The sequence below is a fragment of the Coloeus monedula genome, assembly GCF_965178545.1.
Source record: "Coloeus monedula genome assembly, chromosome: 9".
Classification (NCBI taxonomy): domain Eukaryota; kingdom Metazoa; phylum Chordata; class Aves; order Passeriformes; family Corvidae; genus Coloeus; species Coloeus monedula.
This window is the reverse complement of record NC_138789.1, coordinates 25,935,578-25,995,741: the sequence shown is the minus strand read 5'-3', so window position 1 is coordinate 25,995,741 and position 60,164 is coordinate 25,935,578. Positions and strand designations below refer to the sequence as shown.

Here is a 60,164-nt window from a genome sequence, read left to right as displayed (position 1 = left end):
TGGTTTAAGGACTGTCCCCTTCTGACTGTGCCTGGCCTCGGGCTGTTTACACCTCAAAACTTGGCTTAGGAAATCATATTTTATGAAACACAGCAGCGTAGAACAGGATCATATCAAACATTTTCTCCCCTTTCACACTGGTTTTGGCATTAAATGCTGTATTCAGTGCTTTAGTATTTTTTGTTATCTGTGGCCTGGGTCCAAGACTAAAAGCTCACAGGCTGACAGCTTGTGTGCCTCTGGCCCAACAGGGACGTCAGCTAATGCTCCTCTGTGTGAGACAAGGCTTTCCTACAGGTCAGTCCCAGAATGCAAAAAGCACTCCCAGGAGTTTAAATACAACACTCAGCCTCCAGTTCCACCTGCAAGATGTGTTACTTTGCCTTCTCACGCATAAAAACACAGCAGCAAAGCAAATGTATATGAAATGACCAAAACAATGCATTCAACACTGTTTCCCCTCTGGGAGGAAGAGGAGAAGATAAAGAGGTGAGTCATGTTGTTTACGGCTCTACAGGAAAATGGGTAATGGTTGGCAACGTCACTGATGAATGAGATTGGGAAACCTGAACAGACTAGAAATGAACTTGCTTCTTTTCTCGTTATGTTCTGCAAATACATTTTGGTGGCAGATTACGTGCAAAGCGTGTACCAACAAGTGTTTTAATTGAATGATTTGTTATCATAGAGTATTTTTTAAAGATGCTATCTAGGTTTGCTTCAGGTGTTTAAAAAAAACCCCACAAGTACTTTCTTTTAAGGACGTGCCCAGTCAATTCCTGTCTCTTAAGATTTATGATTAGCAACAGAACTAATACCTGCATTGCACTGTGGTAAATTCTGCAGTGTTTGCTCAAATTCAGCCATGCTTCTGTAGGACTGGGCTGTGCTCCATTATTTTCTGTGGTTTTTTAAAATCTCAGGACCTACTTACTTTCATTGCTGGCTAAGCACAGGCAAAATGTCTTTTTAGAATTATGCATTGCAATAAAGTCTACTTGCTTTCTCTCTCCTTGACGGTTTTACAGAAAATACAAAATGGAGCAGTCATAGCCCTCTTCATGCTCTTTTTATGGGCAATTAAAAAATTCTAAATTAAAAAAAAAAAAGGCAAAGAAAAGTTTATTTTGTGTTTTTTATATATATACATATATATATATATATTTCTATACTTAGCAAAGTATAGGAGCAGCAGTGATGTGGTGGGAAGAGAAGATATGCAGAAACCCCAATACTCTGGACAGTTTTCCTCTTTCCATTCCTTTTATCCTGCAGCTCACAGGTGTGAAGGTAAGAACATCATCCTTGGTGTTGGAGCTGTGTGGGATGTGTGTCTGCAGTGCCAGAGCCCCGGGGCTGTGCTTGGTGTCAGTTGTCACAGGGGCAGTCCCAGGGTGAGCTGGTGCTTTGTGAATGTGGTGCTTTCCCTGATGTTTTGGCGAAGGTGCTGGTGTGAGATGCCTGCAGCTGTCTATGCTCCGCAGATGTAGAATAGGAACTGTATCTCTGTGGAGTTCAGTAAATCATTCTGGGGAGTGAAGCAATGCTGTTAACTCCAGAGGATCCTAGAATTACGTGGCTCAGGTTCAATGTCATCTTATATGGGCACAGTACCCAGCACTGCTGTTACCACCACTAAGGTTATGCAGCTGCAGAGGTTTTTAGAAGCAAAAATCAGTGCCAGTTACAGTTTTGATATTTCAGTCATAGATACAATACCAGGTTGGAAGGGACCTCAAGGATCATGTGGTCCAACCTTTCTTTCCAAAAGCGGAGGCTGGACAAGGTGGCTGTGCACCCTGTCCAGCTGAATCTTAGAAGTGTCCAGTGTTGGGAGATCTAACATTACCTGGGGAGATTATTCCAATGACTGATACAATTGTGAAAAATTTGATTTGCCTTTCATTCTTATGGCTTGTGGATACCTGAGTCAGGTTTCCATTCTGTGATGCTGGCTGGGCTCATCATTTATTGATGCAAATAAATGTTGGTTTTTCTAAGGAACAGCAGGAATTTCATGCATAGTGCCTTTGCTACAGCTCTGTTGTCTGATCTGTCACACACACACATACATAAAGAAATGCATATATAAATATACATAAAACATCTGTGTATGTATACTCACTCACACACAGTGGTAGCAGGTTCTGGAGCCAAAGCTTTTTGAAAAGTTATCAGAACTGCTTGAACAAATTATTAAATTCAGGACTTCAAAAAGGCAAGATACTTTAAAAAGAAAAGAAAGCTTTGATGATGGCTGAGGAAAATGCAGAGGTTAAAGGCCTTTACTAATGGTTTGCAGCAGGATCACACTGCAGGACTGTGCAGTTTGCAGCCTTCTAGAAGGAATCCCAAGGCAAAAAGGCAATCTAGCAAGAGCCCTTCAGTGGGGTAACCTCACAAAAATGCAGTTTTATGCTCTAGATTTGAAGGGCATCAGTTTTCACTCTGGAGTAGCAGAGCTCTGCCTCAGTGGGACAGTGCCTGGGATGGCTCTGTCCTGCTCAGAAAAGTTTTGGAGCGATTCATCTTTTCCCCCCTTGAATTCTTGCCTTGTCTGCCTGCCTCAGTCTGCTTCCCCAGCGTGAATCCTGGATTACACAGGCAGCTCCTGCTAATGTAGCAGAAGCATGGGCAAAAGATGCTGAAAAGGTGAAGTTTGTCTGTCATGGTGCAGTGAGAGCCCTGGCAAAAGTGCAGTGAGGAAGCAAAGTGAGGCTGGGGAAGCGCTCAGTGTGGGCAGCCAGGGCCCGTGTGGTGTGTGTGGTGAATCTGTTTACTGCTGTGTGCAGAGCTCTTGAAATGCCTTCTTGGAAAGAAAGACAAATGTTTTGTAGGGGTTGGTGCTGAAAAGAGCAGTTTTCTGAAGTTTCTGGTGCTTGTTTTCCAGCTGGGAGGACAGAGGAGGGCTGGGGGCTCTCTGTGCACGCTCGGTGTGGCTGGGCCCCTCTTGCTGAGTAAGCAAATACCTCGGTGCTGTGAGAACACAGAAAGGGCTTTGCACAAAGGATTTCTTCATTATAAACTCCTCTGTGCAGCTTTTACTTAGCAAAGTGTCAGTGCAGAGTGGATGTGTAATGAATCAGTTCCTAGCATGAGAATACAGTTATTCCTTTTGCTTAAATCAAAAAGATACTTTAGCAGAGTATGTTTAGACTGCTCTCTTTATCACAAAGCATTAACTTTGCATTTCATACCAAGAATTCCAAAGCCCCAAACTCTTATCCCAGAACAGGTTTAAATGCAAGATAATCTGCAAAGGATGGTTAGCATAAATTATATTCTGCAAAGTCAAATGCTCTATAAAAAGAAAAGTTAATCCTTGAAGCTAATTTTTATTTTGGGTATTAAATCAAAAAGGGTTCTTCTGAACAGCTTTTATTCATGTGTTTCATAGGCTGTCAACTAGAATATATGTTTTTAATAAAAATGTGGCGTCTGTAACAAACTGTGTTTGTAATCAGCCGGCATCCACTTTTTTCCTGAGTCCTTTTAATCCAGGATTTAACTGCTGAGAGATCCTGTACGTTTGGTTTCAGCCATCTTGTTATTTATTTCACTGGCAGTCTGACTCAAAAGAATTTTCATCCTTACCACGATTGCACAAGGACAGGAAATGTTGAAGTCCTAAAACTGTGGCAACTGAAGTAAGTTCAGGTATTTCGTAATCCCTCAGCCCAGAAATGTACCCTTCTGCCACTGGAAAGGGAGACTGTCAGCCTTCCAAACACAGAATTGCTTTCAGCCCTGGGAAGCTGCAAGACTGTAGGAGCTTTTAAACCCTTATGTGGCTCATATTCCTCAGAAAGAAATGCTCTGGGCTGGGTTTGTTTGTTAATGTATGATTCTCCCCCAGATTTACATAATGAACTGGCAACAAGTAATAAGGATTACCATCCTTAGATGTGAAATGATTAAACTGGTAACTCCTGTAGCATGCAACAATTTTTAAGCATAAAGGTCTGTATAAAACTGAGTATTCCTTACTCATCATTATATCTCTGGCCTCAGGTTTGTGGGAGTTTCCTTCTGATGTATGAGAGAAAATCCATTTCCTACTCTAATCTGCAAGTGGAACCCAACCACACCCTTGCTGTGCCTCCTGGATGCAGGTGCTGCCCTCCCTCCCTGCTGGTTCTGCAGCAGCTCTGGCTGTGGAGGGGACAGCAGTGCTGTGGTGGTGCTGACCTGCTGCGTGTGGGCTTTCACACTCGGTGTCCCTCGCACCGCTGAAATGGAGCATGGTGATCCCCCAGCCCTCCCTGGGTCTCTGCCAGGGCTGCTGTGCCACTTGCAGTTCTGAATTACAAATGACATCACTGCACTCAGTGCTTTCATCACAGTGCATGGGCCCTATGAAAATGCTTTAAAGCAACAGCTCTTGAGGGCTGTCAAGCACCTCCAAAGTCAGGTACTTGCACACAGTGGCTGTAGGAGGCATTTTTGTTTGGTTTTTCCTTCAAACTGCGTTGCAGACATTTTTCTATGGGGCTGCCCACCCTGGCGTTGGGTGAACAGGTCCAGGTGAGTCAGAGCCAACTCCTTCCCCTCACTCAGCTTCAGGAGACTCCAGTTGGAACCAGCTGTGCTGTGCTGGACTGTCTTAACGTGTTTGAAGTGCAAGTAATTTGTTAGACACCTCTAGGACAGGAGATAAATGTATCTTCATCTTATACATGGTAGAAATAAGACACAGATCTGGTTCCACAGTTGTAGCTAAAATTCAGGTTATACATTATTTTGCATTAAATTCAGATCAATTAGTCTTTGAATTAGAAATCACTCAGAACAGTATTGTACCTAAAAACTTGAAAAATAATTGATTTATTTGTTATATTTACACATTTGTCTTTAAGCTAAACTTTGAACTTTTTTGGACTGTTCTTGTGTCATCAGCTCCAGTTTTACCCCTTCACATCTTTTTGCTATTTAACAAGTACTTTAATAAAAGTAATTTCTTCCCTTAGCCCAGTCAGTATCAGTGTTCAGCTGCTCAGGTGTCAGCTGCCTAGGAAAGCATTCAGCTCAGTAATCTATCACTTTCTACTTCTTTTAAATCTTTCTTAATCAAGTCTTGTAATAAATAAAGACTAATACCACCATGACAACACTGTTTTTTTCAAATTGTTCATTTGCCAGTTTTAACAAGATAAAGAAATGAATACTTAATGTGGACATTGTTTTACCAAAAAAAAAAAAAAAAAAAAAAAAGAACCCAACCCCTGAAACAAACAGACAAAAAGGAGGACACAAAGGAACACACACGGAATGATGAAAAGGAACAATGATATTGCACAACTTCAGGTCTCTCTTCCCAGATTTTGATCCATGTAATTAGGTATGTATGAATTCAGCAAAAACATTGTGTCCAGATAAATGTGTGGCCATTTGAGTGAATTGAGAACTGCAGAGTGTTTTCAGTTCCTTTTGACTGCTCCTTGGAGTTCTTCTCTAAGGGAGCAGGGTGCTGTCAGCTGCAGGAATAACAAACAAATGTTGACTCTCCATTGTGCTGACCAGTTATCCATAACCCACAGAATTACAATTCTCCTCTACTGTAAATGCACTAAGTCCTCCAAGGACCTGGGTCTTGAAACACAACTTGTATCAAGAACTCAAACTACAGCTGAAACACAATCAACGAACATCCCCCTGTCTGCTGTGGTTAGCTTGAGACTGTGTTTCACTTCACGAGACCAGGGCCTTCTCACTGTGTCAGGGTGGCACTGAATGCATAGAAGTCACAGTAGGTACATTAAGGGAGTGGGGGGAGAAGAAAAAGGGGAAAAAAAATCATGCTAAGTGGAAAAAGGTCTTTTCAGCTACACTCTTTGCTGGAGCTTCCCATAACAAGCACATACTGTTTGCTACAGCAATCAGGAAATTGTGTGATTCTGGCTATAGCAGGACTGTTTGCCCCTCCACTGCTACCCTGACACTCTGTGTTTATATAAACTTTGCATTTATGTGCAGAACAAAGTCTATTTTTCTCCTCTCTGTGTTCATTCCTGTTCAGTGGACTGATGTGTCAGCCAGCAGGGCTCAACAGATACATTTAATCCAGGAGACTGAGATACAGTATGTTTATTCTTAACTTCTGATAGCCTAAGAACTACAAGAACGAGAGATGCAGTATCCATTTGCTATGATCCAAGACAACCATTTTTAGGAAGAAAAAAGTAGAATAAGCAATCAATGCTAACACTACATTAGTTCCAAATATATTTTTTTTCAGTTATGGCAGCTTAACTATTTATTGTTCATCCGGCCCACTTTTAATCTGATCAAGTTAAAGGTCACATATTAAAGTTTAAGGACTGTTATTTCATCAAAACCGAAGGAAGTTATAAAAAAACCCCATGAAACCACAGTTTCACTGCAGGACTTGTGTGATATCTTCATAATCTGCATCATTTGTAGAAAAGGGATAATGCATCTCAGTTTGCTTACAAGCTAGGAGATCACTTTGAAGTCTGCATATTCCTAACTGCAAACAAAATATAGCACTTTTAACAGGTTATAAATAAACTGGTTTTCAAGCATAGAGCCAGCCCAACAATAACAATACACTATTGAAAAGACCTAAGGCAATGAATTCCATCTCCAATGGAAAAAAAAAAAAAAAGAAAAAGAACTGTGCAAACAAGCTTAAAACTATTTCTTTGTGCCAGTGTTATAAAATGTAGATTTCAATAAAGCCTTGACCCAAATGCCAGGACTTGTGAAAAGAATCAGAACAGAACTGGTTACTTTATTTAGGAAAAAAAATACTCTTATCTTGCTGCTAATAAAATTGGATACACGCAGTTTTAACATTTACAGTTGCTGTAACACTTTACACAATTCCTATATATGGGTGTAAGAACAAACATTAAAAGACAATGGTGGGTCAAGGCTTTACATTAAAAATAACAACCTACTTTTCTATAGTCTCTAAAATACTATGTTTTCCAATATTTGCAGCCATTCAGGAATATTTTTTTATTTATTTATTAGGAAATGTATACTTTGTGCATGATCTTAATTCCTAATTCCTGGCTCTTTGGGCTGAATGACAAAAGGATCAAACCCATTGAAGTGGATGGTCTCCTTGAAGGTTCAGTAGAGAAACCCTGGCTCAGTTAGTCTCATATGATGAAAGCAGTGCTGCATCCACTGGCTCCATGCAGGATGGACAGGTAAAGGATCTCATCAACCAGTCATCTATACAGTCCAGGTGGTAAATGTGCATGCACGGCAGAAATCGGATAGGGTCCCCATAAACAAAGTCCATCATACAAATGACACATCTGGGGGGGAAAAATAAAATATTTAAGCTGATGTTACCAAACTGGAAATGAAAACCAGTAATATCTATTTCTGGATGCTTTTAGTATTTGTAGATACTGTGAGGGGTATCCTTGCATAAGATAAAGGAAAGAGCCTCAGAATCATAGAGTGGTTTGGGTTGGAAGCGACCTTAGAGCCCGTGGAGTTCCAACCCCCTACCGTGGGCAGGGATGGCACTCACCACATCAGCCTTCTGCAGGGCTTTATTTTCTTTTAGAAAACTACATGAAATTACAGTCCCTGAAAATAAGGCAAACCCGGGATGATAAGGTCAGGTATCCCAGGGCAGCATCACAAACCAAGGCAACAGCCACATCCCTTCCATTCAGTCCCTGGGACTTACTCTCGGATCTTCTTCTCGGAGCCGTCTCTGCCGGGGTCATAGACTCCTTTGGGAAGGTGCTGGATGAGGCCGATCCGCTGCGCTATCCGGATCTGCTCCTCTTCCGTCAGCTGCGTGGCCAGGCGAGTCTGGCTCGGCGTGGGGTGATACACAGGAACAGGCACCTGCTCCTAAAATCAAAATATTTCCATTAAAAACCACCTCCGAGGCTTTCCTAGCCTTCCACAGCACAGTACAATTCACAGTCCTACAAATATTTGTACGAACTCCCACTCCTACTTTGCAATTTTGGGGCTATAATTATACTGAGAATAAGAACTGAGGGCAGTATTTGAGCAAGGAGCTGTTCATGGTGGTTCTCTGCAAAAGCTTTTGATCTCCAGGAATTGTTCATACAGGAGACACATGGACAAGAAACTCCACATGCCAGCAGGCAAATAAACCTTACAGGCACCTAGGAAAGTGCTAAGGTACAGAACTGAGCAATGTAAGGACTGAGGAAGAGCCCCCAGTATCTGCACCTGAAAGTAGATTCTATGATTTTTTCTTTTATTTTTTACATTTAGGAAGAATTCTTTGGCAAGATGAGGATGCTGCCTACTCTCAAAAGTTTTAGAGAGGAAGGTTTTACTTATTCTGTAGTAACTAAAATTTATGTGAACTGTTTTGGGCCACACAAGCTTAAATCCAGAACTGTAGATTTAATTCTCATGTGTTAAAAGAGTGTCACCTGGATAATACAGACAACAGCTTAAGTAAGTAACCCAAGTTTTATGTTTCTTCTCATATACTAATATGACTTTACAAGTTCTCCCAAGCTGGATTCAACTATTGATATGTTTGAGGTATATATTTTGAAAAAAAATATAGGCAACATACAGCTATTGCGTAGTCCTTCCTCGACCACATTATCAGAAGCTTCTTTTGAATATTAATGAACTTTAGATCAGATATTTTCACTAACATGGTATTTCATTGACTTGCTTTTAAAGCATTTTTTGGTACATAAATACCAATTTTGAACAGGATACACTATTAGGCCAGTAGCCATAAATCTGCTGTTAACAGGGAGGCAATTTCTTGCAAGAGGCCCATTTTAATGGTTCTTCTTAAACAGCAGAAAAACAATCAACATATAGATGAGTCTGAAAATAAACCTGCTGCATCAGATACACAATGCACCGAATCATCTGTTTGGCAAATGCCAAATTTGCTGTTTCAGAGGACACTGGTACAAGCTGAGCCAGCCGAGGGCAGGTGTGTGCAGCTGAGGCAGCACAGGTCACCTCCCACATGTAACATTGCATTTGTCAAACCCAATAAAGCCCTTCTCCTTTCATTGCCAGGAATCACAGCAAGTGGACAGCCAGCCAGGACTCCTGGAAGGCCAGGAGAAAGCTGTCCCAGGAGTGAGCAGCCTCTTGCTGGTGCCACCCAGCAGCAGAAGCCCTTGCTTGTGAGAAATGCTAATTACAGATAAAAGTCTGCCTGGCAATTCTTCATTGAACACAGTGCCTGCCACTGGCAATTCAGCTGTGGGGTAAAATTCACAGTCATCTCTTAATTTAGCTACATGAGGATTTCCCCCTCTGATTTCCTGGCAGAACTCAGAGGAATTATGAGAAGGTTCAAAAGACAGAACGCCAGGGGTTCTCCAAGTGATTAATTTCCTGACTACTCTGAACTATATTTCACAGAATCACAGAATTCTTTTGGATCAGCTGCCTTTTAGTGTTTTAAATTATCTAAAGTATTCTCTAATCATCATCTGGAGAGAGAAAAGCACCGGCTGAACCTAGGACTGGCCTGTCAGATATAACAGTATTCCGAAAGTGCAGCCTGTGGTGCCAGCAAAATAAAGCATTTTCCCCTGACAAATGCTGCAGACCCTCTGCACTGAACACGTCAGCTCAAAGCAGAGCCTGGTCCTGGTTTTATGTTTCAAGAACTTAACACCACAAACTATCAGTAAATTTTTTTTTTCTCAGGGCTTTGCTGTACTTCTTTGAACAGGTTATTAAAGCAATAGCAGAAGACATTACTGCTACCTCCTTTACTTGTTACACAGACGTAGAGAACACTCTCTCAGGAGAGAGATCCTCCTTCACATCTAGGAAAAAAAGAGGAACAGTACAACAAACCACAGGCACAGCACAGGTTGGTGCCTACATGGGCAGGAGGAGGGGAGGAAACTGTACTTAATACAGCTCCCCTGGCCTAAGCCACAGCTCCAAGTGATAATGCAGAAATTTGATGAAGGGCAAAAACAGGACAAAAGATCCAAGAAATCCTCAAAATGTCTGAAAGTAGCAATGAAAACTGACAGTGAATATCTGTAACAGAAGAATGCCAAACTGATCATCTCAGCAAAAATGATACAGCAAAAGGAAACCATTAAGTAAGAATCTGCTGTGAGTTAGAACAGTCACATCTGGACAACTCTGAAGTGAGCAACAGTCACACAGTGCCCAACCAACAACTGCCTTGGTTAAGTTTTGGACAGGAAATTAACACAACTTTTAAACCTGTGATAGGCCAGACAAGAATGAAACTTCATTCTGTTGTTCTAATCTTTTACAGGCACTTGTGCGTGACCACTGAGGGACCCTGTAGCTGGGGAAGCCACTTGTGCGTTATTGCAGTGCCCCTCTCCCCTGGGTGTCACCTTCCCTGCAGAGGGGCTGGAGGGACCCCCGGCTCCCTTCTCGTGCCAAACACACCAATGCTTTCCCGACTGCCAGCGCTGGATGGAAGCTCCTCCCTTTGGCATCCCGTCTCAGGTTCCCTCCCGGCACAGCCACCCCCCCGACGTGTCTGACACAGCCCATTAAGGCAGGAATTTATAGTCACCAGCTGGGGGCTTCTACAATTTCACATTCTAGACAAGAACCTCTTGTCAGAGGAGTAACTGGGTGAAAATGGTGGTGTCTTTCACCACGACGTCCTCACGCTCGTGAATGCAGAGAGCTGGGGTTGGTGTGGCCGTTGTGAAAAATGCATAACAAATTACTGTAAATGAACCACAGAGACCACTCGATACCCAGGCACTGAACATGCTGCCTTGGTGGCACTTTGATCTCCCCCCCACTGCTATTAAAAGCCTGCCCAAACGGAGCCCTGTACATGAATATACCAGGGAAATGAAGAACACAGCCACACACGTTGCAGTGTCACACTATAGGGTACATTGACACTGACGCTTTCAAACCAGCCCTCTCCCCTCCAACAGGTGAAAAAAAAAGGTGTTCATACCTGTATGATTTCAGAACTATTTTAAACTCTTTATTAATGAGAATCTGAGGGCCCAGACTTCTCCGACTGCGAAGTGACATCCCCAGGTCCTTCAAAAGACCCTGAGTGGAGCAGGGCTCCTGCCCCCCTGGCAGCCCCTTGGGCACACACCCAGCTGGCCCCGCTCGTAGCCACGTGGCAGCTGCAGCCCTGGGTTTCTCCACTACCCAGTATCTGCAGCAGTTTCGGGAGTTAAGCTCACCCAACAATAATTCCAAGCCGCCTTTTAGGACGGAGTGCAGCCCTCCCTGTGTGGGTTTATCACCCCTTTGCAAATCCTTCACAGTTTATAAAAGCTGCTTTCACTGACCAAGGTCCTGCTCGCTCCAGGGTGGGTGTTCAGGGGTAATGACTCAAGACTGCACTCAGCTCACGTTTCTAGCCAGGGGCCCCCTGACTTGTGTGTATATAAAAAAGATTGTATTACCCAAGTAATTATTATTTTATTCCAAAGACGAGCATGAATTTATTGCTCTGGTGTCTCACATTTCTCTTATCGACCATGGAAAATGTTTTTGCAGACAAAATTACAAAATACTGAACTTCTAGCCAAAGTCTGTGTTATTTATCATTTGACAAAGATGTAAGGCACTTCAAACTAAGATGAAATTTCACGCTCACTCTATTACTATGTGCAAAAGCCCCTAAAAAGGGCCAAAACAAATAATCAAATCCACATATTACTGTCAGGCAATGAAATAAAAATCACTTTCTGGCACTTAATTTGCTTTAGTCAATTATTTTTTTTCCCCATAAGAATTCAATAATGATGAAACACCTCAGATGGCCATAATCCTGGAGATACACAACTTTCTCTGTTCACAAAGTTAGTGGTATCAGCAGAAGTTTCCCTGACTTTCTGTGCGCAGAAATCATTCACTCCCAATGTTTATTCAGCCCTTAAAAACAGCAGCATTAATTCAGACTCAAGGACTACAGCAGGGTTTGTGTCTCCATCTAACCCCAGCTCCTCCCCCTTTGGGGGGAAAAAAATCATAGAGGGCATCCGGAGGTCTGCATTTCTCACTCCTAATGAAAATAAACATTTTCACACATGGCCTAAAAGGCCCAGAAACTTTCTACACACAGATTTCAAAGCACACTTTGGATTCTTGACTAGAAAAAGGAGGTTTCACCAAGCATGGTTTTTAGTTTGAAGTTTCCTCATCAGGGGAACTTACTTTAGTTACTTATGCTGCTGCAAATCTGCTTTTCTCTTGTTTTACAACCTTTTTGTCTTCATGCAAGTACCATGAATTTGTAATACTCTGAAAACAGGTCAGTGGTAGATCAGAAACTCTTAATCCCTGGATAAAGATTATTTTAAGATCCCTCTATACCACAGATCACCAGTATGTTATCAGGGCTTTTGCTTGTTTGTTGCTTTTATAATTGCACCAACATGCCCCAATTATCCTTTCAGGATGGTCAAAGGTGAGATGAATAATTCCTAACATCGAATAGTGCCAGAGGTTAAAGCCTCACTGCTGTCCCTGACATCCTGTCTACAGCCACCTACTGTCCTCTACTGATTGCTTTGCCCCCTTTCCATCTCTGAATTTTCCTCCTCACCTAATCCAGTGCTCTCTGTGTTTCACCCTGGGATATTAATTTGCATTTTATCACCAGATCAACAGTGTATCTGTTAATTCAGTCTGACAGAGGAGACAAACACCTCCCTAACTATGTTTATCCTACATCTTTTTTACACTTTTTAAATGCCAGTAGCTGTAGCGCTTACGCTCCTTGCGGTTGCTGCCTAATTAATTAATGCAAATATAACAGTTCCATTTGCATTTCCCCAGCTGTTCCCACAGCTCTGTTCTGAAACCCCTTTGACTTGCAAAGGTCCTGCCTGGAACAGGGTGTCTGAAGGCAGCTGCCCTGGTTCACACACACCAGCCCCCACCACTGCAGCCCCAGCAGCCCCATTGCAGCACTCATCACCCCTACACACAGCTCAGCCTTGCTGCTCCCCGCCTTTCTCACCTCTAAGAAGAGCGGAGAGCCCAAATAACTCACCTAAATATGAAAAAGCTCAGTTTATAAATGTAAAGTCAGAAGGTGAGAAAAAAAATTATGCTCTTTGAGGTCTTTTTCAAAAATTCCTGCTGAATTTGATGACATTTTCTCTTCTCACCACTTTATTACTCATAAGGAACTTGCTAGGATGATGGTCCAGGGACCTCTTCTGTGAATGTCATTCTGATCAGGGTGAAGAAATTCAAACTTCATCCATATGTGAATACACATTCTGAAATAATATCCTCCCCCAAGACACATTAATGTAAAACCACGCACCATTATAATGTGCATTATACAACAACTACAGCTTACTTTAATAATCCTTAGAATATTACAAGCAGCCTGCCAACTATAAAAGCCTTTTTCTGCCATACAGAACAGTCAATTTATAAAGGTGAATAGCAGTTGCTATAAAACATCATGTAATGAAATTGTTACCCAATTTTTTTGTATTTCTGCTGCTAAGTAGTCACTCAGTGTGAATAACTGCAACAGCTGAGCACTTAAGCTTTCTGAAAGAAAAATCCCCTCCTCTCCCCTCTCCCTTTTGGAGGGGACATCTGGGACAGACAGATCAGATACCTGTACCCATACATTTCCCATCATGGTGCTCCTAAGGAAAGATTACTAAGAAATCTGGCATTGTAGGAATTGGGCACTGTACATATGATTGGTAATTAACATAACAACAGAGTGAAGAACCAGTCTGCACCAGAGGAGAGGAACCTGCAGGATCTGTGCTGTGCTTCTCCAGCTGTTGACTCCAGTTAAGAAGCAACACTTGTTTTGAGTAATGGATCACACTTCAGAGAGAGGTGTTTTTTGGTGAAAGCCACGGTGGTTCTGCAGAGATGGCACAGCCTCATTCACACTGCAACCAAAACTGTAAAACTGTCCTGTGCATACTTCACAATTGTTCCACTAAAATTACTGGCAAATAAATGTATCCAAGGAGTTGGAAAAGAGTAGCAGCCATGAAAGAGAGTGAGTGACTCCTGGCTGCTGACTCTAAAATATCACCTGTCCCCTGAGCTCAGCTTTGCTACCAAAAATAGGGCTGGGGCAGAGAGAGAGGAGATACAAAGCAGATGTATCCTGCCTGCTGCTTTCCTAGACAGTGACAAGGGCTGTGAGAAAAGGCCTTTCAAGTTTTGTCCCTGCACTGTCACACAAACCCAAAAAGACTACCAACTTACTGCCGAGACAAACAGTTGGCAGTGCCCTTTCAGCTTGACCAGAGCAAACCCAGCCTTACCTGGCAGATGGAAATCACCTGCGGCTCTGTAGAGTCACCTGCTCTGAAATTTGATTAACCATCAAGGCAAACCTAAATACAAAAGACTAGCAAGAAGGAGTTGTAGGGAAAAAGCTGTAATTAAAAAGCAGTAATTAATCCCTGGAAGCACAATCTCCTGACACAGCCAGTTTTTACATTTCCAGGCTGCACAGCAGGTTTCTCTGACTCAAGGGCGTCAGCCTTGGGTACTGATGGTTCCACTTACTGAGTTCTTGTTCACCAGCCTTGTATCAGTTTTAGATGTCCTTGTTCCTTCCTCCAGAGATCCCACCAAACATCAGAGTGTGAATTTTTTCAGGAAAGTCAGTAACAGATATACCAACATGTCCCAGACCACTAAATTGCTCACCAGAGAATCGATTCCGTCCCTCCAGACAGCCTCACTGACAGCTCAACTTACAGCATCAGGCCACAAGCTGTGAGAGATAACAAAGCCCTCTTATTACAGCTCCTAGCATGTTTATTTTAATAGGCTTTTTTTATATTGAGAAGGAAAAGATTCATAAACAATTTATTAAAATTCATGCTTTTCTGTCAGGCTGCTGCAGTGAGAAAAGCCAGGAAAGAACAGTTGCACCTGAACATTAAATTAAGGATACTCAGGCACAAAAAGCAACCTCCTGAGAGTGGTACACCCCAGGGACTACAAAGCAAAGCAGCCAGGGAAGGAGAAAATCTACCAGAAGGTGCCAACAATCAATTCTGCAGCTGGTGGTAGAAGAACAGCACATGAATGTGGATCATCCTACCCCATAAGCAACCCCACATTTGTGTTACTGGTACATGGTCTCTCCCACTTATGTCAAGTAGTTCTTTGCAGAAACCCCTCCTTAGGCCTGACAAGAGCAGACAGTTATTACAGTGCTACGGCTACATTAAACACAGCACTTATGGTTCAAGTGAGATGGCTGCTGGAAAACTGAGAAGTTGATTTAACAGCAAATAAAAACCTGAAATTTTGGGGAAAAGAAAACAGTTCTGAGGTGGGAAAGGCTGAAAACAAGTATCTCAGACTGACTCCTCGGCTGAAAGGTAAAGTGAACCTACGGTGTGCCACCCACTTACTGCTGTGGAACTGCTGGGTAGCAGGAAGCAAAACCACAAAAGAACACCCCAAACAAAGGAGTGGAGTTAACATGGTTTTTGGAGGCTGCATTCAAGCACAAGAGACAGGGGAAGCTATGATGGAAAAGCTGACAGAACACGAGCAGTCCACACAGACATCGGGGAATCGTTCACACTTCCTTTAGACACATTTGCTTTCTGGAAAGGGTAAATATCAGTCAGTGCAACTTGTTTACAGTATAAATCGAAGGGGCAACAGCTAAAAAATGGTAGTATTGATCATCCTGGGGAACACATAGAGTCTGCAGGCAGCCATGACTCTCGCTGAGCCAGGCCCTGTGTGTAGCAGCAAACACGCTTTGCTCACACCCTGCCCCGCTCCCTGATGTCAGACATGTGGGATCTGTTCCAGACACTGTCCCCATGCACACCCCAAACCACCCCGAGGCTCTGACTCACCTCTGGGTACAAAAAGCTCACACGTGCTTCTGCCACCCGAGACATGAGCCTGGCCCAAACCTCCAGGCCCAAAGCTCCCGAAGCATTGCATCACTCTGACAAGTGCGTGCAAGTCCTCTGTATGAAGGGCTGGGTATGGATCACTGGACAGGCATTCCCGGGGAAGGATACAGGGATATAGGGGACTTCAGCTGGGCAGTGTAAGGCACTAAGGGTGAACAGCAGTGCACATTGTGCCCTGAACAGCTACTGAACCCACAGACTCAGTGCAACTGAGTAAGCACATGCAGTCCCTGCTTATGGTGCCATTTCAGGGAATTTGGGGATTAGGGCACAGCTGACTCCAGCTGGTCTAAAACAGCACTGCCTCAGGACTGTGGGTCCTGCCACTTCCCTTGCAATGGCTCCAAGGACACTGCTCTGACTGACTCTTCCCCTCATGGAAAGCAAACAAGCCATTGCCATTGCCAGTATGATCTCTACAGCTGCTGGGAAAGTTGGGAACAGACATGCAAAAGGAAAATGGGAGGAGTGCCCCTGTTGGGACTCAAGCCAATTGTGAAAACCTGACTCCAAATACTTAAAAAATAGCAAGAGTGCTAAAATGTATATTCTGGCAAGAATTAGGTCAGCTCGATGGCAATTCTAAGAACGAAACAGTCCTTCTGAGTACTTCAGAAACAATGTAGCAAAATTACAGAATCAGATCTAATTAGCAAGAGGACAGACTGGGGACAGGGGTCCAAGCCAGGGAGTAAACATGAAAATGCACATAAACTGAAGGCACGAGCAGTCAATCCATCAGGGGAGGAATGCTGAGGTATAAATACAGGCTGTACTTCAGTGTGTAAATAGACATGTATATGTGTGTATTTAAGTTTGCTAGTTTGAACTAATGAGAACATCATAACACATAGTAGAGAAATATTATGCAGAACTAGGAAAGTATTTTAGCAAAAGAGTGAGTAGGATATCAAAGGATCAGAAAAATCAAGTGACGAATGATCTCATCTCTAGGCCGAGCGTTACTGTTCAACACATGACAAGCACCCTCCTTGGGCAAAGAGGACTCTCCAGAATGCAGTTTAACAGCCTTGCCTAAAGCTCTTCTCCATAGACATCCAAAAGCATCCTATCAAGGAACATAGGTCCTCCTACATCAGGTTCCTAAAACAGGACTTAAATAGACACAACAGTCCCAGCTAGACTGAGAACATCACCCTTATATAAGGTCTCTGTGAGGTGTCAATTCAGTTTCAGAGAAGAGGTAACACAGGTAATGAAAACACAGGCACAGAAGCAGCAGCAGCTCCCTCAGATCATCTGCCCTTCATGCACTATCCTGGGCCATGACACAAACTGCTTTTTTGTAGCCACCCCGTTGTAAGCAAGCAGCAAAAAGAGGTGTGAAAGAGGACACAGTTGTTCTTTTTATAGAGATACAGTCTGTTACCTCACCAAAATACACAGAAAAGGCAACATAGGAGAGGGCTTCTGCAAACCTTGACAGGGACCTTCCCCTTACCGGGGCCCAGCTCATAAGGCCAAGCTGTGCCAGAGCCTGGGAAGATGGGCCAGCAGTGGGCTCCCCCAGCAAGGGAAGCCAAGCAGAAGCCTGATGAACATTTTTCCATCAGGACAGGCAGCAAACAGGGCCTCTGCAGAACAGGACTCTCACACACTGCAAACCTCTGCCACACCTGATGGAAGAATTTTCCACCACGCCTCACAGCAAACAGGGACTCAGGAGAGCGGGACTCTCATGCAGTACAAAGCTCTGCCACAGCATAAAGAAAGGAGAGAAAACAGATTGCTCTACCAAGGATAAATAACTTGGAGGAGAAAAGAGGCAGCAGTTCACATGCTACTGCAGAAGAGCTTCAAAAAGCAGATGGGGCTGGTGATGAGCTGGGTGTGTGTAACCACAGAGCAGGAAAACCTGCAGCAGAGAGACTGCTGGTGTGGGGCACCTGCTGGGAGACTGTGTCAGTGAGGCAGCCCATGACAGCAGGGTTTCTTCCAAAAGCCAGGAATCTGTGCTAGACTTCACTGCATCATAACTTTGTACTCAATTTGAAATATTTTAATTGCCTTTTTAACAAAGCCATCCTCAATTACGAATGTCTGCTCAAGTTGAAAGCTGCCACACCTTGGCAGTTTGATGGTACACTCATCTCCACAGGCCTTTTTATTTTCTTACTGGCATCTGAATTTCTAATGCAGAGTGGATACCCCTGAGATCCAGGTGTGTGACGAAGCCTCAACCCAGGCAGTGCAGCAAGACACTGTGCACAGGCAGCTAGAAGGCTTCCTGGGGGCAGTTAAAGGGTACATCAATGCTGCATTTTGTAACAGCATAACCACAGCTTTTTTTAAAGCATGTTTCTGCATCAGCCTGCTGGAAAGCCACAGACAGATGAAGCCTCACACACACCTGCCGTGCACCTCAAACACAGTCCAAGTCTCTGTGCGCTGCTGTCCCGGTGTCACTGGTGAGAGGGCTTGGTGAGGGTGTCCTTACCAACCACCCAGCCAACAGCTCCTCTTCTCCACCAAATCCTGGGAAACTGACTGGGGTTTTCTGTGATTTCATTCACATCTTGAGGCTGGAACTGGAGTTCAAATCGGGGCTGCCAGCAGCACCCTGAAATGCTGGGCTGTGCACAAGAAGTTCCAGTGCAGCCCGGGGCGCTCTGTAGTGCGGACACTGACACTTCTCCAGGCGCCCACTTGCTGCCATTGCCCACTTCAGGGAGAATGAGCACACACAAAAAATGTGACCTATTTGTTTAGCGTCATTTGATAATAACATTAATTATTTCATCTCTGAGTTAATAAGAAGCAGCTGTAAATAGCCAGAGGCACCAAGTCAGGCTATCAGCTCATCTCAGCCAGTCATTTATTAATCTTAAAGGAACGTCCCAGGCATTACATGAATATTTCTAAATCTCTTGGTTTGTTGGGGTTTTTTTTTCAAGCAGTTCTCCATTTATAAGCAAGTAATGACTGCATGAATATCAAGGCACACAAAAGCTTGACAGAGCTCCACTTCTTGATGCAGTATTAGCAGTGAACACAAGGGCAATGTTTCTATTTTTTCCAGTTAAGTCTTGTCCTCGCAAGCAGTGACTCTGCGTTTTCAGCTCGCAGGGCACAAATCCAAGTGTGATCTCATGCAACTGTCAAACCTCTTCTAACAGAAAAAAGGCCTGTGCCAAGAACAGGTAGAGAAATCATAAATAGCTCTCTCAGGAGGTGGTTATACAAGTGAAATATTTCCAGAACACTTTTTTTGTACTATTTTAAAGTTTTAAATGCACAGAGACAGTTCAATGGGCACCTGGTCATCTCTTTAATGTGTTACCAGACAACATGGGTTCATTTCACTGCTATGTATGAAATGCGCAGCCAGTTGCTGGTGCAAGCAGGACAAATTGCAAATATTCAGCTTCACAGATAAATAAGGTACAACATCCACCACTAACTGTACATGCAAATACCTGGCTAATCAGCCTTCTCAATCTATGGTGTAGTGGGGTTTTTTATACTCATCTTTGGATCTTGCCTGTGCTGGTTTCACACCAAAAATACCCATGTTCGTTTCAGCACAGGTGCTTTCGGAGTAGGTGGTTTGAAGGGGGAAGTGAAGCAGTTCCAAGGTTTTGCAAGGGTGAGGGGGGAGATGGGCAGCACAGAGCCCAACCCAGCCTCTCCCATTTCATCTTGTTCAGCTCCAATGGGATGAAGAAAAACCTCTATTTTTGCAGGCCATTCCCCTGCTTACACTCACTGTCATCGAAGACAGAGCTTTGTTTACATTGAAACTGCCTTTCTGAAGGAAAACTTGAAGTTCCCACAATGGATTCATCCTGCTGTCTGCACGGATCAGTAAAATCTACCAATGTCTCCACTACTGCCCCAGTAGCACACTCAGTAAGGATTTCAAACACTACCAGGGACATGGCACTTGAGCACCTACTTAAGTACTTGCCTGAATTATGGCTCAGGCTGCCACAAAATCTCAGAAGAACAGAAAACTGTTTGAGAGGAGGGACATGAAAACAGAGAGGTCATTTTTCTGAATATGGACTGACTGGTTGGAAGACAAAGCCCCATTTCACCCTGACACACTCGCATGAAGGCAGCTGCAAAGCCTGGAGATGTCCAGCCTCAGCTCATCCACACACAAGAACCCATCTTTCAGGTTGCGTGCAGAACGCCAGAAACCCTGACCGCTAAATACAGTGATACTCAGGAGGCAGTTTTACAGGTGGAGTTGAGAAAGTCTCATGGAAATACAAAGTTTATCTGTACAAATTACTAATTTACCAAGAACATTTACACACACATACAAGGATACAGCTCAGGTCCTGCACTGAAGTGTAACTCCACCACTCTAGGTGAGGTGCACGCTACTTTTGATGCTTCCCCTGAGTCAGAAATGAGAGCCCAATGTCACTAACATTAAGCTACCAACACACTCAGGCTTTATGAAAACATAAAGAAACACTTGTACTCACTGTATTCTCCTGCGTTAATGTTTAGGGTGGAATAACCATGTCCTGCTGCAACCTACACGCTCACTAAAATAAGTTTTGTCAGTTTATACATACACAGACAAACTGCAGTCATGACAAAACACCAGAAGGAAGTAATAGTGAGCTTTTTTGGAGGTAAAAAAAAATACACACAGCCCCAGCAGGACAGCTATCAAGAAAACCTGTGAATTCTTTACGTTTAATTTATGACATTTAGTCTAGACATCTAGTCTTGTTACCTTGGCAGTCATTAGGGTGTAACTACAGAGGTAACTGTAATACCTAGATAAGCTCCAAAAAAAAAAGAACCAGCCTCTTGCTCAGACTATAAATGACTAAAGAAATATTTTAGTTATCTTTCTAGACTCTTTAGCTCGCCCTTTGATCCCCGAATGGAGACCTCTCCGAGAGGCAGTGGGTGCAGCAGAGTAACTTGGGAAGCAGAGGGCATTTAGTGCCACTCCTGCAAGTGTACAGGACTAAACTCACTTTGTCTCCTTACGAACGGCTGCAGTTAAGTGAAGTCGGCGAATGTGCTTCCCTGGGAACACCAAAAGGTTTGCTGAACCAAATGGGCAAGGTAACAAGATGAACCTGAATTCCTGTCTTTATTTGGGATACCACCTTTCTTATGGATGAATCTCCAGTGCAGTAAAGACATGAGTAGAAATTACTGCAGCGAACAATTTTTTGTTCATTTGTTGTTTTGAATCACACAGTAGAAATAAACTGATCCTGCTGGGAGATGGGCAGTTCTGTGTTCTTCCTTGGGGGCATGAAAAGGCTGGGCATGGCCTTCTCTGCAAACTTTGGCAAAAAGGAGCCCAATGTTCATCAAATGAAGTCTGCTGTACACCACAAGCAAGCACCCTGAAGAGCAATTTCAGACTAGAAATCAGGTTAAAAAAATTTTCTTTGCTCTGCTGAAGCTTTATACCGAAATTAGCCTTGAAATAACTTACAGGCCTGGTTCTAATTTTTTTATGTCATTCCATGTAGTGCTGCACTCCTGGTGAGGTCTTCATTCACGTTATGGAAGGGTTTACCCCAGTGAGAGACGACAACAGCCAGCAGCACGTGAAAAATGCTTGCCCCAAGGAGCTGCACATTCTGCAGATTTGGAGTAAGTATTGTCTCTAACTTCTGAATCCACAAGCCAAATTCACTGCAAGATTCTGAGAGGTCAGTCAACGCTCCCTCCATCACTTAACACACGCCCTATTTTAATATTTTCTTTTTTTACTGTTGTTTTTTGTTTGGTTTCACTGACTATAGATGAGACATTTTGTTTTTCAGGAAAACCAAGTTGCTTGAATATCATATCCTCTAATAAACAAAATAAAAATAGAAGCGTTAGCCCAGAAAAACAAAGGCTGAAAGGGATATAGGATCTCTAAATAAATCAGGAGTGTAAACATCAGAGAAACAACTAAAGACCTACTTGGTAGAAGAATAACAAGTGCAACTTTGCCATAAATAATCTAGGATTGTGAAATCAGCTTCTTGAGCCTTGGTTCTTGGTTGATCAAAAGAGGCTCCTGTAGGGGTAACAGGGCAAAGCTTGACCAGTGTCTTTCAAAATCATCCATGGTCTGCAGAAAATATACTTCACTGAGTATATACAAAATTATCCATATATCCCCTTATCCAGACACCAGAAAACAGTCCAATTCACACACTTGTTAATATGCAATTTTCAAACTGTACTGTAAACAGTTGTTATCCAAATTGATACAATCTCTGATGCAGTGTAAGAACTAGCAATAATGCTTGTCATGTTTAACTCAAAGCTAATTTAAATAAAATACAGAAGATAATGCTCATTAAATCCAAGCCTCATTTTGTTGAAGCCAAGTCTGCAAACACTGTCATGCCCACTTGGAAGTTTAAGACAGTAACAAAACAGAAGCTTTAAATGTGAGAAAAGAAATTTTTGGACAAAATAATTTTCCATTAGGAATTCTGGTTTGATCTCGGGGAGGGTTTTGATAGCCCACTGGTGGAAGATACCTACAGTGGAGCACAAATGTTCTTGGCCAAACCCTTTCTCCTGCAGCACAGTCTACAGGCAGAAGCAGGAATGAAGGCAGGGCTGAATGAAAGACCTTTATAAAGTTTATTCTGCTGGCCATATGCTAGCTGGAAAGTTCCACTTGTGTTGCTTGAGTAGCACCAGGCAGCTGCACCACTGGTGAGGATTTGGCCCATGGCAAGCAAAATGTGAGGTCATCAGTGACAAGTGTACATGAGATTAGTGCAGTCTATGCCAATCTGCAGGAACTTTAGTGCTGGTAACCACTTTTCATTAGGATTTAAAATAATATTTATCTTACTTTAGTTTGCTGTATTACTTAAGTCTTTCTAAGGCAGAAAGGGCACTAGCTATTACTCTAATTTAAATAGTTATATTCTGTCCAGCTGAAATGCATAACTGTATTCAAACTGAAACCTGGCCAGCATATTCTGTGAAATAATCCAAGGAAATCTTAGTGGTCTCATTCAGAAAACAATTTCTACAGCTTTGCAGTGCCCCACAGCCCCAGCAATGTGGAATATGACCAACAAGGAAGGGTGTCCCCTCTGCCCCAGCAGCCCATCTCCTGAAGCTTTGGGGTTTTTTTTGGTAGGTCTCCAAGCTGAAAACTAAGCCTGACCCAACATAGTCAATAGGGTACATTGTACAGCAAAAAAGCTGTAAAGATGGCATTTACTGCTCGTGTTCAGCATTCCTGGTTCTGAATTCAGCTGAACAGAAAGGTTCTAAGCAAGGGGATTGAGCTATGCAAGAGCACAGTGTTATCCCAGCAAGGAGAAGAATTGGTAATGCTGCATAAGTGGATGCAGGAAGAAGCAGGAAGATTTGCTTCTCAAATTTATTTTCTGAAACAGGATTTTGTTCCTTAGTTTGCCTTAAGTAAGACTGGCTACAACAGGAAGCCAGTGGCCTCCTCTGACAGACACCAAACTAGAGTAAGGAGTCACAACATATACAACAGGACAGTCAAACTCAGGCAGCCAGCCTAGCTCCTGCTCTTGCATACTTATATAATTTCTTAATTCGAAACATTTTAGACAACAGGGAGGTTGTTTCATTAAAAGCCACAGACACCGGCAGTCTTCACATACATATGCACAAAGGTAATCACTCCTAACAGCAGTGGCAAAGCTTGCCAAGCAATGTTCAGGCTTTGGAAACCATCCACAGAGTCATAACTGGAAGGTTTGTGTGAGGAAGGAGGCAGAGCAGCACCCACAACACAGATCAATGATGTTACTGTGGTCAGTTGTATCCCAAGGGACATCAGAGTCTGTTGCACAATATGAACAGGCTGTCAAAGTCTTCAGACACTCCTGCACTTACCAAGTCTACTCATGAACTGTTAGGTAACACTAATGAAGCTTTTTTAACAAGAAAAATAGCAAAGAAAAGGACTCAAGCACCTTTAAAGACGGTTGTGGTAGGCAAAGTTAGATTATTTCTTCTTTTTTTCTGGTTTTGGGTTTGTTTCTTCTTTAAATCAGAAAGATCACATTTAAGAAATAAATGTCCACATTAGAGATTTGTCCTGAAGCAGTAAAATCCCTTCAACTGAAATCACCACCCTGCTGAAGTTAGAAATAGCACCTTTAGAATGCATTTCATGCACAGACCATTCCCAAATGCACTCACTGCCCAAACCAGTATAAGATACTCATCCTGTGCATGCTCTGGTATCCAGTTAAATCCAAGTATAGCCCTAATTTCAACGTGGAAAAGCCAAAACTTCTCTAATACTTGGAAGTAATAGCACATATCTAATACCTGACACATGTAGACCTTTCCACAGATGTCGCTGAGTAAAATGCAATCTGTAGGTGCTGATAAATCCAATCTCCACCAGGAATTCAGTTCATTTCACTAATCTGACAGGAGGAAGAATAAGACAACCCATTTCAGACAACTGAATGGTATGAGCTGCCCCACCAAGCACCTGAGCCACCATGGAGTGACTGCAGAGAACATGGCTCCAGGTAGAAAACAGGAGGGAAAAGTGAAGCAATCCCTTTTTGGCAGCAGTGGATGGTTAGATCAGACCTCCTTGTCCCAGAAACATCTACACACATGATGCTGAGTATGAGGCACATCACATTTTTGCCTGGTTTCAGCCAGTGGTCTGCTGAACTCAGAGACAGCCCCCAAGCCTCTCCTTGGGCCTTGGCTGTGTTCATTCCTGAGCTGGGCCTGTTGAAGTCATTATTTTTAAGTGCTGGAACAGGATCCTGCCATCAAGTTAAATGAACACAGATGCTGCTTTCTCCACATGCCAGAGGTGTACACAGCCACCCCAGGAGCACTGATGGGTTCCACCAACACGGGCCTGGTGAAGGCCCCAGGACAGGAGTATTTGGTGTCCTTAGGCAGTGACACTTTCTTTAGGGACTTGGAAAATACCCTTTTCTCCCCAGAAAGGCTGCAGAAGTCCAAACCACTCAAGTTGCTGATGCACTCAGATAAACTCTCCTGTATCTAAAAAAAAGCCTTATACTGACAAAAGGATGGGCAGATTTCCCTCAGCCTACAGTACACTTCACTGTTTGACTCAGCACCCTGAGGTGGAAACACTTGCCGGATCCCTCAACACCAACAGCCTGTTTGGTAGCATCTGTTATGTACTTGTTACTACCATTTTCCCAGTTTTTGCTCTCCAATAAAAACATCACCGTGCCAACAGCGCTGCTCGGAGGAGTCTCCATCTGCGTGATCTGACCAAAGAACACACTGACCGCAGGATATCACATTCTGAGTCCTGTGCAGAAACTCTTGCTGGCACAAAGGCAGGATCCAATTCACTCCTTAACAGAGCTAGTTGGTCACTTTTCAGCTGCAGCACATTGAGGAGACAGAGACATGAAGTTCTGTGTTACAGCTGGAAGTTGGGAAGTCTGGCCTTCACCAGGCTGGAATCTGGCTAGTGACATATGCATAAGATAGACCCCCCAAAAAAGGAGGGATAAAACTTTTCTACCTTTCCTACCTCAGCCTAAAACTATAGCTCTTTTCTCCTTCAGTTCATCAGCTCAGAGTAAATGACAGCTACATAAAGACACTTCAGGAGACACTATATATAGGGTGACATGAACTCTTCCCCAGGAAGCTCTAGATCTAGGTCATCTTGCTTCTTCTGGGAGGCAGGAAAAACCAGGTTACTCATTGAACAAGAATACAGTTTCTAGAGGAAATAAAAGATTACTTGGAGCATGAAATTTTGTGTGGATAATATTTTTTTGTTTCCTAAAGGACTTTTAAAAACAAAATTTGCCATTAAACGCTGTCTCTGAATACCTGGCTCCGTCTACTTTAAGCTGAGAAGCCCACTATATTTACAGAAGGAATGGGCATTCTTTGGTAAACTTACTTTCAGTAGTTTAGCCACACAGTAAAATAAATACAACTTCAGGTCTCAGAAATTTCAAGGAGTTTGTCTCTATTCAGATATAAAGTAAAATCCCTCCCTGCACCTCATTTGTGATTCTTACAGATGACTGGAATGATTACACACAACCCAGCACAGCTCCAGGCAAGCTATCATATGAATCCACTCTCATGGATTAAGTACCACACTCCCATTTCCAGTCGAGGGCAGGGTGGGAGAATAACCAAGCGTCTCAACTCAGGTTTGGGCCAAAGGCCACCCATCTAACTCAGCCCAGCCACTGGGGGTACCTGGCCAGCTCAGCCACTGCAGCATCCTGCAGGTGCCATTAGCTGAAGAGGTGTGCCTGGGAGATTGGGGCAGGAGGAGTCTTCTCAGCTCGGCACAGACCTTAGTGCAACACTACCTATGCAGTGCTTCTCACCAGCTTCCAATCAGCAGATCCCTAAAAACTGCCAAGTAGAGGTGTGGGCCTGTATTTCAGTTCAGTGACTACGGAGGGGATTTCATTGGCTCTTGTGAGCACAGTCAAAACAGCCCACAGAGCCCCAGAGAGCCAGGAACTGAGAGGTGAAAAAGCACTAACCAAGAAAAGAATTAACAGTTAATTTAAAGTAAGTATTTTTGCTTGAATTTTAAAACTTATTCTGTTCCCTTCCAAGAAGGGTAATACACTTTCAAGGACACCATTCTCCACGGGACAATCCACAACTGCCTCAAGGTCTCCAAATATATAGATGCAACATTAAAGAACTCTGTGAAGCAGACACTAAAGCAATGTGTTTGTCATATTTCATAAGCTAAACTGAAGATACATGGATGCAACTGCAATACAAATCATAATATTTAAACAGAAAACAACCAAGGGAAATCCCAAAACATCAGAAACTGGCAACGGCAATTAAACAAGTACTACTACAGAGCATAAAATAAAGACTACAGATGTTAAAATATTAATTTCAGTGTCTTAACTAAATCTGAATTTAGAGCATTAGTTTGCTGAGCCTTTTATGTATTTTCCACTGAATACAGCAGTTCACTGCTTTTTGTTAAGCAACAGTACAGACCAAACCAGTTTAGCAGTTTGGTACGTCTGCAGCCAAGCAATACTTGCTACTCATTTGTTCAAAACCTGAGAGCAATCTCTTCTCCTTCTGAACTTTAAATAAAATTCATGTATTCAGGCAAAATAAATACTGGTCTTAATCTATATTACAAAATTATACAATGTCTGAATTAAAGATTTCAACAACTGTGTTAATAAAACACTGTGATTAACGTTTAGTGCACAGAACAAGCTCTGTATCTGGCTTTAATTACAGTGATGAATAAAAGTCAGACACAGGCATCGTCCCAGAGTATTCATGCATTATACTGTCCCATAGATACTGAAATAATGGAATCTGATGCACTTTGATCTCTTAGATAAGCCTCCCACAGCTCTGAAACAGAAAGGGCAAGAGCACCCAACCTCATCCAATTCTGCAATGTTCGCACACTGAGTCGTAAGAGATTTGTATCCCCCACTAACAGGATACAGCTTATGGGAATAAATACAGAGAAATATTGCTCCATTTCCTTCTGGCTGGAGCTTGTACACAAATTATCTGGAGAGCCACAGAGAGTGAAAGTGGTGAGGACTACAGGGACACCTTACAGTCTCCACAGAGCTATATATCCTTGGACAGTAGTTATAATATATTTGTGGGATATATTCTAGTCTGATTTTTCTTCTGAAGAAGTTTTGCCATGACAAAGATTAGAAACTGGCAGCATGTGGTAGATGTAATGGTTCTAATCATGGCTGCAGGATAGTCGATTCCTTGCTTTTGTCCAAACCAGCATAGACTGACTCATTTTTTGCTTACAACGGGATAGTCAAGCAGCTTCATTAAATTTTATTAGTCATAAACCAGGCATTTCCTTGATGCTTCTAGGACCTCTCTTAGCAGTCCAAACTCAACTGGCAAGTGGGCTAGCTACAATCCCAAGCTCTGGGAAACTCAGCACTGTGAGCCAGCTGAGACTTGTCTTTGACTGAGGATGAAGTTGTCCCTGCACGTGCATTTGGCCTTGGAGTACAGGGCACTACATGCAAGGACTGCTCCTGAACCATGCCTCTAGAAATACAAATTGCTTCATCTGAGCAAAAATCAGATGAGAGGAGATGGAGGCCACTCCAGTGTCCAAAAATACAACCAAGGGAAACAGGTTTCAGTATTGCAAGGATAATAGTCTGCACATTCATCACTGCATGCTGGGGCTAAGGGAGGAACTGAATTTCCTGAGTCACGGTTTCTCTCACCCTTCCAACAGTTTCACTCCTCCCCTGGGCACCTCAGGTCTACATCATCCCTCAACTAAACCAGTGGCTAAAAACAGAGGGAGGATGAGAAGGCTCAAAAATCAGCCTGGCCTTTGATAGAGGGTACGCGTGTGTGCAAATGTGTACAGAGCATGCGAGAGCGTTGTGGTGGATCAGCAGAAATGCCCAGTGCAATAACCCAGCTGGTTGTGATTCGGCTGACGCAACTGCGGTTGAAAGGATGGTTCTTTTATCTCCTCCTCCAGTTGCCGCACGCATCTGCTCTTTGTCCGTGTCACCGTGTGTGGATCCTGGCCCAGCAGCTTTTATGCCACCAGCATTCTGACTTTCTTCTTCACTGATGAGAAACAGAGTGGTTGGCAGATTCCTATGGAGGGGCTGGTAAATAAAATAATCACTCTCTGTAACTGTTTGGTCTCTTGGAAATTGTTTCATTAGTTCATAGGAAAGTCATAGTTGATTTGCTTTAGTCCATTCCACAGATCATTATCTCCTCAAAACATAAAAGTAGTTTATTTTTTGCGGGTCAGAAACTGACTCCAGATGTACAGCCAGCAACAGCTGATCACAGCACTGAACCTGAGGTACATATGAGAAACAGAAGAGCTTCCTAAATCCATGGTGGTCCTAGATTTTTAGGGAGGGCGGTATTGCACGTTTGGGTTGGCTTGTCCAAAAGAATGCGCAATCTTCCAGCATAGCAGAGATTCATCACCCTGATTAGGCACGATTTCTTATTACCATCTCCACAGCCTCTTCATTCCTACTAATCAAGCATCTGGAATGCAGGCTGCCAAATAAACGCTGAACTATCAGATTCCAAAACAGATTTTAGGAGACTTATCTACTGCCTTAAACAGATCTTCTGATAAAGCTCCCTCTCTACAGCATCAGGTTTGTCATAAATTTCTGCAGAGGTTCCTTTTGTAATAGAGGAACACTATTTTATTAAAATCAAATTACCATTGAACACTTTACAAACATGAATTAAATTACTGAGCATGCCTACACTAAAGATAAACTTTATTACTCCTTTACTCCTCATTTTACAGTGAAGAAACTAAAGCACAGACCAGTTAAGTGGTTTGCTAAAGTTACAAACAGAACAGAAGACATTAAATAAGGATGATGATAGCTTATCCTAGGGCTGCTAGAGTTGGGTTTTTTGGTAGATTTTGTTTTGTTTAGTCTTGGGGCTGGGAGTTTTTTTTGTTGAAGTGCAGTTTTACCCAACAACAAGTTACACAACTCTAGCTCTGCTGGCACAGGCTGCTGCTATGGCTGTCCCCCAAGAGACAGGCAGAACAAGGCAGCATCTTCTACAAAAACACATCCTACCTTCAGGGAGCAAGACACATCTTTGCTTCTGAGACCTTTGAAATGTCAGAGCCAATTTTTCTTGTGGTCTAAACAGAGATCGAAGCTTGCTTTGCCTTTCAGAGTCAAGAGATTGGTGACTCTTCAGCTTTTTCCCTTGAAAAGGTTTTATTCTTACTCAACCACAACATCCCTAAAAACCTGCTCATTTTGTAATTCTTTAGTCTCTGAGGAACTGTTTCATTAGCTCATAGAAAAGTCATGGCTGATTTGCTTGAGTCTATTCCACAGACTATTACTTCTCCAAAATACAAATACATTTCTCTTTGTGCATATGGGGAAGCAGAAACAAGGACAAGCACAATGATTAGAAGACACAAGTCTGCCACAAGCAAGAGGTGTTATTTTTAGTTTCTTCGCCTTACATTCTGCAGCTAGTTTGACTACAACCATTAACAGGGTCTGCAGAAGTGCTCATTAAGCTGAGCCTCCTTCCTTTGTTGAAGTGATGAACAGGGACATGGGAAGACAGGGACGGACTCAGTAGAGCATCTTGATCCAACTTAAGACACTTTCTTGCGGAAATCCATGTGAAACAGAAAGGAATACTCTGTTAAATGCGATTATAAACATATTCTCTTCTTTTCAGAATCCCCCTTGGAAAATCTTCTGGACAGAGTGGTTAGGAACAGATCCTTACCAACAGCCAACTCAACAACAGTGAATCTAGAAACCAGCTCTAATTTTATAAGAAAGGTGGTAACACAGAACTCAAACATCAGCACACTCTTCCCATTTCCTCTAGCCATGCCTAACACATTTTTAACCGACTGTAGTTTAAAATCTATTTTAAGCGGACAAAGCCTTACAATATTCAACCAATATTAATTAAAATATTCACTTAAACTGTTTATGAATGGGTACTTTCAAGACTGAAGTTACCCAACTCTGTGATACCATCTGGTATCCTTTACTTTAAGGTCTGTCTTCCTTCCTGTCTTCTCCCTCTGCCCCACCAGCTTTTTTCACCAGCAAAATGAAAACAGCCCCTGTCAGCCAGCATGGCAGGCTGATACCAGTACACACTAAGACAGGAAATACAGGTGCAGGTTTTTTCTAACTGTTGTCTAGAAAGGAAGTTTAGACTTAACACCCTCAAGAAATTTCTCATCTATAACTGATAACCAGAAATACAATTCTCTAGACAACTTGCTAAATTCTTCAGCTGTGGAAGAATAAGAAGCGTCATGGCATATTGTTCACTAACCAAATAATCTTGAATGCTATTATAATGACAGTTATAATACATATATTTCATTACTGTATGGAAAATGAACTGTATAGTCCTACACTGATATTTAAAAAAAGGTTTATTGCATTGCACATATAAATAATTTACCAGAACTGCAGCATAAAACATGGAGCATTTACAGCTTTTCTGAATGCAGGTGTCAAATTGTATCGTAACTATTTATCAGGAGTGACTTTATCACTTAATACTTGGTCTTTCACAGATAAAATGTTATTCCAGAAAACTACTAAAACACTTCTTCATTTCTGAGAATAAGTTACATAAGGTCACTCAAGCAATCTCATCATTGAAAAGAAGAGCCAAACATCTTCGGCTACTCTATCATTTCGTACCCATGCAGCAAACTCTCAACTTCAGCTCCTCCATCACTTTCTCTCCTCACTGCAGCTGATCTTCACCTCAGGCACTGCTGCCAGAAGGCACCAACCAGCAACAAAAACAAAGGGTTTGAATCCCTTTGAAGTTTCCACCAGACTAAGGAATTGTGGATTGGAGTGGTATTTCAGTTCACATCCACAAGTGCAACTGTAATTCATACACATCACCAAGATGTGGAGGACAAGTAGAAAAAAGGATAAGACATGCATAGGCAACTTTTAAATATACTGCTTTCTCTTATATGAAAGTAACCCTACTAGTTGGTTTGCCTTCTTTCATGGGTAGCTTTCTGTATGTAATGTTTTCCCATTGCATCTTTCCCCCTTTCATGCTGTTCCAACATAGACCAAGAGTTCCAGCTTTGCACAACCACTCCGTGGTAGATTATAACCTGTTACACTACTGCACTCTTCTTTCTTGTACTATACAGGCAATCACAGATGATAAATCATTTCAATTGGGACCCAAGGGAATTTATATTCAGCTGATTCTATAAATGGGTGCAACTCCTAGATCAGAATTATTCTGGCTAGGAATTTTGAATTATATTAATTACCATGCCTTTGAAAAGACAGTATCAGAACACCAATGTAACACATTACTTAAGTCACGAGGAGAGTGTAACAAAGGCTTGGTTTCTCTGCTGAGCAAAAGACATCCAACACTCCCACCCATGGGGCAAGGTTCACACAGAAATGCAGTGGACTATTTCAAGAAGATTCTCTGACTGTTCAAACTGGGCACTTCTTCAGCATCTCCAGGGCTGCACCTACTGTGCTGTACTCCTCACCAGCCTGTGGCACTGCCAGGACAGGCTGACGTGCCACCTCCCTGAACTGGGGACAGCTGGAATGAAGCATGACAAGACAGAGGGATGAGGACACGTACACTGTGTACAGGTGACACTCAGTTAACAGAGGAGGCCCAAGGAGGCTTTTGCAGCAATCTCAGTTTTAAGAGGAGCTATGAGACATCCTAAATTACACTTTCAAAACCTGCTGTCCCCAACAGCTTTTGGAGGATTATGGGAGCACAGCATTGGGTTAAGCTCATGTTTGTGATCTCTCATCTCATTTTGTGCCTACAGCCAAATCAAGTGAGTATCCAGGCCAAAAGGTTTTAAATTAATCCCTCCCAATAAAAAAAAAAAAAAAAAAAAAAACAGAAAAAGAAAAAAAAAATCCACTAGATCCACTGAAACATTTTATCTGGGCCTGTAAGACAACACAAGGTGGTACAAAGTACCAGACAGGGCTCTGGAGTTTTTCAGGCAAGAGGGTAAAATATTTTATTTTATTAGCCTATCTGCCACATCAACATATCAAACGTGCTTTTAGTAGTTTAGTATCAACACCAAGATCTTGTGCTTATTTCTCATGCTTTTAGCTAAGTAATTTAGCAAGTGGTATACATCTTTTTTAGAAGACTGCAGTGTGTTTTGTCCACAGTAATACTTTTTAGAAACTTAGGGAGAAAAGGTGTAAAGCATTCCGTACTTTAGTGTGTAAAAATTCCAAAATTGAATAAAATGGCAAATTATTTCCTACAGCTATTAAGGAACTATTTAAGAACAGAAATATAAAACAAGGATTAAGGAAAGGGACACATTCTGTTCAGCAGAATAAAGTCTTTCAGAAGAACTACTAGAAGTAAGAGAAACTGAAAAAAACCCCAGTGAACTTGTACAGAAAAACAGCAGAAGGCATACTGCCAACAGATGGTGAAGAAGTCATACACCAAAAAGGAAAACAAACTTGAAAGCATACTCAATTTTGAGGACTTGAGAAAAAAAACAAAACCAAAGCTAACTCCTTCCTAGTCACAGACTCCCTGGTTAAAAATGGAGCTGCATGTTCTTAACACTTAGAAAAGCAGTTGTAATTTCTGGGTTCTAAAATGGAGGCATTCAAAATTAGTGTCTATGAAAATGTTGGTCCACTCTTGAAATCACTTCCTTCCTCCCCACCATGAAAACACACTCTTTTTTTGGTGTGTTTTCATTATTTCTCACGTTAGCTGTTAAGCTCAACACACTGGAAAATATCTGATGCTTTAATGGGCCACTTTCTCATTAACTAAGATACCTGTTTAAAAAAGTACTTATTCTCTGAGGCCTTTCTGCAGCAGCTGGCAACACATACTGCCACAGGAACGAAGAGACAGGTATTTGCAGAGCCTCTCAATTCCCCATTACTCCATGTGTCCATACTGACAATCCAATTCTCAACCTCACTTTTGGAAGCAGGAATTTTACACAGCCAGTTTAATAGCACTCACTGATCTAAGCAATTTGACATGCTATACTGCAATTGTTACTGAGGGTACATTTTGCAGTTGGATATCAATAGGTAAATAAAAATTACAGCATAACAAGATTCCCATGTGAATGCCCATGGCACAATCCTGTCAGAACATGAAAAAGTACTTTAAATGTCAAAATAATACAGAAGTCATCTTCCTCAACTGTGTATCTTCACCCAACAAGCCTTCCCATAGTTTGCATACCTTGCAAGAGCTATTCAGGAAGTTGACACATCGTTGCTGCAAACCCAAGAGTAACAAACATACCAGATTTTAGTCTCTTCTAAAATATGTCCATTTTGCAGCTGAAATTTCAGCAGTTGGCTGTAAAACTGTTCACCTTCCAGTTTCTTGAGGCTAGTTGCCACAAACAAGTTTTCAAACTCGTTTTATCGTCTTCCTTGCTTTCATTCCTAATGTCTACAAATTATACACTAACTCTGGTTAAGACATTGAAAGAAGTAATTACCAGGATCAAGGACACAACTCCTAAATCCCCATTTGTAATATTGACTCTTAGCTGCCACTTGAAAGTTAAAATGAGAGACTTATTGCTAGCATAAAAGTAATACTGGAGCATCAGCAATTGTTCATACTTAAAGAGTTTTGTGCATCTTGTAAACATTAACCAACTTAAAATTATAAATACCCTCAACCTCAAAGTGCACAAAGTGATGCATAATATTGTAGGTAAGGCTTTTTTTTTTTTAAAGTTACAAACCATTGTGGTTCAAAATCTGTGGAAAGAGTAGCTTTGACTTTGGCTATGAGATGCTAAAGGCTACCCTAAGGTGAAGCTTTAGGAACTGCCAGGATCAGTGGAAGAGCTTTCAGGACAGACAGTGATGTTCGACATAGCCAAGTGCCTGTGGGCACATCACCTGATGCTGCACAGCTCTCTCCAGCTGAGGGAAGGTTTGCTATGAATACACTTACTCGATAATAGACACCTGTGGGTTAATTTATTTTACTGTCTGTCATGCTCTCAGTCAACCATCCACACTTATAGACAAGTTCTTTATTGAGAAAAAATTTTAAAAACCTCTGACAACAGAGAAAGAGTCATTACCTACACCAACTTTCACACAAGAAGGCCTGCATAAGGCATGTACTTGATTGGTGACTGACAAGAGCTAACAGGTTGTTTTCAAAGGGAAGAACAAGAAAAAAAACCTCCACAAGTCTTCCTAGAATCACAAATACAAATGCAATAAATTGCACAAACACTCAAACTTTTACGCTGATTTGACAAAAATACAATGCAGTCCTAAACCTCGTGGACCATTCAGGCTTAATTTAGAACAACACAACCTTTAAAAACTTTATCTGCCACGAGGAACTTTCTATTTACTGGACTTCAGCAGACATAGTTCAGAAATCAGAAAAAAAAAATTCCTCACATCACAGAATTTATTGTAACATTCAGCTTTTGCACCCAAACAAAACAATCAGGCACACACTGCCAAGAAACATCAGTGCAGCTTCAGGGCACCAGCAAAGGCTGCTACGTGTAGGGCTTCTCTTCAACACTTACAGGGCTCCTGTCAGAGTGGAATTCTTGAACTTGCTAAAGCATTTGTAGATTACATGCCTGTCTGATTAAATACTTCCTGCAATTTTGTTAATTATGCATCAGGGTCTGCAATTAAGGAATGACTCCCATCCTAGAAAACCTACAGCTCTCAAGTCACCCCCCCTAGAATGTGTGTCTCGATTGCCGTTTCTATAGATTCCTCTGAAATGTATGCTATTATCCCAGATAGGGAAATACTTTCAAAACTTCAACAGAATGTGCAGTTCTACCACTGGATGGTCTTCATTTTCATTTTCCAGTGCTGTAGACCGCTTCTTTAGGTCAATACACATTTCTATACATGGGGGCGGAGATCACAGGGAGCAGACAAGTGTAACCTCAAGTTCAGGTTTCCTTTCCGTGTCCATCCCTTCCAGAGGCGGCCAAGCGCAGGCTTTCACACCAACGCCATCCCCCCTCCACATCGGCGTTATCCTCCGCTGCCAGCAAAGCCATCAAAGCAAATACCCGGCCTTTTCCTTCTTTCCCCCTGATTCGTCATCAAGATGTAAATTAACAGATTCTCACAGAGACAGAAAAAAAAAAAAAAACAACCCACCGAACAATGGGAAACACTTCCCCGCCGGTGCCCCACAGGACGGAGGGAAACAGGATCCCCTGCGCTGGGGGAGTTACTTAGTGGGGATCAGATGCTGCTAAAAATACGGGAGCGGTGCGAGCGGGCCCGGACAAAGCCCGGGCAGGGCCCGCGGTCCCCATCCCGGAGCGTCCCCGCGCCAGACGGTGATGTCACCGCCGGCGGCAACAAAGGACGCGGCACCGGCCGGGCGGCCCCGGCCCTCCGCCCCCCGCCCCGCCGGCGGCACCGCGCCTCCCGCCCGCCCGGAGCGCCGGCACCGGCCGAGACAAAGCGGCTTCCCCCGCGCTACGTGCGGGCGGAAAGGGAGAGGCTCGGGCCGCCCAGCGCCGGAGCAGCGGCGGCGGGGAGGCGGCGGCCCCCGGGGCGATGCGGGCCGGCCCCCGGGCGAGCGACCCCGCGAGCCCCGCTGCCCCCGGTCCCGCTCCCTCCCCTACCTGATATGGCGGCGGCGGCTCCTGATCCGGCTCAGCCCCGTCTCCGTAGCTGGCTCTGTCCGACTGGGACTCGTGGAGCAGCGAGATGTCATCCGAGGTGGGGGACTTGAGGCAGTTCCCCATCTTCCCGGGGGGAGCGCGGCTCCCCCTCCGCCTCCTCCCGCTCCGGCGGCGGATCCGCGCCCTCAGCCTCCCCGCCGCAGCGCGCAGCCCGCAGCCGCCCCGCCGGGGAGGCTCATGCCAGCCCCGGCCCTAAGCGGCTTAGCAGCAGCAGCAGCCCGGCCGCCTCCCGCTCCGCAGCCGCCCCGACCCCCGAGCCGGGGGGGCGGCAGGACGGGCCTCCCACCCCCCGTGGGGCAGCGGGCTCCGGTGGGTCCGCCCGCCCCGCGGCTGCCCGGCGCGGTTCTGCTTCCCGGTCACCAGCTCCCTGCGCACTGGGCTTTGTCGCACGGGCCGCCCTGGCTCCTCCTCTCACCCCTCCCCGCCGGGCCCGGGGAGCAGCCACGGGGCCTCGCTCGGCTCCGCGCCCCCCGGCCCCGCCGCGGGGACAGCCCTGCCCGCCCCCGGCGGGACGAGGCGGGACAGGACGGGCTGGGGGACCCTGCCGCCTGCTGGCTCCCCCGGCCCCAAAATGGTGGGAGCCGCTTCGCTCCGCCCCCGAGCGCGGTGTTTGTTTGTGTTCCGGGCATGGCGGAGCCAGCGGCCGCTCGGGCCCGGCGGGGTGGGACAGGACGGGATGGGGCGGCAGCGGGGACCCCCCGCGCCACCCGGCCCACCCCGGCTGGAGGGGTTGTGCGAGGCCCAGGTGCCTTCCCATGGGATCCCCCGCGGGCGGGTCCCCAGGCAGGGAAGGGGGTTTCCTGTGCTGGTCGCTGGCGTGATCCGAGGGGCACGGGCAGTGAACCCCAGTGTGCAGCAAAACCAGCAACAGGCAGTTGGCTGTTGCGTTTCTAAAGATTTTTTATGTGATAAGCAGATACAGTAATAAGCCATATATTCAGCTCCTTCTTTTTCCTTCATAAAAATATATTCATACTTGGATATAAGTATACGTAAGTACTGATAAATGCAAATTTGAGGAGAGTGAATGTCCCTGTGTCACTGTGTTAGTGTGCCAGCGCTGACCCACAAAGAGAATACAGGATGGTCCTATTAATGTTCTTCCCATCTTTGTCATCTGTGATGGCTCCTCAAAACCCCTCCTTGGCCTTCAGATTCACACCATGGAAAATATTTTAAAATCCAATTTTTAAAGCAAATTATTTTTTAAAGTGAAGCAAATGTGGTGCAGATGAGAACAGCTGGAAAGTCCAGTCTGTAAAGAAGTACAGCGTGGCTGCTGCTTATCACCATGTTCTCTGCTGATACAGCTCGGGCCTGCTTTGCACCAAGAGCTCCCATGTCGGGTCAGAGTATCTACAGACCTGTTGTTCACAGTGACGTATTTGGCTCCACAGCCTTTGCTGGTGGACCTCAGTCTGGGATCAGACTTTTTGCTGATTATCCATATGAGTTCATTCTTGGAGATTTCATTTTATTATTGTTTAGGGAGGTTTGTTTTGCTGCTTATCAATGGGTAAGTTAAACGACCCCAGTGTAAGGCCTGTGATTGCTGCCATTTATGGTGTTCTGACTCAGTTTCAGGCTTTTCGAGGAAACTGAAAATGGGGCAGGAATTGTGATTGTTGTTCAAGATAGAGAGGCTTGCAATGGTGCATTGCAAATAATGACTGTTGTACATGGTTTGCTCATTTGGGTGTTTATCCTATGAGTCTCTTGGCTTGGTTTAATAGAATTAGGCAAGCAGTTGTTGGAGGGGATCCAGTGAACCACTGCCTCACCCAGTCATGATTTCAAGGTTAAGACAATGTCAGAGCTGTCTGCTGTGAGAACCTGGTGATGAAACTCCAGCGTTGTCAGTGGTATTTTCAGTTGTGCAGTGGCACCATTGGGAATGAGATTATGGGCAACCAGAAAGACTTATTTATTCAGCTGTTATTTCATGTTTTGTTTTCTCTGTGAGGCTTTTGGCCTGTGTCATTGGTGTAGTTCAGTGGAAAACACAGGTCACACTGTGCCTTGGTGTGAGGCTGTGATCACAGTTGTGATCCTCTGCAGTGAGGAGGTCCTATGGAAACCTGTGGTGCCTCCCTGCTGGCTGACATGCCAAGAGAGCCTTTCTCTGGAAACCAGAGTGCAAACTGGTCTCATCCTGATATGCAGTCAGGACATAGGGTAGAATTTCCTCTGAGTCTTACAGTAGAGATGTTGCATTTATTTACTTTGAGGCAGATCTCCGGAAGGAATAGCTGCCAAGCCCAGTTAAAACTTTCCCATTAGTAGGTACAGGATGCTCCAAATCTGGGCATGTTTTAAAAAATGCAGACTTGGCAAGTGCTTTTCATGGTGGACTCACAGAGACCAGAGAGGAAGCAGCAATTCATGTTTGGCCTCGCAACACGACAGACTGCACCTGTGAGAGCTCTGAAGAGGGAAGAGCTACTACCAGGCATGCCTGGGTTCTTTGAAGTAGGAGTGGTTGAAGGCACTGCTTTTCAAGGCCGTTCACTCCTGTTGTGTCAGACAGGTCATTAACAATGGCTTTGCACCACCAGCTCAAAAGTTGTACAGCAGTCCAGGAGATGGGAAAATGGAAGAATTCTTGTGTTCACAAATGTCTTTTAATATCCCTGCGTATGCTGAGGTGTAGCTGAGCCTACTCCTTTTGCTACCACACTTTCTGCGTGTTGGGGACAAGGAAGCAGATGGATGGGTCCTCAGAGGATGTGATTTATGAGTATGGTTTTGATGTTGTAGCGGAAACATAGGGTAGTTTAACTGATTACTTCAGTTCTCTCTGTTTTTTACTTCCTCTATTTAGTTTGGGGAACAAGTAATGATGAGAATGGATCTTCTAGAGCCTTAAAATGCTCCTATAGAGGAAGAAATATTAATGTAGTGGTTTAGGTCTGCATAGATACTACAGATAGAAAAGATAATGCAAATACAAAAATTCTTGTCAGACTAATATCAGACAAATATCAATACAGAACTGGCAACCTAAGTCAATGAAACTTTTTCTCACCTGTAGACATTTAAACAGTTGGCTGTAATCTGTTGGATTCCATCAGAATGGAAATGGGGATGTTCTGAAATTTACCAGTGTACAGGATTCATGTTCTGGTACATCTCGATACAACAATGTCATATACAGGTCTGTTCTAACCACTTTTTGGCAGCTAGCAACCTTCTGGTAGCTAGCATCTTCCAAGTGACATCTATTTTTTAAAACAAAATTGAAATTCAAAATTGAAATGCAGACAAAGTTTATTTTTTTATTTTATAGGCTTTTGATACGAGAGGAGGCGAGTTACATACTGTGGTATTCTTAAGGCTCATACGAGCTAGCCAGAGATTATGAACTATCTTACTGAAAAATCTGTTCCTTTTTGAGTTAAAAATCTAAAATCCACGGAGAACATAAAAAGTCCTTCTTGTTAAGAGTTTCTCTGCAAAATTGACATCATGAATTGCCTAATTTTTAGATGAAAGACCCTTTGGTAACACCAGTTTATGTGATCCATGCTCATGTTATTGTTGGACAACATTTTGGATATGTTTAATGTGTCATGCTCAACAAAAGTTTTTGAAAGACCTTTTCTGTCCTCATCATGGAAAAGTTTTTTCACTTCCTTTTCTTCCACCAAGCTTATTTTCCCAGCACTTATCATCTCTCATTATGTCTTATCTTTCTTCTGGATAAGATTGTTTTCCCAATTCATACACAGAAGCCCAGTTAACTTCTGAGTGCAATCTTTCCATGCCATGGTACGCAGAGGTTCAGAGATAACTCTGTTTGCTTGGGTAATGTTGGTGAATAGAACACAATGCAATTTTAAAACCTTTTTCTGGAAGGAAAAAAAAAGACTTTGTATACCTCTGGAGAATGGAAGTAAATTACATTCTTCTATTATGTATGTGAATCTGATTATGGGAATGGTGGAATTAATTTATCTGGTTATAAAGAACATGGCTTCTTCTAAAATGCACATGATTATTTTTAGTTTTGTTGATTTTAGCTGGATTGTAGACATTTCTCAGTGTATATTACAACTGCATATTGTTTTCTGAGACAGAGTGAATGCAGCACTAGAAAGCAATTATGGAACTAATATATTTCCCTGAAATGTACTTTGTGATGCAGGATTTTACTCATGTTTCTAAAAATTACTTAAACTTCTGCCTAAATTATCCTTGTATCACAAATATCACTTAAATCAATTTATCCTGAAGAGGCCATCTTGGTAAGGAGAAGTATCCCATTATTGACAAAAATAACTTGCCTTCCATAATAATGGTTTTCCCCAGGTCCAAAATGTTTTTTCAGCAAGGAGTGTAATGCTTACCTATTCTGTGCACTGGGGCACCTGCACTGTGTGCCGCAAAGAACAGAAAGAACATGTTTTTTGGCACTGAAACACCCAAGCAACAAAGCAGAGAGTCATCATACAAAAGTAACCTCTTCAAACAAGCCCTTTGTCACCCAGCTTCCTCGTGAATTTTTTGTAGGAGTCAATTTTCCTTTTTCACCTTGTACCACATGTTGCCACAGTCTCAACTGCAAGAATGATCAGAGACCTATAAACATGATCTAAGAGGAGAGATTGAAAGAATTGGGGTGATTTAGTCTGAAGAAAAGGAAGGTGTTGGGAAAAATGGTAATGATCTTTCAAAATGTAAATTGTTTCTCTGCAGAGAGGAGGAGTATGTTTTTCTTTATGTTCAGTGGGTCTAGGGCAAGAGGTGATGCACTTGGAGATTTAAAGTAGACATTAGGAAATTATTTCAAACTGCAAATGTAGTTTGGCACTGAAAATGATTATCTGGGAATCTCATTTGCTGAAGCCTTTGGAAGGCGGATTAGGTCACGTGTCTCAGGCATGGTTTTAGTTGCAGTAGATTATTGGAGATAACTTCAAAAGGTTCCTGGCTGGTTTATGGTGTTTTGTTTCTCTCAGGTGATTTACAGCAGATGTTTTACTGTTGTGTTATTTTGATTCTCACGCTTCCTTATATCCTTAGAAAATGCCAGTAAGAAAATATGTCAGTAGGTAAAAAATTGGGTAAGTAAAGTGGGTGGTGACATTCCCAATAGTAGAATATTAAGAAATCACAGTTCCTGCAGGAAAGCTGGTATGTTTGAGCAGAGTGTGACATGCTGACATGTCCTCCTGGCAGGCTTTGGGACACAAGTATTGGGCTGGCTTTCAACAAGTGGTGGATAGTCAATACACAGAAATCTATGCTTTAACTAATCTTTTAAATTTTATTTTAATTTTAACTTTTAGTAGAAGCATTTGTCTTTCTTCACTTTTTGCTGTGTTTAAGTATTTCCTGAATTTGCAAGGAGTGAGCTCTATCCACACTTTACCAGGGGCCAGTTCATTAGCCTTTTTGTTCCTCCAGTTCTCTGCAACAGTAAGGTGCTATCCAAAATGCTTGTACCTCTTTGAAAGTGAATTGATGAGTTAATTGTTTGTTCAAGTTAAATATGCATTCTGCCACACATCTTAAAACACCTCTTATTCACCTTCTCTGTAGTCTTCCTATTTTTCTGATTTTCACCATTCTTCCTGTACCTAAAAATCTCTATTTTCTTCCTGTAGGTAACTGTAGATCTTCTTTTAACAGAGTGTTAAAATGACACTTGGAAGGATTCATGAGAACCTAGGGAGTGTGACTTTCTGTCAGACAACTCTGCCCAAGTCCAAGATCACCCATGTCTTTGTCATTCCTTGACAGAAAACTGTTGAAACTCTTTCTGGATACTGAATGATGGCTACAGGTACTGTGTTCTAATCCCTTACTGCTTCAGAAAATTTAGTAAGATTGCTACAAGTCAATCTCTTTATTATGTGTCATGTTTGTGTTGTTACAGCAATTTTAGATGTCTGGAAACTGTTACAATGCTTTGTTTCAGTTTTTCCTTATGGATATGAGTTGTAAATCTCCCATATTTCACTGCCCTGCGGCCTCCTTCTTTGGTCCACTTTTCCAGTAAGCATGGTACCCCAAGCTGCACAGAGTGATCCAGTTAAAACATCAGTGTTGGGTAAAGAGAATATCATTTAGTGTGTGCAAAAATGCCATTGATCAAACTTAGTGTCCTTCCCTTTTCCTAACACATCGTTTGTAGCCCCTGTCACTCCCTATCCTTCTCCATGTAATTCCTGCCTACTCAGATTTTCTTATTTTATGCTTCTCCAGATGATTATTCTGAAGGGTACTATTTTGCACTTCCTGTTGAAACTGTGGTCTGTGAGAGCTTAGCTGGCTGAATTGCAGGAGACAAGTTACTGGAGACAGAACAGAAGGAATGTGAGAAGGAACCACTGAAGATTTTGTACTAAAAGTATGGGGTGCTTGTGAATGACTGCCCTTGGGAAATGCAGTTTGCCCTCTGGTCAGAAATGTTTCTTCTTAACATTTAGTTTTGCTTTTTGATTAGTCCATGTGTGTACGGCCTCCTCTTGGAGGAGCAGGCTGGAAATTTGTACCAGTATTTGCTTTTGCATGCTCAAACACTACTATGTTTCCTGAAAAATAATTCTAGGAAATAACTATATCATGCAGAAAACAGAAATTATCATAAGTTAAGTCTTCCTGATGTCTCTAGTAGTATGAGAAGGAATACAAGAAGGTAATGTACAATTCCTTAGTCTGTCTTGATTTTGGTTGTGTGGAGATTCCTATAAAACATGGAAATCTTGCTTGTTTACTTACATGACAAAAGAGGAGAGAGGCCTTTTTTTTTTAGCAGAACATACTGTTTCAACAAACAGTTACCACAGTGAAACAAGAGAGCAAGAGAGCTAAAGGTACTGTAAGTCTCTTCTTCTTTTTTTTAAATGTTTCAAAATTTTTGTGTCTAAAGAAAAACTATTTTTCTTCTCCTCTGTTGTGAAGTGCATGCCTACAGTTAGTTTGTGTAACAGCAAACTGTTCCCTTTCTCAGTTAAGTTTATAGAAATTGCACACTCTGTGGAGCTACTTTAACTTTTATTTGGAAGTGTTATCATCTTAGCAGTGGACTTGCATGCTGCTTCAGAAATTTAAGTATTAGGCTGCATATTGACTTAGAAAACCACAAACACTCCATTTAGTGTTTTGGTCTGTGTGCTGTTCCACAAACACTCATTTAGACATAGGTGACTGCACAGAATCTCTGCAAGACAGGGTGATTACAATGGTGCATTTTGCCTCTGACTTACAAGCTGTATACCAGCACAGTGCAAGGGTTAAGGACAAGATAAAATTACTTGCTGCTGTTTTGATTTCCTGAGGGGTTATTATTTTTACATGAGAAATGAGGAATGCAGTGAGGACCATTCCTGTGCCAAAATTTCAAAGTATGTTCCTGTCAACTGTGGTGCCGTTCATAGGTTTTACATCAGAATCTTAAATTTGGATAGAAAGATCTCTGTTGTAGAAGCCCCATCTTGTGGACAACCAATCAATGACTACTTCAGCACAACTGAAATTTGAAATACTTGGAAAATCTGAAGATATTTTGATAGTCTTTGCAATAAACTGGAGAGTCTTCGTATTTCTGGACAGTATGAAAACTTCATTCATGTGTAGAAATCAGAATATTCTTTTCAAAGACTATTTCCACATGAAGGAATTGTGAATTAGAGAGGGGTATTAACACAGGGGTGGAAACAAGGATGGTGTCCTCAGAATTCTGTTTAAACTCCAAATCAGCTGAAACACAAGCCTGAATCCTGCCTTGAATTCCCAAAATAGTGTCCTGTAGCATTTGGATAGTATAAATGAGTCTTTAAGTGGCAAAATCATATAAGGGCAGAAGGACAGCCTTTGAAAAAAATTGTTAAGAGAGAAAGAATAGCAAAGTATGCATGAAAACTGAATCTGGAAACTTTGGAAATATCCTTAAGGAAATTGTTTGTTGCAGCACAAATTAATGGAAGAGGTCAAACAACTCCAGAATCAATGAGTCAACAGACTTGGTAGGAAGAGTGTTAGGAAGGTAAAAAGGGTGTGAAAACAAGCCTGTGATAAAAGCTATTTTCCGGTTTCACTATGACACTGGTAGGATATATTAGATACATTCTATTAAATAGAATAATATATGCATATAATTAGAATAGCTTTTTGTTGCTCTGAAGAAATTGGGTTGCTCTGTGATAGTTTTCTGTTTCTTCCCTATGAAGAAAGTTGGAACCTTCATGATAGTTTTCCATGTATTAATTAAAGCTGTAATGAAGGAGCCAGAAAATGTGGCGACATCTAGGGAAAGGTTGGCAGAAGTGCCTCCAGCTGAAACACCTCCCACTGAAAATGCAGCTACTTCTTTTTCTGTGAAGGTGGTGTATCCAGGGAAAGTTTTGTTGGAGTGGCTTAGTTGGAAGGGATGCCAAGAGAAAAAAGATTCTGGCATGTGAACAAGGTGCCAAAACAGCCCCTTTGATGGGAGGAGGACAGGGATTGCTATTCCTACACATGGATGTTTAACTGAGCAAGGGGACTAACAGAGGCAAAAGTTCAGGATCTGGACATTGTAAAGAAATCTTTTAGTTCTTACCAATAGTAATCTGGATGAAATCTTCACTTTTAAGACGTACCAGCTACAATACATTTTAGTACTTAAAATTACCTTTAAAAGTGAGTGTACATCTGTCACTTTACAGTTTAGGTTTAAAATAACTGTTTTTTTCATATTGAATTGAAATACTTAGATTTTCATCATTCAGTGGTCTGATAATTTAATAAATAACTCATTTGTAACATATATATATCTGAAGAAGTCACCTTTCTTAAAAAGCGAACAGATACAATTATAAATGCACAATATCGGTATATTACTAAAAAATTCACAGAAATGTCCATGCCTGGCTGACTCTTTTTGCTTCTCATATTCTTTTGGAATAGAATTCTACATTTTTGATGAAGGATATCTTTGATGAATTGTCTTAACCACTGCAAAACCTTTGAGAAGAATGTATATTCCAAATTTTTACCTCAGTCTGCTCCTTAAGGAAGAGAATATTAAAACTTTAGCAATATATGGGACTACAATTTTTACCTGAGACCAAGTTCTGCTGGAACCAGCATGAGCAATCAAAATGTTTCTTAGTGAGAAGTGAAGCCGTGAAAGGATCTTTGCAGCTCCTTTCTGTGGACGTTGTTTCTTCCTCAGGAGACAGGGAACAGCAGATGCTAGTTCACCCCTCAAGGGAAGAGCAGATGAAGTGGGAACAGCTACTTAGAATTCCCTGCACTTAAATAATAAAGTATGAACAGTTCAGCAAGAGGAGTACAGACAGATATTAGTGTGGTGTGAAATCTAGAGGAGCTGTAGCCTAGGAACAGAAAATGGAGATGTAAAGCTCGTCATAAAAGGGTGTTGGAAAGCAAGGATTTATTTCAGCAGTGTCAAGAGAGGGAATAAGGGCTGCTCACTCCCTGCTCCACCAAGTCAGTTCATTGTAGTACAGAGGAAGGACAAGCCTTGGTATAAAGGACAGAATATTGCCTTATTCTGAGCAGAAGGCTCTAGAAAAAGTAAGTATTGGTAAGAGCAAAGTCTCTGAAGGAGTAGAAGATAAGGGCAAGCATTCTGTGATACTTCTTGTATTGGACTGTATTATAAATTACAGTTGTTTGTTTATGCCCATATGAGAAGGAAGGGAACTGTTTACATCAAGAACAGTAATTTGTTATACCTGCCCTGCTAATATGTACAATAAAATTTCCAGTTGCAGAGGGTTCATAGCTGAAAGTTGCAGAGTAGTATGTATCTCTCATACTAATGGATTTTTTCAAGAAAATACAGCAGGACTGGAAACTCAAAGTTTGAGTGTAAACCCACAGTAATCCATTGTCAGAAGGATTGTGTAGGTGTATAAAATTGATTTCAAAGGGAATGAAGAGGTGTGACTTGTGAACTGCTACTTTTTAAAGATAAAAAATTAGTTCACATGTAGGTCATGTTAAAAAAAGATAGTAACTTTTCATCCTTATCTCTTTATTATGCACATTTTTATAGATGTTTTCTTTGGTTGCCTCTAGCCTTTCTTCTATTTTAAAGATTCTCAAAGTTTTATTGAGATAAAAATGTTAAAATATGTAATAATACTGATATATCAAGTGATTAGTATTAAAAAAGGTGAATTTTCAGTGGCCATTTGAAAACAAGGCCTGATGTGTTATGTCAATACAAAACTAAATCTATGCAGTTGAACCTTGAGCACTTGTGTTTGTTCTTTTAAAGCTGTCTCTGTCTTGTGTCCCTTCCTATTCCAGCCCAGTCCCTTTGTGCAGAGCTGTGGTGGTGCCACATTGCTGTGACCCCAGTGCATTCAGTCACCATCATAGGATCCACTTCCCCAGGGATGGATCCCGGTCCCTGTGCCATATCAGCCAGGTAAGGAGAGGGACAGGTCCCTGCTGTCACCAAAGACAACCCAAATGTCTGCTGAGCCTCATCCAAAAAGGTTCACTAATTTACAGTTCCTTATGGCAAGACACTTCTGGTATTAATGTCGTGAACGTTTTAAAATGTTGTCAGACAATAATTGCTATCACAACTTTTAATTCTGTGTTTCTGTTTCAAATTTTCCTCAGTTCAATCAGAACCAAAAGTTAATGCCCATTGGCTAATTTCCAGTGCATGCCTCCACAGAACAACTGCTGCGTTTAACTGGTGGAGAGATCGAGGCTTGAACTGACAAAAGACATCTGTATTTTGGAAAACAAATTAATGTTTATGTTTTAATTTATAAGTTCCTGGCTCTTTTATGGTTCCTGTTTTTCAAGTAATGTCTCTTTGGATCCCTAGATGATGGAGAGTCAAAATGGAAAAGGCCCATGAGAGAATTATCACAACAGAACATCTGGTCTGTGTTGGAAAAAGCTGAGAAAGATATTCAACATCTCTGAGACCAAGAGGCAGCTATGAGGCAGTTTGAAAGTCAGTCCATGAAAAATTGTGCAGGTTGTGGCCACCTGGGCCAATCTAGTGTTGTTTTGGGAAGTGTTACTCTGCTCCAGAGCATCTGAATTTTAATCTCCCTTAAGCATGGGTATGTGAGATCTGGGAGTGGTATGAAAGGTGTTTGCTTTCCATTATGTTAATCTGAGTCCCAGTGTTGTCCTAATTATGTTGTGGGGTTTTGCCAGTCTCCTGGATTTCTTTTGAGCATGTAGGCTGCAGTCAAAAGGCTTTCCCAGGGCTTTTGGCATAGCTTTACAGGAAAGTGGATGGAAAGGACTTTGTATATTTTTGGAAGAATATTTTGCATCCTGCTTTAAACTGTTCCAGAAGGTAAAAGGACATTAGCTAGACAGTGTATTGGCTCATGTGCTGCTATGTCACTAATGGCAAGGAGTTTTATTCCTGTTTTCTGCAGTCGCAGACTGTAAGAAAAGCAAAGAAATCATGGACCAACCAGGGCAGTAAAGGTACCCCTGGATTCAAAGGGAACAAACTCCTTCCACCACATGGAACTTTGGTCCTTTAAGTCATTATAGCTCATGCAGAGCAGAAACAATTTGACATGTATTACAAGAAACATTGCAAATTGTTTGCCAAAGAAAGACTTTACACTGCAGATGGAAGAACTGATGAAAATTGTTTATAGATGGGGAACTAAATGTAGATTTTTCAAGAACAAGGTTGCTCTCTTCCTTGCCAAGACAAACAAATCTAATAGACCATCTCATTGCTTTAGGCTGCCTGAGGACCCACTGGAAAGTGTATGGACCTTTTTCCACAGAAAATTTGTGTATTGTCAATACATCAGTGTATTGTCCACAGTTACACTGTGGCAGCTGCAGAGGAAGTGGAAGGTTCTCAGGAATACGTTAGGGAGAACTGGATTTTTGGCTTCTGAAACAGTGTGGAGTGCTTTTGGAAACTGGAAGTTTATAAGCTGGATATTACTGCTACAAAAGGTTATCTGTGAGTTAAACATAATAGTAATTAATCTGCTATCTTTTAACACTAACAACACAATGAAATTGAGAATGCCTGTCTTCTAGAATTGCAGTTTCCAAGATGGCTTCATTCCTGAGAAGATACCCTGGTCTGCACTTCAAGATTTTTCAGCATTACCTTTAGAAATCTCTGCACAGATGTTTTTACAAAGCACTGTGTAATCATCCCAAACAACTGGTTTTAATGGGCCAGTTATTTAGGAACTCATGTAATGAGAACATAAATACAATCCCTGATACTGACATAAAACATGTATTAGGAAAATAATATAGTTTGTATTTCCCTGATATAGAACAGACCCTGGAAATACATAACTCACCATGTTCTTAAAATTCTATTGTATCTGTAAACCTATATATTGGCAGAGAGGCCCAGCAGCATCCTGGGCTGCATTAGGAAGAGCATTGCTAGGAAGTCAAAGGAGGTGATTATTCCCCTTTCCCCAGCACTGGTGAGACTTCAGTGGAAGTGCTGTGCCCCGTTCTGGGCTCCCCACAGCAGGAAGGACATGGACAGGCTGGAGTGAGTGCAGGAAAGGGCCATGAGGATGGATAAGAAGAGCATCTGTCCTGTGGCTGCCCAGGAAGGTTTTGAAGTTGACATCGTTGAAGAAACTCCAAACCCAACTGAGCAAGGTCCCGAGCACCCTGCCCTGGTTGATCCAGCTTTGAGCTGGGCTTGGACTGAGTGATCTCCAGAGATGCTTCCAGACTGGGAATATTTGAGGCAGTTTGCTTGGGTCTTGTCAGTGTTTTAGCTGGAACTTGACTGTGGAGGAATCCTAAGAAGAGCAAAGGCTGTGACCCTAGAAATTCATCCAGATGGCTGAGGCCCAGAAAAGGCATAATGGGAGCTGCTAAGTATTCTGAATGTCTCATCAGAGTGATATTTCACTTGAAAATACAAAACAGAAATTACTTGGGTCTTAATGACACTGAATACCCATAATATTCTCTCACTTCAGCTGGACTGCAGATGGTAACAACCTCTCTCTATCTGAACACACTTATTTTAGTTTAATCTTGCTCTGTAAAATCTTACCATATACTTTACTCTAGAAATTATTACTTGGTGCTTTATGATTCAGAATTTATTTGTTGGTTTGTTCCACCCTTTCTTTCCATACCAGTACTAATATTAACAAATTACAATGTATTTTGACATATTTCTTCAGTAATAAGCACATACTATGTCTCAAGGAGTAGAGAATATCATAATTTGAGCAAGGTATAATCAAAATATATAATTATGTTGCATATTCTATGGCACTTAGTTTGTAACTATTCTTACAGCACCTTCTGAATAAGAGGAAAGATGAAATTCAGAAAGGGCTTTCATAGTTTAAAAAAATTTATGTTGAAACAAGATTTATGTTGAAAGGCAAAGAGAATGTATTTTTTTTTTAAATCAGCTGAATAGTGGTGGGAAGATTCACCTGTGGTTTTTCATCATGAAAATGCCAAGGAACTAACTTGCAGCATTGAAAATTCCCAGATCCTCCTTCTTTTGAAAATGCTTTGTCTTATATATTGCCTCTAAGGAAAAAGGAAAGCATGCTGGAAAATAAGAAATTGAGCAACACTGCACAAGTAATTAGGAAATAAATATATTATAAAGCATTTGATTTTGGTCTGTTTTTGCACTTCATCAAATGAAACAGAAGTAACGTGTTTCTTTATTATCAATATATGGAGTCACATTGGGTCTGACAGACCAAGGCATAAATGTATAAATAATACCTATGATAATTATTAGAGGGCATCAAGTTTTGCTAGGGATGAGCCCATTGTGAAAACACAAAATTAAGACTTCAGACAAAAATAGCACATGAAGGTCAAACGTACTTAGTCATTAGTTGCTGTCTCTGCACCACTTTCCCCTGACTTAATGCTTTTACAGCACATCTCCTCTGATTCAGTCTCCTCTATCCTGTGTGGAATGGGGTTTTTGGTGGAGACAGTATTACTTTGAATTGACACCTCGAGCAGCAGTTCCTACTTGTACTGATTTCCTTTATAAATGTGTAACCTATTATATCTATCCAAGCCTGGCTGAGCTCCAAGTCACCCATTTCTCAGTAAGAGAGGAAATGAAATCTAATGTCTAATAAGCATAGAGGCTTATGCAACCTTCATTCCCTCTAAAAAGTATTAAATAACATAATAATATTACCTTGTCTTTTGATAGCTGGAATGTTGTGTGCTTAGTTTTTATGTAGACCAAATTGGCTCTGCATATGAGCTCGAGGAGTCTGGGTTTGTCCATCCTTTTTTGCAGCCTTACTGGATGTCACCTCTAAAATTCTCCTCTTGTTGAAGGACCCCCTGAAACTTTCATGTGTAGGGTTTGGTCCCTTTCTCCACTTCTTTGTTCCCACACAGGGGCTGTGTCCCCCATGATCTCATCCTGGGGGTGCTGCTGCTCTCTCTTTCATTCTCTTCCTCCCAGGATTTTCCAGCCTGAACAGATTTCCATCCCATTTTCTGATAATACCCACCACGACTCTGTGTCAGTCGGTGCAGCATTTAAAAATGCAGAAATCTGACTTTAGGCCATACAGGTTAGCAACATAATTTCAGGGCTTTGTCTCCTGCATGTAGCAGTTCAATAAGTGGATTTATACTGAATAATTTTAAGCTGTTACAGCTCTCTGAAACCATTTCTCTCTCACTGCTGTAATACATAAAGTGACATAAGGTCACTGATGCTGTGGAAATTGGGTTTTGCAGTTGATATGCTAATTCAGCAAGAAATCAGTTGTTGCAGAAAAGCAAAGAAAATTATTTTAATCTAGTGCCATGCTACTTCGTAGGCTTTTAGGAAAGAGATAATTAAAACATTCAAAGGAGTTCCAAGTCTGTGGAGAAAATACCATTTTGGAGATTTAAGATTATTTTTGCCTTACAGCTTATTAGCTTCTTTTCTGAAAGCAAATAAGCTGGATGTGGTGGACACAAATATGACATTTTCACATGCTCAAAACAATAAGAAATAAGATATTTTTAGAAACTGAGTTCAGCATAAGAATAAACTTGGTTCAGTCTTTTGTGTGTCACTCACCCCATGTTTACAGTAACTGCTCCTGCAATTTTGTGGGTGAAAACTTCCATGCAGATACATCCAGGGCCATTAATGGGGCTGCACATGCAACTAACTGCAGTGGGGAACAAAATTACATTAATGGTGCCTAAGGTGAAAGAGAATCGCTGCACTCAGTGTGTGTAAGGGGTAGCCAATGCCTTATTTTTCTGAAACAAGTAATTAAGTTAAATTGAAAACAATAGTTAATCTCTAAGAATAATCACTAGGAGTTTGAAAGCCTTATATTTTTTTTCAAAACACTGCACTTATACTAAGGAATTACCAAGCACAAAAAGTAAAATAACTGTAATGTTTATGTATGAATATACCAAAGGAAAAAAAAAAATTACCAGCGTAAACTCTTTCATCTTTTTGAGATGAAGAATAGACAAAATAAAAGTGCATTTCTGAGAAACAATTAAAAAAAAATCTGTATTGTAAAAATTGTGTTGTCATTGTCATGTTTTAAAAGATATTTTAATTTTATAATAGGAAAAAAAAGATGACATTTTACTCTCTGTTCTTTTGTAAAACAGGTACAATGCTGCTGTTTGCACAGGAAGGACACCAGGTGCAACAAGAGTAGTGTCTGCTCTAGAGTGAAGGATGAGCTCCACTGGAGATGAGTTGGCTTCCCTGGCTGCAGTGCTCAGTATTTCATTTTAGCAAGTCTGAGATTGGTCCAAGTCTTCATCATCTCCTGTGCTTTATGCTAGTGCAAATGCCAGGTTGTATGAAGTTACTTACTGAAGAGAGAGAAGTAGAAAATGCAATTCTATGTTTTATTTCATGCTCCCCAAGTTTGCTCAGACAGGCACACCCAGAGTGAATATGTGCTGCACTGAGCTTGGAGATCTTGTGTTATAAATTCTGGCTCCCCTGTGCTTTCCTGCTTTGCCCATAGAGCAGATAAGAGAGTTCATAACAGGAACACCCTGTTACCTCAGCTGCAAAAGGTTCTGAGAATCTAATGGCCAAGAGAGTGGAATTTAAATTTATTTGTGTTTGGTTTGTGTTTCAGCAAGCATTTAAAAGATCCACCAGTTTATCTTTGTCACATTGTTTTTCTTTTGGCTTAGTTTGGCCACCAATCTCACTGTTGAGTTTACATTTATGGAGTAGGACCCAAGGTTTTCTCCATGTGTTCAGTATTATGATTCTGACTTTGCAAGTCTTGTTGCTTGGGATAGGTGTACAAATCGTGTCTGCATGTACAGCAAGAGCAGAACTGGGGTTTGGATGCTGCTACTTAGTCAATTGAGAAGGAACAAAGGTAGTTTTGAAGGCTGCCACTCCTCCTGGCTGGCAGGCAAAAGAGTTGGTAAAAGCTGCAAACACAACTGAGCACCCTAATGATGATATTATACGTTTTATTTCATAGGTGGATTTTGAGGAATAGTTTTTAAAGTGTAGTTATTTTACTCTCCTTTAGCAAGCCATGTGTGACCATAGCTGTTTTTCCAAAATGCCTGGTTTAGTTGCTTTTTTGCCACCAGTCAAATTCTCACTCCACGTGGTAATGTCCACAAGGTGGTGCCACAGCTAAGAAGTTTGCAACAAATAAGGCAAAAATAGTTTGATAATTCTACCTTCTTTTTGTGGCTGACTAAAGTATCTGCATCATTAAAGAATTTATAATTATTTCATAAGCACAATATCACAGGTTTGCAAGCTCTTTTTTTAGACCACTTGTGTGAGCAGAGGTGGATCTGTCTGCTGAGCGAGAGCAGCATCCACACAGCTGTGGCTGTCCCAAATCCTGTACAAAAATGAAGAGGTAGCTCAGAGTTTAGCAGACAGGCTGATGAAGAGCTGTGTGTTTCCTAGCAGGGTTACCTGTACCAGCACTGGGATCTGTCTTATGTTTGTCTGGGTCACTTCAGAAGGAATCAGCCTGGATCCTGACAAGCAAGTTCATCCACAACTTCAGCCAAGACAGCTTCCAGTTACCTTAGAGTGGCTATGACACATCAGATCCTAATTTCCTGAGGATAATCCAGGGATTTCTAGATCCGGGGGTATCCAGGCTCCCTGTCCTCTGCTAATGTACAGTTGACTATTAATTCCAAAGGGGTGTGAAGTGCTTTCAGAGGGACCTGCACAGATGATCGGGTTTACGAGCATCTTTCTAGAAAAGATCAGACTAGGGAAAGTACAAGGCAGTAACAGGGAATGTAAGATGTCAAATGTACCATCCAGTAAAGAAAAGACAATAAAACTTCCAGGAAAAATTTGTTTGTATGGATCTGAATGACTACACTACTTTGTAGCAGAGCAGAAGACCTGAAGTGCAGAAGGATTTGGCCATTCCCCTCAGAATGTGTGTGTCAGTTCTTCAGCTACCCTTGGCCCCATGGTGCTTCTTGCACCCTGCCCTGCTCCCCTCAGGGACCTCTGCAACCCAGGTATGCATGCTAGCACAAGAAATACCCCCTGTCAGCTTCTGCAGTGGAGAAATTAAATTTGAATCAATTATTCATCACATAATTTTGTACCATAAACAGCAAGAAAAATGGATCATTTAAAATACCATTCAGACAAGCACTGCATTGACTTCCCCCTGGCTGGAATCTCTCTTTGGTATGGTAGGCCTGTATCAGCGAAAAATAACAGGGTTTGTGTAATATGTTTCCTCTAAATTGCTAAATTATTATTTTAAAACATACTAAAATTCTTCTGGCTTGTAAGAGACTCAGTGGAAATTATATATAGCCAGGAAAGATGGTTTATCTCCCAGTTATAAAGTAGAATGAGAGTTAGAAGCTTATTGAGTCCCATTTTAAAAGCTGTCAAATAACACAACAGCCACCTACATGGTTTTTTAAGGATCATATCTATAAATTATATTTTAAAGTGGTTTACAGTATTTTGAAACTTTGTATTGGTTCCAACATCTGTTTAGAAAAATCAGTATCTAATCTGAGAACTAACTGAAAATGTAAAGTCATGAGCAGGTTAAGTAGATTTAATTTATGAGTCAGTGTGTTGAGTTAGCTTGTACTAACTGAATCATGACAGTGACATTGTCAGAGTATTCCTGTAAGCTTGTTTGGAGTGTATGGCTGCAATGTGTCTTGCAATTAAAATAATATATTTCTGGTTTAGTTTGGATTTTGCTTTTTCTTTGACTTTGCAAAATTATTTCAAAATTGTTTATTTTTCAGATATTTTGCACAGAGAAAAAAACTATATTCTAAAGAGAGGAAATGACAGAGTATCTAAGATCATACATCTAAGTGTCCATAGTGTGAAAACCCCAGGTATGCATTATTTTAGTAATTTAACAACTGAATTGAAATCCTGAACACTCACCCTTGCAATATTTGCAATGATTTTGTGCTTTTATTGGAAATCCCGTAAGTATTTTTAAAAGATCAAAACTGTTTTTCCTCTAAGCCTGATTTTCTGGTTTTCCATTTAGGCAATCATGAACAAAACCTGCTTCAGCTCTATGCCTGAAATCTTACTGGGAGGAGGTAACTTGCAGTGTTGTAAGTTAGGAGTCAGTGTGAGCACGGCTCAGAAATCCTCCTGCAGATGCACGGCGCTCACCGGAAACAATTGAGAATGGCAGTGGTATCCTGCAGGATGTGTGTGACGTGCTCAGCAGGGGCTTGATTTACACAGGGCCACATTATAGATCATACATTCTGGCAATTGTGGTATTGTTATTGCTGGGCTGTATCTAAGCACAGGAAGTACATATAAGCACATTTGAAGTGATAACATCCACCCCTGTTTAAAAAGCGATACTTTATTCTTATATGTAATACGGCGTTTGCAAGGGAAAATAGATCATTTCCTAACTAGTACTTGGCAACACTTTTAGGGGAAAAAGCTGATTCGTTATGGGAAGGCCACAACCAGCATTTACAAATAAATCCACTTAAACTTTAAATCACTTTAATTTTTTTTCAGTGTGGACTGTAATCCAAGATCAGGAGGGAGACAATGCATTGCCATCTGAAACACAAGAAAGTTCAAAATAAGTTTTCAGTGTGCCACCAAAACCACAATGCTAGGTTTCTGTTAAGGAGAATGAGTAATACTATTCTAGATGTGAAGGTTGTTGTGAGTAGGTAAGAATTCCATCTAACTGATAGGGCAGACTATGTATTCTGCAAGAAAATAAATGATCCCAACTAAAATCTTGCCCTATTTTTTCAGCTCAATAAGAAAGCCCACCTACCATACCCACTTAGCTGAAGTTGCTCTGTGCATGCTTGTCTAACATTAGGGTTCAGGAACTGGTCTGTTCTCCATCCTACATCCCCAAACCAGGATTTGGGAACACATTGCCTCCAACCTTAGTGTGGAAGGAGGAATCTGTTCCTGGTGCTGCTCCCAGGATGTGGGATGTGGGTTCACCCTCAGCTCTGCAGCTGGAGACAGTGTGTGTTGAGGCCCCTGTCAGAGCCTCTCTCCCCATTTCTCTTTAACAGTGTAGGCTTCAGATCTTTCTATGCACCCAGGGAAATTACTGATCAAGACAGGGCTCTCCCAAGTTCCTTGCTGGAAGAGGATATGGATCTGTTCAGAAGAGGGATGCAATAACCATTTCTGATTTTGTATGCCAACCTATTCTCCACAGACAACACAATGTGACAAAATATAGGTAACACGTGCATGCTGTGCCTATTTCTTATTTTGTTTTGCCAGGCAAAATAGATTAAAATTAGTATCAAGTTTCCCTCTTGTTCCTCCAATGATAGAAAACTACCAGGGAAGAGAAAATAAGACAGAGATTTTGCTCTCTCAAAAGGCCTTCCAGCTAAATGGATTTTTTTTTAATATTATGAAACATTCTTGCCTGCCTTAATAGACGAGAAAAGTAACAGTAGAACTGTGAAACAATTTAATACATCCAAAAATATTGACCCCTGGCCCACAGCAAATCTATATTCATATTTGTAATAGTGTTGCAAATTGATAATACAATGGTGTGCTGATGCTGTACTGTGTACATTGATTTGTTGATATTATGGTTATGGGTGAGGTTCTAAACAGACACTGCAAGATAATAAAGGACTGACCTACTAACAGATCTAACAGTGATGTGACAAACACATACATAAAGTCACCCAAAACCTAATGAGTTGTTTCACAGTTTCATGAAAAACTTTTTTTTTGTCTTTTTTTGTCTTCTATATTATTTAACAATACATTTGCCTTTATAAATTTATAAACACTATGGTCTGAAATTTTTGTGCTGACAGTCAAACTAACATTGAACAGAAGTATAGTTATTCCAAATGTCATACAAAATTTTGAAATGATAATGTTGCTGATGCCTTCTAATATTAATATGCCTTTGCATTGGGGTAGCCTTGTTACAATCTTCTTTTGGAAGTGTCAGCTGCTTAAGTAAGCTTTGATTTACAAAGTAATGCTAAGATATGTTTAATTTTAATCAAGATCTTCACTATTTTCCTGAATAGGAATCTCTGTCCCTGGTTTTAACTTGTAATACCCCATTTAACAAAGGAGTAGCTTCAATCATGCTTAGAGTACTTATGCAAGTTTTCACAGTGGTTGCAGGGATCAGAGCTGTAAAAACAAAGATCAGGTGATGATCTCTTCTTGGAACAGACTAGGATATGAGCCTCTATTTTTATTTGTAGTTCCTAAGTCTGCTTATTAAATAGACAATAATAACTTTAATCAAATATATTTATATTTTTGTGTGTCACTGGTGTCAAACAGCACACCTACATGGCTGCAGCATGTGTGAATCTTCCTGCAGTACATTCAGGCTTTGGCTTTCATTAGGCAGTAAGACATGTTGCCTGCAAAAATATCACATAACTTGAAGAGGAGACTTTAATTTCACATGGGAAATGTATTTCATCCCTCTTACATGACATCAAAATCATTGTGCCCTTAATTGTGACTGTGGAAATGAAAATACCAGGCCATAGGATTTGCAATTAGCTTGAGACATCCAGAGGAAATTCTGTAAGTTGCTTTAGTCTCTTTATTTTGCCTTGTCTGAAATTTGTCTGATTGTTGTTTGAGTTTACAAGAACAATTTTTAGTAGAAATGTCTATGTTTCAATTGAAGTGCTCTAACAAGCTTTCTGGTCTCACTTGAGCAATATAACAGAACCCCCAAAACAACTGAGTTGTCTTTAGGTCTTAAATATTTGATTTAAATATTCTACTAAATACTCAACAAGGTAAGAATTCCTTAAGCAGAGTTTAAAGATCAGCCTGAGCCATGCCTCCTGCATTTCCTTCTCCAATACATCTGTCAGGACACTGACCAGCTGGGCTGCCAGATGTGCTCCTCCACATTTTGGATAAGTAATCACTTGGGCCTGGGATGCACTGGACAAGCTATGCCTGAACCCATTTGCAGTTATTTTAGGTGACACACTAAAGTGATCAGCATAAGCTTAGAAGACTTTATCCAGCACTTTGACAGCATTTCAGAAGAAATTCCTTGGGATTCAGAGTCTAAGATTTCATTTCAATTAATCGTCAGGATGATGAATATTATTTATTCCACTCTAAGATTAATTTTAATCCAAAACATAGTCAGATAGGGTCAATGCAGGCAAAATGATATTTCTTCCCATAGAAGCCCATCTAGATATAATCCAGTTTGCTTTCCTGTCTCTAAATTTGGTCTGCAAGGGTAATAACAGAAGTGGATCCTGCAGGTGGCCTAGGACTCCCTTGCACTTGAACCTGATGTAGTTAGGCAAGTCTGTTTTCCCATCAAATAAAATTATTATAAACAACAATATTATGAATTGAAACTCCTCAGAGTTGTTAAAATCTGTCCAGTTTGGAAGAGGAGCTTTATCAGGCAGATCCTCAGTGAGGCAATGGAGCCCAGTGGGCAGAGTGCTGGACAGGGATTGAGAAATCTGAGTTTTCTTCCAAACTCTCCTGACTTTTAAACGACCTTGAGCTATCAATTCTCTGTGCTGCAGTTTCACAGTCTGTATGAGCAGGATAATAATCCTCCACAAAGGTTTTAGAGTTACTGAAGGAAGGATCTATATGAACTCAGCATTTCTTCCACTAGCCTGAGCTAGATGCAGCTATTAGAGGTGGTCAGGATTTGGTCAATTCCTCATCTATTCCAGAAAATCTGAGAAATTTCCATTGTTAGACTCCTTGCTTTCAGTTGTCCATCAAAACACATTTTCATGTTAAAGGTCTTTCTTATCTTTCAGGCCATTACAAAATATCTGTAGAAAATTTCATTTTATTTAGTTATGCATTAATACTCACAGTTCATACTCCTGTTACTGGGAACTGCAAAGTGCCTCTCAGAATCGTACAAATAATAACTTAACATGGATAATGTATCTTTGACCTAAAAAAGGAAAGAGTTTTGCAATATTATAATTAACATCTGTGAGGAAAAAAATTATCTGTTAGTTTATGTTATAGGATATTTTAATTTGACTTTTACATTGAAAAATTCCCTTTGAAACAAAACTTCTTTTTTTTTCAAATTTATCTTGATTTTACACATTTTGTGTTAATATACAACAAGCTCTGTGCACAAAAAAGAACAGTCTACTTTCAAAACTGCTGAATGGTTTGACCTCAAGGGCATAGAAACTGTTGACTCATTGTTTTTACTGCATATAATATTAGTCCTTTGTCACATCCAGGGAATGACATCATCTTCTTCATTGTTAGCAGCAGGTTTGAATAACAGAAAAAGTGCAGCATTAGTTGTCTACTGTGTTTGTTCTTAATAAATGAATGGATATCTGGTACCAAGAATCAGATCAGGGTTTTTGAGTAACATTTAGAACAAGTTTGTGCCCAGACCCTGCAAAGAGCTTTGCTCCTGGCCACCATCTGCAGGGCAGTCGAGCTGGCAGGAGCCCGGAGCCTGCAGAGGGAACATCACTGATGGTTCTGGCTGCTCCAAAGTGATAAGAGGAGGCAGGGAAGAAGAGACTAAGCACAGAATGAAACAGATCTGTTCTTCAAGGTCAGCTTAATAAAAGGAATCCCTGCACTTCTGTGAATCATACTTCTCTGGAATCTAAATTTATGAAAAGTAATTATCTGAAAAGAAGTCATCTCTAGGACACGCAAACAAAATGGGAACTGGTTATCTTCAAAATGCACCATTATAAGTATTTCATCCAGTCCAAATTTTTATTGATGTCCTTTGGTCTTCTCCTCCCTCTAACTGAAGTATCTATGTCCTAGTCTCAAAGAGTAATTGCCTATCAGAAGTATTTGGTTATATCTGCTTCATGGAAGAGGGATACATCATTAAAGAGAATGATCAGGCTGGTGGAAGTCTTCTTTGAGGTGAGAGACCACTTTCTTCTATGGCAAAGAAAATTTTAACTGTTGCTTCCTGAACAATATGTATTCCCAGTGAAACAGAGTTTACTCAGGAAGAGATTCCTTGGGAGTCTGATAAAGTGCCAAATCCTAATCTGCATTACCCACTGCCTCTAAGTTTTCCCAGAAAAATGTGATTATTTAACTCTAAAATTATACCTTTGTGGTTCCAAAAATATTTATGCTGAAGATAAGTTTCTGTTTTGAGAGAATGAATCAAACTGTACTTTGAAAAGCTGAAATCCATACAACTGTGAGAGAAGCACCCAGGCAGGAGGCTGGGAAAGCTGGAGGCAATGGGTTAAGGAATCCAGGATGGCTCAATCACAGAGGTCCACATACCAAGGGTGGACTCAGGCAAGGGCTACACACATGGAAATACTTCTAGAATACCAGAGCTAAGAAAGAAAAAAACAAGCCATGCTCTAAAAGATCAAATTCAGACCTGTTGGCTTGGGAGCAAAAGTGATCTCATGTATTGACCTCTTCACTTGTGCAGATAGAGACCTGCCTCACATGTAAGTGGCTCAGGTTGGAGCAGGTGCATCTATCCCAGTTCCTACCCCAAACTTACATCCCAATTTTCAGACTTATCTGTTGTAAGAAGTAAGTAATGCTACACTTTTTTCTTTCATGTTTCATATGTTTTTGCTATTTTTAGTTCTGGTCCACAGTTTGTCTTCAATCAACATTTCCAAAAGGTCTCAAGTAGCATGAATTTTGGTGAGGCCAAATC

General features: G+C 41.6%; 1 protein-coding gene and 1 long non-coding RNA gene across 2 annotated transcripts in view; both read right to left on the bottom strand.

Annotated features, from left to right (window-relative positions):
• Positions 1-6,069: 6,069 nt before the first annotated feature.
• Positions 6,070-36,628, bottom strand: RNF11 (ring finger protein 11). The gene is made up of 3 exons (XM_082286821.1): positions 36,004-36,628; positions 7,673-7,842; positions 6,070-7,289 (listed from the first exon to the last, which is right to left on the bottom strand). The coding sequence occupies exons 1-3, from the start codon at positions 36,124-36,126 to the stop codon at positions 7,118-7,120; spliced, it is 465 nt and encodes a 154-aa protein (XP_082142947.1). The 5' UTR covers positions 36,127-36,628; the 3' UTR covers positions 6,070-7,117.
• Positions 36,629-54,839: 18,211 nt separating this feature from the next.
• The window catches only part of LOC309576076, a 15,159-nt gene continuing 9,834 nt past the window's right edge, over positions 54,840-60,164 (bottom strand). Inside the window, exons 2-3 of the long non-coding RNA XR_014226647.1 lie at positions 58,346-58,430; positions 54,840-55,066 (exon numbers count right to left, since the gene is read on the bottom strand). This is a non-coding gene — a long non-coding RNA (uncharacterized lncRNA). The remainder of the gene's footprint in view (positions 55,067-58,345; positions 58,431-60,164) is intronic.

Bases quoted from the DNA above. Each gene is read 5' to 3' on its own strand.
- RNF11 (XM_082286821.1), bottom strand. From the start codon at position 36,126: ATGGGGAACTGCCTCAAGTCCCCCACCTCGGATGACATCTCGCTGCTC. The intron at 7,843-36,003 runs GTAGGGGAGGGA...TTTTGATTTTAG, and splicing joins AGCCGCCGCCGCCATATCAG to GAGCAGGTGCCTGTTCCTGT. The intron at 7,290-7,672 runs GTAAGTCCCAGG...TTTCCCCCCCAG, and splicing joins TCCGAGAAGAAGATCCGAGA to ATGTGTCATTTGTATGATGG.